At 45.7% G+C, this 56,983-nt stretch overlaps 2 protein-coding genes across 4 annotated transcripts; one reads left to right on the top strand and one right to left on the bottom strand.

The window, feature by feature from the left end:
• Nucleotides 1–27,156: 27,156 nt before the first annotated feature.
• LOC109784931 (membrane-bound O-acyltransferase gup1) lies at nt 27,157–34,727 on the bottom strand. The gene is made up of 19 exons (XM_020343547.4): nt 34,340–34,727; nt 34,189–34,244; nt 33,922–34,103; nt 33,785–33,833; nt 32,841–32,944; nt 32,679–32,743; nt 31,988–32,058; nt 31,494–31,553; nt 30,938–31,051; nt 30,307–30,431; nt 30,168–30,219; nt 29,514–29,576; nt 29,195–29,304; nt 28,789–28,881; nt 28,609–28,690; nt 28,151–28,228; nt 27,913–27,988; nt 27,769–27,818; nt 27,157–27,694 (listed from the first exon to the last, which is right to left on the bottom strand). The coding sequence occupies exons 1-19, from the start codon at nt 34,482–34,484 to the stop codon at nt 27,659–27,661; spliced, it is 1,611 nt and encodes a 536-aa protein (XP_020199136.1). The 5' UTR covers nt 34,485–34,727; the 3' UTR covers nt 27,157–27,658.
• A 181-nt stretch (nt 34,728–34,908) lies between these two features.
• On the top strand, nt 34,909–43,863 carry LOC109784932 (LEC14B homolog). 3 transcript variants are annotated; one of them, XM_073508701.1, is made up of 10 exons: nt 34,909–35,020; nt 35,223–35,673; nt 35,787–35,906; nt 36,783–36,860; nt 36,974–37,144; nt 41,641–41,718; nt 42,085–42,257; nt 42,367–42,522; nt 43,140–43,200; nt 43,300–43,863. In XM_073508701.1, exons 2-10 carry the CDS (start codon nt 35,311–35,313, stop codon nt 43,516–43,518), a joined length of 1,419 nt encoding a protein of 472 aa, XP_073364802.1. In that variant the 5' UTR covers nt 34,909–35,020; nt 35,223–35,310; the 3' UTR covers nt 43,519–43,863. The 3 variants fall into 3 exon arrangements, with proteins under 3 accessions (XP_073364802.1, XP_073364812.1, XP_040254893.1); XM_073508711.1 differs by having other exon boundaries at nt 34,928–35,020; nt 43,283–43,863; XM_040398959.2 differs by having other exon boundaries at nt 34,932–35,020; nt 35,792–35,906.
• The last annotated feature ends 13,120 nt before the right edge of the window (nt 43,864–56,983 follow it).

The following is a 56,983-nucleotide window of genomic DNA, read 5'->3' as shown; positions in this document are numbered from 1 at the left end:
TCTCTATTACAATACTCAAATTTAGTAATGGGAAAGTCACATGCTAAAAAATAACAATCGTCAAACACTGCCGCCGCTGTACTAGACGACCATCCTCCATTGTTCATGGTTTCGATGACCTCCATGTTATCTGAGTTAATAACTAAGCGGTTGCAGCCCGCCCTTTGAGCAATAGATAGACCATATCTAAGTGTCATAGCTTCAGCCGTCAGAACGTCCGTGCACCAATCAATTCTGCAATTCCCCCTGCAATGAATTTTCCTTTATCATCTCTCAAAACAGCACCAGCCGTGCCCCTGAGCCGCTCATGATCAAAAGAGGCATCCACATTAAGTTTTACAAACCCCCTTGGAGGTTGGACCCAACCTCCTCTTTTCATCGTAGCCTTTGGTGATATAGCCAGAACATAGTTTAACGTAATTGCACGAATTCCCATGGAGATCTGGTTAGCATCTTGGGTTTTCTCTTATGGACCAGTTTTCGCCTCTCCCACCATAAATACCAAGTTGAAATTGCAATTAATTCACGGACATTCGGAGTACCCAAGATCGTAAGCTCCCGTTCAGGCATAGAAAGCAAAAATTCAAGCACCGCCTCACCAGCATAATCAACTTCGCACACTCTTTTAATGACCTAGTCTTGACCTAGTTTTTTCCAAACCTCCTTTGCTTTCAGACACTGAAATAATATATGCTTTGTATCCTCTGATCCAAAGGAACATTCCGGACAATTGAGGGTAACCTTTATATGTCTATTCGTCAAATTAACTCTACATGGGAGGGTGCCATGCAGTGTGCGCCAAATGAAAATTTTAACCTTCGATGGACAAGATAATTTTCAAATCTCACTCCAAATAGGATTGATAGTCATATGTCCCATATCATCAGTTCTTCTTAATTTTCCCCCGTGTTGGTGTTCACATTGCACTACATAGGCTGATCGAACAGAAAAAGTTCCATTCTTTGAATAGCTCCAAGCGATAAAATCCGACATATCATGTTGTGACAAAGTTCTCTGGTGGCTTGGTAAGACTCAAACCAGAGAGATTAAGCACGAAACGGTAACAGCTTTGACTGCTGCGTGTATTTATTCTTCTATGAGTTGACAGTTATATTTGGATGTACTGTTTCAGTAGTGATTTAACCATGTACACTATCATAAGAAAGGCTCCATCTGCTGTGTCTTTGCTTAGTTCCCTTTGTGCATGATTTATCAGTCTCTTATTTGTTGCTTATGTTTTCTTCTACGTGATTTTCCTCTGTTACTTCGTAATTATCCCGCTCGCTCTCCAACCTCCACATTTTTTTCCTTTACTTCTTTATTAATACAGCAGTTGTCAACAACGATCCATGATAGTACTAGCCATATTTAGTATAATGCTCTTTTTCGCATGTTTAAACTATTATTAATCAAACCGATCTGTCTTCTTTGCCATAAAATTTTCAAGCAAATAAAAAAACATGGAAAACTAGTTAAGAGATACTCCTTGCAATCAATTATGCCTTATCATGGGATGAACATGGACATGAAAGTAGGGATCTCAAGTCAAATACATATAAGATCTTTCAAGTGAGTTCAGGATGGTTGCTTCTCGAGGCTCTTCGCTTACACTGCCGTAAATGGCATACTACACTGACATTTCATAGCCATCCCAGTGATTTGATTTTCAACCAACAAAGTAATTAAGTTTTGCAATAACACATTAGACCCGACAAAAGATAGGGAAACATCCTAGAAGTGAATTTCTAGCTCTCAAACTCCAATAATCTACTGTTTGCTATTACACATATCACCATAGGAGGTAAAAAAGACTAAAAAAATCAGAGAATGAAGTCTAATAAATAGCGCATAGGAGCAGATGAAGCAAATAGAAAGTTGTTCAGACAAATGAGGGATTCCTGGCAAAATAAAACTAATAGTACAACAGATGCTATGCAAATGGCCTGAGATACAAGGGGACTTTTCTTTCTAAACACAGGCGATGTATATTCTCACTAAAGATGTAGTCCCTCCATACCATATTGTATTGCACATAGATTTTCTAACAAGTCAAACTAAATAAACTTTGACCAAGTTTACATAGAGAAAATTATCTATATCTACAATACTAAATATATATAATATGAAAATATAACTCACAATGTCACTAATGATATGCATTTGGTATTCTATAAATATTTTTTCTATAAATAAGGTCAAAGTTTACAAGGTTTGAATTTTGAAAAAATCTATACGCGGAGGGAGTATATTATATGAAACATATGCACATAAACTGACGGTACATGCTATCGGGGGTGGCCTGGCCGCAAGAAATTCGGACATTGGGCCGGCCTTACGGCCCAACATGCCAAGGCGTGGCCAGGGCTCCTAGCCTCGTAGGAAGCCATCCTTCCGGAAGATTCTCACCTTGGCGTGCAAGTCAAGAGGTCCCTCGTCTGATCCGTACTCTAGGTCGGTTAGCAAAGCGTGTAACCATAGGCCTTGTCCTCCTTCATAAAGGGGGGCAGGGGGTAGTTCAAGGCACCTAACATCATCATAGTCTTTATAGCATTATCACCACGTACATTGCGTGGACTCATAAATGGAAGGACTCGTTTATCTGGCGAACGTTCCCTAGGGGAGAATTAACAGCAAACGCCTTAGTTGCCATGCCAAAAAAACTAAAATTGCCATGCATTTGTGAGGGACTTGCCATGTTTAGGAAAGAATTGCCAGCGACGCAGTGTATTTTTTTTTTAATGACATGTGTTTGATCAGGATCCAACAGCTTTAGTTCACCCATTATTATTTCTGAAATAGAAACCGATCACTGAGATCTTACAAAATTCAAACAGTAAACCCCCACCCCCATCCAAATTCTCCTTTTACTAGAAGACTTGGGCGCGCTTTGCTACGCCGTTGGTATTGTTGAGATTCTTAAAAAAATACTCACTTTGTTTTAAAATATGAGGTGTGTTAGTTTTTTGAAAAGTCCAACCTCTTTAAGTTTGATCAAATTTATAAAGAAATATTTCAAAATTCGTAATATCAAACTGGTGTTATTAGATTCATCATGAAATGAATCTCCATATTTTTTTGGTTTAATATTGTGGATGTCGATAATTTTGGCTCTAAACTTGGTCAAAGTTCAAGAAATTTGACTTTCCAAAGAACTAATACCCCTTGTGTTTTGGAACTAATGGAATATTTAGTTTGGCGGATGGGGAGACGATGCAGTGAGTTTTATGTTTATTTATAATGCGATTATTTGGTGGGCTTTTCATGGTGTGATTCTGTGTTATGCGCTAATCAACTCATACTTTTGTGGGTAAATTTTCGCGTCGGTGGCTGCATGTACTATATTGGCGCTGTAGTATCATCACATGGCGGCACTTCTTTTTTCTACGTGGTAAGATGGTGCATGGAGTTGATATATTTTTCTAGCCGGTTGGTGTTGATTGATTTAAAAATCGTTGGCCTGATCAAAATCGTCAACCAAATTCAAAGTTGAATATCTGAATCGAATAAAAGAGGTCCAAATTAGGGAATATGGTGAATTAAAATAACTAAATGGGAGAGCTCCTTGAGAAATTATTGACCTGGTTAAAATCAGGTGACCAAGTTCTAAACTGAAGACCTCAATTAATTGTGAGAACTTAAAAATTAGGAAGCATAGTGTACAGTATTAAAGAATTGAATGAGAGCTTTGAGAAATTGTTGACTTGGTCAAAATCGGATGCCCCAATTTCAACTGGACATCTCAATTGATTGTAAGACCTTTTACCCCTAGGGAGCTTAGTGATTCTCCTTTTATTTACATCTCAATTGATTGTGAGGCCTTTTACCCCTAGGGAGCTTAGTGATTCTCCTTTTATTTCCACTCTGTTGTCTCAGTTGTAAAATATTCACTACGGAGATTACTATTTCCCAGAAGGTTTTTCTTTTTCTCATTTGATCACATTCCCTCTCCCCTGTTTCATCGTTGTCACGCATGTGGCCACACACTTAGGGCGTGTTCGGAAGCCCTCCGACTCCTCGACTCCCAAGACGGGAGCTGAGCCGAACGTTTTAAATCGCGGCTATGGGAGTGAGAAGCTGGCTATTAGCTACGGGTAAATTTGCTGGAGTCATCCTGGCCTGCTGTCCTGGTTTGTTAACCAGTCGTTCGCGTCGCTCCCCTCGTTCCCTCGTCCCCTCGTCCCTCCCATCGTCCCTCGCGTTGCTCTCGCGGGCGGCGGCGGGGGAACCCTAGCCCTCACCCCGCGCCCGCCTCCTACACCATCCCCTCCCCTCGCCGCCGCCAGAAGGCGCCGCCGGGCGAAGCCCGGTGCGCGTCGGTGGCGGCGGGGCCCTTCTTCTCCTCTCGGCGTGTGGCTGTAGCGCGAGATGCGGCGGCGCGGCGGAGTCTTGGCTGATGCGGCGAGGGTACGTCGTGCGGCGCGGCAGCCAGACGGCGGCGTGAGCGGGTGGCCAGGCCGTGGCGGCTGCGCGAGGGGTTGGCTTCGGGGCGGCGGCGCGGGCACGGATCCATCGTGGATCTCGTCCTGCGGGCGCGGTCTCGGCCGCGGGTCTCGGTGGGGGGGGACCTCTCCTTGCTGAGATCTGGCAGCGGCGGCTGTCGTGGGAACGATTCCGACAATAATAAGGGATAGGGTAAAGGAGCATGATCTATCGAGATGCAAATGGGTGACACGCACTAGTAGGAAAAGGGGCTTTTACCCCGGTTTGTAAGGGTCTTTTGTCCCGGTTCTCGAACCGGGACTAAAGGGTCGTTACTAAAGCCCTAACCCTTTAGTCCCGGTTCTTACACGAACCGGGACAGAAGGTCCTCCACGTGGCCGCTGCTGCCAGCCCAGGCAGGGGGGCCTTTGGTCCCGGTTGGTGCCACCAACCGGGACCAATAGGCAGGGCCTTTTGTCCCGGTTGGTGTCACCAACCGGGACCAATAGGCATCCACGCGTCAGCAGCTGGCAGGAGCTGAGGTCTTTGTTTTTTTTGAAAGGGGGTGGTTTAGGGGTTTTGGGGGGTTAATTTAGGTGTTTCATATATTGTGTTAGATAGCTAATTAATAGAGAGAAGTGTCCTCTCTTATCTTCCTGTTTGGTCGACGCTACGTACTATATACGTATGGAGAGGAGAAGACACACTAGCTAGTAATCAAGTGAAGGAAACAGAAGATCGTCATGAACATATGCATACAGAGAGAAGTGATACCGACCACCTCTCCTTCTCCGAGATATTGGTCGAACAACAAGTTCTCGTATATCTATCCGACACTAGCGGCTACATATATACAATAATTATCTCTTACAATACAATCTCCTAATTAAATTGTAGGAACACAGGGTCCACATAGTATTCTCTGTTTTCAGCGATCACGTGGTCAAGGAAGAATGCCGCCAATTCCTCTTGAATTCCTCGCATACGATCTGGTGCTAGGAGTTCATCCCGCTTCCGAAACATCTAATTTGAAGAAGGGGGTCAATACATATATATATGAATAAATGAAACTCAACACAAATGATGGTAATAAAATAAAATTGTGAATATTATTGCTTACGCACTTCATATTGTTCTTCAGTGTAGCCCCCGCTCACAGGTCGTGTAGTGGATGGACTCGCAAACGTAGTATCCACAGTAATTATTCCCGGGTTCCTGCCACAACCACTTTACAAGAAATAAAGGTCAATCAAACTGATAAGCAAGCATGCTAAATGGTATTGATGAAACTAGCGCTTGAATCACTAGGAGATGCGCGGAACATGCTACTATAGTACTTACTTTCGGGTGATTAAATTGCAGCTTCTTCGGCAGTCCCGGAGCTTTTGAGGTGAATTTTCTCCAAACCCTGCCAGACAAAGAAAACAATTACTTGATATCAGGAAATGAACAAAGTTGCTGATATGGTGGATAATGATCGATTTAACTTACTTCTCGAGCATTTGAGTCATGTTCGCATAGTCCTGGGGATCTTTTCGTCTCGAGTCTAAGACGGTTACTACTCCCTGCTCAAGCTTAATCTCTAGGAGAATATAGTGGAAGCTGCGCATGCATGCATAATTCATCAATTACATTACCATAACCTGGACTAATAAGGGAAACCGAATATGCACAAGACAGTACCACTCACTTGAAGTTGTAAGGAAAGAGTATTATATCTTTGTTTTGATTTAATACCAACGATTGTAGCAAGTTGGCCTCGGCTTCTTTGGGATGTTTTTCAACCGTATATGCATCTATGAGATTTGTGTTAATGAACCCAATATCACCGATTTGTCTTTTCTTCAATTTGGCGATCTTCAATCTGTATAATATAGTGAGGATAATTATAAATACATGCAATGAAAGAGCTGACCTATATAGAGAGACTTAAGGACAGAAGTAGTACTACTTACAGACAGTAGCAAGTGATCGTTGTTTTATCGAGGGCCTTTTGATTGTAAAACTGGAAGAAATCCTCAAATGGAACATTCAGGAGATCAATTCCAACGAGGTCATGCTCCGGTTTAACTCTCAGCGTCAAAGTATCCATCCCATCAGACTCTCTGCAGGTTTTCATGTACCAATCATGTAGTCTTCGCATCATCGTTGTTAGAGATCTTTCATCTTTGACGAGAGGCTTCCCGTAATGGTATTTGTGTTCGTCCACCTCCACGATTTCATAATGTACATCGTCGGGCAGGTAATCTCCAAGATTGGTATAACCGGGCACCATACTCGGATCATTAGCGACGATGTCTTTTGACACCTTGAGCAGGGGGCACGATTGGTTCGCTTGTTCGCCGAGCTGGGCAATTTTTTTCCCAGCTCGTCGTTCTTTTAACCTTTGATCACTGACAGTACTTCCCGACCGCTCCACTTCGGCATATGTCTTTGTAAGAATGCGCTCATAGTTGCCTCTCGGCGGAGACTTTGGTGGTTTTGTCAGGGCAGCCAGAGTGCGCTTTGCTTTCACCGGATCTACCTTCTCCTCCAGAGGTGGATGTTTCTTTGCTTTCACCCCTTCAAAGAAGTTTGTCACTTCGGCTCGCACGATCTTCCTGGTTTCCTCCTCAGTCCTCTCGTATGGTAACTTCTCTGGAGTCTTCAGAGAAGGACCGAATCTGTATTGCCTCCCGCCTCTGGCAGCTGTACTGCTAGACGCCGGCAGAGCAGACGGAGCGGCTGCGACTGTCTTCTTTCCTTGCTTACGAGGCGGAGGAGAAGGACTACGACGCGCCAGAGCAGCCGCAGCGGCGGCGGGTCTCTTCCGCCCTTGCTGACGAGGCGGAGAAGGAGGAGGCTGGCTGCTCTGGCGCGCCGGCGCTGGCGGAGAAGGAGGCTGAGTGCCCTGATCACTCGCCGGAGGAGGAGGCGAAGGAGGAGGTGGAGTGCCCTTACTCGCCGGAGCCGTCCAGTTCGGAAGCTTGATGAGCTCCTTCCGCCATAGGCATAGAGTCTTCAGAGTAGAACCCAGCCGAGTCTCCCCTTCACCGGTAGGGTGGTCAAGCTGGAGCTCCTGAAATCCCTCCGTTATTTCATCCGCCATCACCCTAGCATATCCTTCTGGAATCGGCCGGCAGTGGTAGGTTGCGCCGGGTTCAGGAGGTAAAACAGAGCCAACAGCCGCCTTGACTTTGAAGTTCTGCCATTCCGCCATAAGGTGGCAATGTTGAGACTCCGTGATAGCATCCACGGGGTAGCTAGCAGGAGCCGCATGCTCCAGCTGAAGCAGCTCGGTGGAAGCCACGCTGCTTCTCCGCTGAGATGGCGGTGTAGCTTCGGGGGTAGTTTCGGCATGTCGATTGCCGTCTCGTTCCTCTAGCGCTTGAACCCTTTCGTGCAGCTTCTGAATTTGGATCTGCTCCACTTTTTTCCTCCTCTCCTGGCTTTTGTAACCGCCCGCGTTCGGAAAACTAGCCTTCCACGGAACGGAGCCTGGCGTGCCTCGTGTCCGTCCAGGGTGCTCAGGATTCCCGAGGGCCATTGTGAGCTCGTCGTTCTCTCTGTCTGGAACGAACGTCCCTTGCTGCGCTGCATCGATATATTGCTGAATCTTCTTGACTGGTATTCTCAAAAGCTCGTTCGTCCAAACGCACCTCCCTGATACAGGGTCCAAGGTTCCGCCAGCCCCGAAGAACCAAGTCCGGCAACGGTCTGTCCAGTTCATTGTCTGTAGTTCGATCCCTTTTTCAAGCAGATCATTCTCAGCCTTGGCCCACTTAGGTCGGGCTTTGAGGTAGCCACCTGACCCCGTGCGATGGTGAAGCTTCTTCTTTGCAGCATTCTTCTTGTTTGTCGCTGACATCTTCTTACTCTTTTCCGATGTCTTGTGGGCCACAAATGCGGGCCAGTGATCTCTGATCTTCTCATACCGGACGGTGAATTCTGGTGTCTCTTCTTTGTCGACAAACGTTTTCAGCTCATTCTTCCACCTCCTGAATAGGTCTGCCATCTTCTTAAGAGCATGAGACTTGATTAATTGCTCTATAACTGGCTTCTTCGGATCCTCCTCTGGCGGTAGGGTGAAATTTGCCTTCAGCTCAGTCCAAAGATCATCTTTCTGCATATCATTGACATAAGACACCTCAGGGTCTTCCTTCTTAGGCTTATACCATTGCTGGATGCTGATCGGGATCTTGTCCCTAACTAGAACCCCGCACTGAGCAGCAAATGCATCCTTTGTCCGGATGGGTTCAATCGGTTGGCCATCGCGCGCGATTGCTGTGATCTCAAACCTTTCATCCGAGCGCAACTTTCTCTTCGGGCCTCGTCTCTTTACCGAAGTTGTGCTCGATCCGGAGGGATAGAAAAAAGAAGAAAGAAGAGTGTTAATTAATATGTGTACATACCAAAACAATGAATGCATCAATTAGCTAGTCAGCAAAGGCTTATCTAATATATTTACCTAGCCGGACTCTGCTCGGTCACCGGAGCCGTCACCACGGGCTCCTTCTTGCACCAGCATTGGGTCACCGGAGCCATCATAATCATGTCTTTCCTCCTCCACTCTTCGATCACCGTAGCCTGCTTCTTCACCCTGTTCTTCCAGACCATCATTATCGTTAAGATACGACAAGATATCACCTCCAGCTAAGATTATGTCCCCCAACACCTCTTCTGCTTGCTCGTCTGGTCCGTGCTCCATTGTTTCTGCAAATATTACAACATGGCAATTATTACACAAACATGACAGCAGGTGGATATATTAGTGCAAACGTAGACCTAGCTTATTTTGGGTTGGGGCGCGGCGGGAGGGGGTAGGAGACCGACATCGTTTTTTTCTAGGGTTTGGGTGTCCTCGAGAGTTTTGGTCGAGCGAGAGGGCCGGGGGGTGCTCCCGTGGTATAAGTTATCACGGTCGAGAGGGGGTATAAATATCGACCGTCCATCATGTCGAAGTTATCTGGGAGGGAGTTATATATATCGACAACGACGACATACATACATGGGAAAATAATGTTATCGGGGAGGGGGTATATCGACCCCCCCCCACGTGTTGAAGTTATCGGGAGGGGGTTATATCGACAACGACGACATACGTACATGGGAAAATAATATTATCGGCGGGGCGGGGGTATATCGACCCCCCCCTCTCGTTGAAGTTATCGGGAGAGGGGTATATCGACGACGACAGACCCGATAAAACATAAGAAAACGAAGAAGAAATAAAAAGAGGAGAAGAAGAAAAGGAATAGAGGAGAAGATCGAAGAAAAAAAAGAGGAGAAGAAGAAAGGAATAGAGGAGAGAAGAAGAAAAAATAGAATTTTTTCTATTTTTTCTTCTTCTCTTCTATTCCTTTCTTCTTCTCCTCTTCTTTTTCTTATTTTTTCCTCTTCTTATTTATTTCTCCTCTTCTTCCTCTCCTCTTCTTCTCCTTTCTTCCTCTTCTTATTTTCCTTTTTATATGAACATATCATCATATATATGAACATACATTTTCTTTGCATATGCATATGAACATACATTTTCTTTGCATATGCATATGAACATACATACATACATTTTTCTTTCATATGAACATACATACATACATACATTTTCTTTGCATATGACCATACATACATTTTTCCTTGCATATGACCATTCATACATTTTCTTTGCATATTCTTTGCATATAAACATACATACATATGAACATACATACATACATATAAACATAACATACATACACAAAAAATTCTAAAAATCTGCCTAAAAAATTCTAAAAATCTGCCTAAAAAAATTATATGAAAAAAAGCATACATCATCCATCCATCCATATAATAAACATATACATCATCCATCCATCCATATAATCAACATATGCATATGAAAAAAAATTATATGAAAAAAATTATATGAAGAGGATCGAGGGGACAGGGAGGAAAGGGGGTCGCCGGAGCCGGACCGAACGGGGAGGAGGGGCGGCGTCGAGGCAGGGGCGGCAGTGGGGGCGGGCGCCGGCGACGACGACAATGGTGGGGGCAGGCCGAGGCGCAGGGGCGCGGCCATGCGTGCTCGGGGACGGGGCAGGGGCACGGGGCGGCGGCCGGCGTGGGCTCGGACGCGGGGCAGGGGCAAGGGGACACGGGGATGGCGGCCGGCGGCGGCGACGGCGACGAGGAGCGCGAGCGATTTGGGCAGCCTGGCGGCGGGGGCAACTGGCGAGGGAGGCGACGGAGATGTGAAATTTTTACAAGTCTTGGTTATATAGTAAGGGCATTGGTCCCGGTTCGTGGCACCAACCGGGACCAATGCCACCCTTTAGTCCCGGTTGGTGCCACCAACCGGGACCAAAGGTCCCTTTTCAGCAGCGCAAAGGGCGGGAAGCGGCGGCCTTTGGTCCCGGTTGGTGGCACCAACCGGGACTAAAGGGGGGCATTGGTCCCGGTTGGTGCCACGAACCGGTACCAATGCACCCCTTTAGTCCCGGTTGGTGGCACCAACCGGGACCAAAGGCCTCTTGCTGCCCGCGTTGCGGCCAAAAGTTTAGTCCCACCTCGCTAGTTGAGAGGGGCTCGGAGTGGTTTATAAGCCCCGCTGCGGCTGCTGTCTCGATCTCCTCTCTATAGCAGGCTTCTGGGCCTAACTTTGGCGCGCTGCCCGTTGAGCCCTCTAGCCCTTCTGGACCTGTATTTTCAAACCCGAGGGTTGGAGGGCCCAGCGGGCAGCGCCCCAACAATTTTTTTTGCTGTCCGCATCGCGGCCAAAAGTTTAGTCCCACCTCACTAGCCGAGGGGCGCCCGCACCAGTTTAAATGCCGCGGCGCGGCTGCTGTTTCGAACTCCTCTCTATAGTAGGCTTCTGGGCCTAACTTTGGCGCGCTGCCCGTTTAGCCTCCTAGCCCTTCTGGGCCTGTATTTGCAAACCTTAGGGTTGGAAGGCTAAGCGGGCAGCGCCCCAACAATTTTTTTGCTGTATTTAGTTTTTTGTTTTCTTTTTTACTTTATTTATTTTGTTTTGTTTCTACTTACAACAAAAAACTTATTTATTTTATTTTGTTTCTAATTAATTATTTATTTTACTTTATGATAATTCTTTTTGCTATTAAAGTTTCTATCAAAAAAAGTTCTTTATGAAAAAAAAATTCCTGTATTTAGTTTTTTTGTTTTCTTTTTTGCTTTATTTATTTTGTTTTGTTTCTACTTACAACAAAAACTTATTTATTTTATTTTGTTTTGTTTCTAATTACTTATTTATTTTACTTTATGATAATTCTTTTTGCTATTAAAGTTTCTATCAAAAAAAGTTCTTTATGAAAATTCTTTTTGCTTTTAATGATTTTGAACAGAAAATACTTCGATAATTTTAGTTGCATCAATTTTATATGATTTTAGTTTCAATAATAATAGAGGTTTCTTATAATGTTTTGAACAGAAAATACTTTGTTAATTTTAGTTTCATAAATTTTATTAAAGTTTATTTTATTTTGTCGGAACACAAGAAGTCCAGAGTTGTAATAAGTTATTAAAAATAAAAAAGAGGCGCAATGCTCGTTGATTTGCTTCGAGCCTTTCGGAATAGTGTAGACTGCACTGCACATAGCTCCATGCAGTCTACCTTATTCCTCAAGGCTTGAAGCTAAGCAACGTGAGCATTGCGCCTCTTCTTCATCGTCTCTGCACTCAGGACTTATAAACCGCTCGTAGTGCCTCTCAGCTAGCGAGGTGGGACTAAAAAACTGCTTAGTAAGAAACTCTAGTACCGGTTCGTGCCACGAACCGGTACTAAAGGTGCTCGTGGGGCCACAGCCTCATTAGTACCGGTTCGTGGCACCAACAGGGACCAAAGGGTGGAATTGGTCCCGGTTCGTGCCACCAACCGGGACCAATGGCCTTGCACAGCGGCGTGGTGGTGAGTTTAGTCCCACCTCGCTAGCTGAGAGAGAGCCGCACCTGTTTATAAGGTGCGGTGCGCCTGAGCTGTCGAGCTCCTCTCTAAAGCAGGCTTACGGGCCTAACCTCTCTGTACATGCCTGTGGGCCTACTTGGCCTTCTACGGGCCTGAATCCTAACCCATGGATGGGTTTCTAATCGTATTCAGGCCGTGGTGGCCCAGTAGGTGGCCTAATTTTTAATTTTTGGCCTGTTATTTTTCATGCATTTACTAATTATTTTGAGCTATAAGACCCTAAAATTGAAAAGCATTTCAAATGAACTCTGAGAAGGTTGAAAGTTGGCATGGTATCATCATTTCATCCACATAGCATATGCAAGAAAGTTGAGAGGGTTACGGCAAAAACTAGATGCACTTCTTGTACAAAACGGACAATGGTATCATACTCGTCTATTACAAAGTTGGCATGGTATCATCATAATAGCTGCGGGAGAAAGCCTTCACTTTTTCTTCGCTTGTGTCATTTGCTTATTGCGCCGTAACCATGGATAATCTTCATCGTTTATCAGGATGCTTGGGTCAGCCTTGACTTTGAAGGGAGGAATTTCATGAAACTTTTCATAATCTTCAGACATGTCTGTCTTGCCCTCCACTCCCACAATGTCCCTTTTTCCTGAAAGAACTATGTGGCGCTTTGGCTCATCGTATGATGTATTCGCTTCCTTATCTTTTCTTTTCCTCGGTCTGGTAGACATGTCCTTCACATAGATAACCTGTGCCACATCATTGGCTAGGACGAACGGTTCGTCAGTGTACCCAAGATTGTTCAGATCCACTGTTGTCATTCTGTACTGTGGGTCTACCTGTACCCCGCCTCCTGACAGATTGACCCATTTGCACTTAAACAAAGGGACCTTAAAATCATGCCGTAGTCAAGTTCCCATATGTCCATTATGTAACCATAATATGTGTCCTTTCCCCTCTCGGTTGCTGCATCAAAGCGGACACCGCTGTTTTGGTTGGTGCTCTTTTGATCTTGGGCGATCGTGTAAAATGTATTCCCATTTATCTCGTATCCTTTGTAAGTCAATACAGTCGAAGATGGTCCCCTGGACAACGAGTACAACTCATCACAAACAGTGGTGTCACCTCTGAGACGTGTTTCCAACCAACTGCTGAAAGTCCTGATGTGTTCACATGTAATCCAGTCATCACACTGCTCCGGGTGTTTGGAGCGCAGACTGTTCTTGTGTTCATCGACATACGGGGTCACCAAGGTAGAGTTCTGTAGAACTGTGTAGTGTGCTTGAGACCAAGAATATCCGTCCCTGCATATTATTGAGTCCCCCCCTCCAAGCGTGCCTTTTCCAGTCAGTCTCCCCTCATACCGCGATTTAGGGAGACCTATCTTCTTAAGGCCAGGAATGAAGTCAACACAAAACCCAATGACATCCTCTGTTTGATGGCCCATGGAGATGCTTCCTTCTGGCCTAGCGCGGTTACGGACATATTTCTTTAGGACTCCCATGAACCTCTCAAAGGGGAACATATTGTGTAGAAATACGGGCCCCAGAATGACAATCTCGTCAACTAGATGAACTAGGACGTGGGTCATGATATTGAAGAAGGATGGTGGGAACACCAGCTCGAAACTGACAAGACATTGCTCCACATCACTCCTTAGCCTTGGTATGATTTCTGGATCGATCACCTTCTGAGAGATTGCATTGAGGAATGCACATAGCTTCACAATGGCTAATCGGACGTTTTCCGGTAGAAGCCCCCTCAATGCAACCGGAAGCAGTTGCGTCATAATCACGTGGCAGTCATGAGACTTTAGGTTCTAGAACTTTTTCTCTGGCATATTTATTATTCCCTTTATATTCGACGAGAAGCCAGTCGGGACCTTCATACTGAGCAGGCATTCAAAGAAGATTTCTTTCTCTTCTTTCGTAAGAGCGTAGCTGGCAGGACCTTCATACTGCTTCGGAGGCATGCCGTCTTTTTCGTGCAAACGTTGCAGGTCCTCCCGTGCCTCAGGTGTATCTTTTGTCTTCCCATACATGCCCAAGAAGCCTAGCAGGTTCACGCAAAGGTTCTTCGTCACGTGCATCACGTCGATTGAAGAGCGGACCTCTAGCTCTTTCCAGTAGGGTAGGTCCCAAAATATAGATTTCTTCTTCCACATGGGTGCGTGTCCCTCAGCGTCATTCAGAACAGCTAGTCCGCCGGGACCCTTTCCAAAGATTACGTGTAAATCATTGACCATAGCAAGTACGTGATCACCGGTACGCATGGCGGGCTTCTTCCGGTGATCTGCCTCGCCTTTGAAATGCTTGCCTTTCTTTCGACATTGATGGTTGGTCGAAAGAAATCGACGATGGCCCAGGTACACATTCTTCCTGCTTTTGTCCAGGTATATACTTTTAGTGTCATCTAAACAGTGCGTGCATGCGTGGTATCCCTTGTTTGTCTGTCCTGAAAGGTTACTGAGAGCGGGCCAATCGTTGATGGTTACAAACAGCAACGCGTGCAGGTTAAATTCCTCCTGTTTGTGCTCATCCCACGTACGTACACCGTTTCCATTCCACAGCTGTAAAAGTTCTTCAACTAATGGCCTTAGGTACACATCAATGTCGTTGCCGGGTTGCTTAGGGCCTTGGATGAGAACTGGCATCATAATGAACTTCCGCTTCATGCACATCCAAGGAGGAAGGTTATACATACATAGTCACGGGCCAGGTGCTGTGATTGCTGCTCTGCTCCCCGAAAGGATTAATGCCATCTGCGCTTAAACCAAACCATACGTTCCTTGGGTCAGCTGCAAACTCAGCCCAGTACTTTCTCTCGATTTTTCTCCACTGCGACCCGTCAGCGGGTGCTCTCAACTTCTCGTCTTTCTTACGGTCCTCACTGTGCCATCGCATCAACTTGGCATGCTCTTCGTTTCTGAACAGACGTTTCAACCGTGGTATTATAGGAGCATACCACATCACCTTCGCAGGAACCCTCTTCCTGGGGGGCTCGCCGTCAACATCACCTGGGTCATCTTGTCTGATCTTATACCGCAATGCACCGCATACTGGGCATGCGTTCAGATCCTTGTATGCACCGCGGTAGAGGATGCAGTCATTAGGGCATGCATGTATCTTCTGCACCTCCAATCCTAGAGGGCATACGACCTTCTTTGCTGTGTATGTACTGTCGGGCAATTCGTTATCCTTTGGAAGCTTCTTCTTCAATATTTTCAATAGCTTCTCAAATCCTTTGTCAGGCACAGCATTCTCTGCCTTCCACTGCAGCAATTCTAGTACGGTACCGAGCTTTGTGTTGCCATCTTCGCAATTGGGGTACAACCCTTTTTTGTGATCCTCTAACATGCGATCGAACTTCAGCTTCTCCTTTTGACTTTCGCATTGCGTCCTTGCATCGACTATGACCCGGCGGAGATCATCATCATCGGGCACTGGTTCCTCTTGATCTTCAGCAGCTTCCCCCCTTGCAGCATCATTGGGCACATCGTCTGGTTCCTCTTGATCTTCAGCATCTTCCCCCGTTGCAGCATCACCGTATTCAGGGGGCACATAGTTGTCATCGTCCTCTTCTTCTTCGCCGTCTTCCATCATAACCCCTATTTCTCCGTGCCTTGTCCAAACATTATAGTGTGGCATGAAACCCTTGTAAAGCAGGTGGGTGTGAAGGATTTTCCGGTCAGAGTAAGACTTCGTATTCCCACATATAGGGCATGGACAACACATAAAACCATTCTGCTTGTTTGCCTCAGCCACTTCGAGGAAATCATGCACGCCCTTAATGTACTCGGAGGTGTGTCTGTCATCGTACATCCATTGTCGGTTCATCTGCGTGCATTATATATAATTAAGTGTGTCAAAAACCATTACAGAACATCATGAATAGATAATTAAGTGACCAAATTAATAGAAGTTCATCATCACATTAGAACCAAAGTACATACATAGTTCTCATCTAACAACATATATATAGCTCTCCAGAGCATCTAATTAATTAAACCATACATTGAAACTATGTAAAACATTTCAATGCGAAAACAAATGCGATCATAATCGCAACCAAGGTAACAATTGATCCAACGGCATAATGATACCAAGCCTCGGTATGAATGGCATATTTTCTAATCTTTCTAATCTTCAAGCGCATTGCATCCATCTTGATCTTGTGATCATCGACGACATCCGCAACATTCAACTCCAATATCATCTTCTCCTCCTCAATTTTTTTTATTTTTTCCTTCAAGTAATTGTTTTCTTCTTCAACTAAATTTAACCTCTCGACAATAGGGTCGGTTAGAATTTCCGGTTCAACCACCTCCTAGATAAATAAAATCTATGTCACGTTGGTCGGTATATTTGTCATAAACAATAAATGAAACAAATAGTTATAAAAAGATAATATATACCACATCCGAATCATAGACAGGACGAGGGCCGACGGGGGCGGATACCAAAACCATCGCACTATGTAATAAGAAGGAATAATAGAAGTAACAAAATTAGACAAGTAACTATCTAAAGTAAGAATTTTTTCCTTTCAGAAAGAAGATAAGAACAAGAGGCTCACCACGGTGGTGCTGGCGACGAGATCGGCGCGGGCGATCGACGACGGTGAAGACGGGGACGGGACGTGACGGACCGCTAAACCTAGACAAATCTCGGGGAAAATGGAGCTCGGAGGTCGAGTATCGAGTGGACAAAGATTAACTAGTGTGGCTCAGACATTTCATCGAACACCTCATGTGCATAGGAGGTGAGCTAGAGCACCCAAATGCCCTCCCCTCGCCGGCCAGAAAAAACAGAGCACTGTGGAGTGCTCTGCTGTGGCGATGGGGTATATATAGGGAACTCTTTGGTCCCGGTTCGTGGCACCAACCGGGACTAAAGGCCTTTGGTCCCGGTTGGTGCCACGAACCGGGACCAATGCCCCCTTTAGTCCCGGTTGGTGGCACCAACCGGGACCAAAGGCCTTGTGCTGCCCCGCGTCAAAAGTTTAGTCCCACCTTGCTAGTTGAGAGAGCTCGAGAGTGGTTTATAAGCACTGCTGCGCCCACCCTCTCAAACTCCTCTCAACTGCAGGCTTTCGGGCCTAACTGTTCTCTTTGCCTGTGGGACCTACTGGGCCTTCTGCGGGCCTGAATCCTGGCCCATGGATGGGTTTCTAGTCGTATTCAGGCCGTTGTGGCCCAGTAGGTGGCATAATTTTTTTCCTTTGTTTTTTTTTCTCTTTTGCTTTATTTGTTTTGTTTTGTTTCTACTTACAACAAAAAACTTATTTATTTTATTTCTAATCACTTATGTATTTTACTTCAATTATTTTATTTTTATTTATTTTACTGCTGCTATTTTTATTTATTTTACTGCTGCTATTTTTACTTAATTTATTAAGGTTTATTTATTGTAGTTACTATAGTTTATTTTATTTTATTTTATTAAGGTTTATTTAGTTTTATTTATTTTATTAAGTTTTATTTATTTTATAAATATAAAAAAGAACATAGATGCGCTTATAGAGAAAATTAAACCTAAATTCATAGTAAATTTCTATGAAATTTACTGTGAATTTAGGTCAAATTCCCTGTATAAGGGCATCTATTTTCACTTTAAGAGAAGCTCAACAAGGCATAGAGGGACGGGCTTATAAACTGGTGTGAGCGCCCTTCGGTTGGCGAGGTGGGACTAAACACTGGCCGCAACTAGGACCAAGCCTTTAGTCCCGGTTTGTGGTAGGAACCGGGACTAAAGGGTGGTGGGCCAGGAGCGTGGCCCATTGGTCCCGGTTTGTCCCACCAACCGGGACCAAAGGGTCCGGACGAACCGGGACCAATGCCCCCACGAGGCCCGGCAGGTCCATGGCCGCACGAACCGGGACCAATGCTCACATTAGTCCCGGTTCGTGACTGAACCGGGCCTAATGTGAAAATTGTCCTGTGACCTAAGCCCTGTTTTCTACTAGTGACGGTGGTTTTAGCGAGTTCGGACCTCTCACGGTGGAGATAACAACCCTACGTCTCGTGCTCCGGAGAGGCTTTGTTTATCTGAGTATGTATCCGGAGATTACAATGTAAGTGAGAGAGAGGAGAACAGATCCCCATGCCTGAGCTAAGTCCTGAGACTAGTGACAAGAGAGAGAGAGCTAGGAGGAGAAGAATGAGGGCCTGCCCCGAGTCTAGTGGTGGGGGGTGGCTTATATAGAGTGCGCCACCCCCTCACCCCTTATGTTACATGGTGGAGCATGAATGCCATAATGTTAGCCTACTACTAGTATGATGCTTCGACTGCCTTGCCGACTGTTGGTCTTCGCATATCCGAGTGAATCATACTGCCGAGTGGTTGCCTGCCATCCGAGTGGATGGTACGTCGATATGTCCGAGTGGATAGTATGTTGCTTGGTCGAGTGGATAGTATGTCTGTATGAAATTTATCTGGACCCACATGTTGTGTGGACCCCATGCTTTATGATATTTCGACCCTTCGTGAGCCTACCTGTTATGTGTATCCCCAACATTAGCCCCCAAATCGATTGCGATTTTGCGGAACGAGTTTGTGAAAGACACAATTTGGCCCGAATGATTACGGAAATACTCGGTACCTGTCATCGTGCTTTCAGACAACCAAGGTTTGAACAAAATCTCAATGGATTCCGGCAGTGCGCTTCCCGACTGATCTGGGGTAAGTTCCCGCGAGGAGCAACTTGGTGGCATTTGTTCATCTCTCGGAAGAGGTTAACTCGTGGTCAGAGTATGGGTTTGTCATTAAATCTGGGCAACAAGATTGTCGCATGGACTGCTATCTCGGAGAGATGCCATTCTTATCCCGGAAGAACGTCAATACGAGTCGGTTCGAGATCCAAACTTATGAGTTTCACGCTTTGAGTTCTAGAAGAAGGCTCAAAAACAGGTCCACGGAGGAGCGTTAAACTCACCTTATAGCAAAAAAAATTGGTAGTTCGACGGGAGTCTTTAGAACTTGTTTGTTTGTTGTTCGTCACTTAGACTGGCAGGCCATACCGAGTGGAGATTACTCCAGTGGGGGCACGCTGAGTGCACCCACTGGGTGTAGTCCCCGAGACCACCGTCGATTGCGGGCAGTCGGTGGGGGTCTGAGAGAGAAAATCTTCTTAGCTGGTACTGATTGGACTTGTTCCTCTCCGACTTGGAGGTCGAGTAATACTTGAGGATCTGATATTGGTCTAGCTTGTTTCGCTCCGACTCAGAAGCCGAGTGGTATTTGAGTGGTCTAGAGCCGGTCTTGCATCGAGTAACAGATTACTCAGAATTTTGTTCTATCGAGACTCCGACTGATTGATGATAGTCGATTGGAGTCTTTAGGGTTTGTTGTACTTGAATGTTGATGCTGGACTTGAGCAAAATGTTTCTTTCTGAGTTCTCTTCCAGTGGGGGCACACTGAGTGCACCCACTGGATTTAGTCCCCGAGCCTCTATCAGACTCGGTGAGTTTGGCAGAGGGTTTAAGTCTACTGGTAAACCTCCATGTAGTCGACACGGTAAATATCTTTTAGCCTGAAATTGAGTCAATCGGATGCATCTTCAGGCGCTTGACATGGTAAGTAAGCTCCGCCTGGAGCTGAGTCAGTCGGACTGATCTTCGTGCCCTCGGCACGGAATAAATTCAGCCCGGAACTCGGTCAAGCAGGTGAATCTTCGTGCTCTCGGCACGGTGAATGAATTCGGCTTTGAAACTGCCGACTGTAGAAAAAAGCTGGACACTCCAAGGAGTAATCATTCCAGTAGTACTTCTTATATTGACCGTTAGATTTTGTGTGAAAGTGGTGTTTGTAAGAGTACATTGTATTCGTAGAGGAGCTTCGTTTTCACCCTTTTGCGTGAAAGGGGTATTTGTTCGAGTGGACGTGCTTCCCGACTGATCGGGGTATGTTGACTGCAAGGAAAAACTTGGTGGCACTCGTATGTCTCCCGGAGGAGATAGACTAGTGGTCTGACATGGACGTGCCATGAAACCCGAGTGGCGAGGCTAGTGTGTGGGCTGACTCTCCGAAGAGATGCCACTCATTATCCTGGGGGAACACCAGCACATGCCATCTCTGAGTCCAAGTTTGTGAAACTGACGCCTTGGAGCCTAGGATAAGGGCCAAGTGTATCCGTAGAGGAGCGTCATTTTCACCCTTTTGCGGTCTTGAAGATGACTTCAAGAAATGACTTGGGCGATCGTCCGAGTGGACAGTACTACCCTTATAGATTTTTGGCGGAACGAGCACGTATGGTCAGAAAGATGTTCCTGATGTGATCAATGGGTTGATCGAATGGGCGTAACCCCTGAGGGCGGCATGGCCAACGGCTGTGCGTAGCCCCGAGTGATGCTCGAAAGAGGTAAGCTTGCTACAGAGTGTGATATGAGGTTTGATCATATGAGTAATTTAGTCGTTCGTGCTGGGGGTGTAGATGTAAAGACATGTCCAGCTGATAGTGATGCGCGAGGCGGCCAAGGGGCGATGATGTGTACAACCGAGTGACGACACGCGGGGCAGCCGAGTGGTGAAGACGTGCACAACCGAGTGACGACGCGCGGGGCGGCCGAGTGGTGAAGACGTGCACAACCGAGTGGCGACTCGCGAAGCGGCCGAGTGGTGAAGACGTGCCCAACCGAGTGGCGACGCGCGAGGCGGCCGAGTCATGATGTGCAAGGTGATCGAAAGATGAAGACGTGCACAACTGAGTGGCAACGCGTGGGGCGGCCGAGTAGTGAAGAGGTGCACAACCAAGTGACGACGCGCGGGGCGGCCGAGTGGTGAAGATGTGCACAACCGAGTGACGACGCGCAGGGCGGCCGAGTGGTGAAGATGTGCACAACCGAGTGGCGACGCGCGGGGCGGCCGAGTGAGGATGCGCGAAGTGGCCGAGTGGAGGACTACGTGTCCAGCCAAGTGGTGATGCGCGGGGTGGCCGAGTGACGACGCGCGGCGTGGCCAAGTGACGACGCGCGGGGCAGCCGAGTGAAAGATTTCGTGTCTAGCCAAGTGGCTGAAATGGTCTTCGAAGGAGTTAGCCAGATGCTTTCGAAGCTGATGTAGCGACGAGGTCGGTGTAGTGTGGTTGCGATGCAAGAAGACCGGCGTGACAACTGAGTCTAAGTAAGAATGAAGATGGTGCACAGAGCGTCTGGGTGATTATAAAACTTGTCAAAGTGGCGGATCGAATGCACTTGTTGAAGTGAAGGATCTGACTGGTGATGAAGTACTCGACCACTCAGGAAAGTGTCATTCCAAATGAGATGCAGCCCCCGAGTGTGGCGTAGCCCCCGAGCGTACTACAGGCTTCGACAACGGACATGTCGGAATACGAGAAATATAGTTTTGAATGGATGATTTGCAATTCATCGAGTCGGACTCGGGTAAAGATGAGGAGAAGCTTCCGAGTGATGCTCGAAAGATGCAAACTCGCAAAGGAGTGAAGTGTGCAGTTTGATTACAAAAGTGACTTATCTGTCTCATGCCTGACGAGGTCTATATCATTGATACGATGAAGAGGATTCCACAGAGGGGTTGGCCGCATGTGTTTGAAGTCAACAGAGCGATAAGGTCGGTGTTGTGGTGTGCCAAGACCGGTATGGTGACCGAGTCTGAGTAGCGATGAAGTTGGCGCATAGGGCCGTCTAGTGGTCGCGTAACTTGTGTATGAAAAATGGCACAAGCCAACGTAATAATTTCTCAAAGGAATTTGATATGTGCTGAAATAATTTGTGTGAATAACATCCATAGACACCCGCTGGGAGTGCAAGGGGCTTGCTGGTTAACCAGCAAGAGTCTGAAAGAGCGAAGGATCCGTTCGAACTGGTCGAAGTGAAGGATCCAACTGAACTCATTGGAATACTGGCTCAGATAAAACGGAAGTGTAGTGTTTCGACTGAGTTGCAGCCCCGGAGGACCGATGCAAACTCAAAATGAAGAACGACACATGGTGTTCGTGAATGATGTATGCGAAAAAATGGAAGTTGGATTCGGGAGTCACATAACCAGTACTAAGCAAGTATGTGAAAATAAGCAGCCGAGCGTAGAGGTACACTCGGTGGTGTGGCCTCCGAGTGAACGTGATGTGTGAATTACGGGATACTCGGGAAGACGAAAATAATAGAATGTAAAATGACTTAGCTGTCTGAAGGCGCGCGAGTGGCCGAGTGGTGATGAGGCGACCAACTAAGTGGCGACGCGCGGGGCGGCCGAGTGGTGATGAGGTGACCAACCGAGTGGCGACACGGGGGCGGCCGAGTGGTTATGAGGTGACAAAACCGATGGCGACGCGCGGGGCGGCAGAGTGATGATGATGTGACCAACCGATGAAGACGCGCGGGGCGGCCGAGTGGTTATGAGGTGACCAACCGATGGCGACGCGTGGGGCAGCCGAGTGGTTATGAGGTGACCAACCGATCGCGACGCGCGGGGAGGCCGAGTGGTATTGAGGTGACCAACCGATGACGATGCGCGGGGCGGCCGAGTGGTTATGAGGTGACCAACCGATGGCGACGCCGGGGCGGCCGAGTGGTTATGAGGTGACCAACCGATGGCGACGCGCGGGGCGGTCGAGTGGTGATGAGGTGACCAACCGTTGGCGACACGCGGGGCGGCCGAGTGATGATGAGGTGACCAACCGATTGCGACGCGCGGGGCGACCGAGTGGTTATGAGGTGACCAACCGATGTCGACGCGCGGGGCGGCTGAGTGGTGATGAGGTGACCAACCGATTGGCGACGCGCGGGGCGGCCGAGTAGTGATGAGGTGACCAACCGATGGCGACACGCGGGGCGGCCGAGTGGTTATGAGATGACCAACCGAGTGGCGACGCGCGGGGCGGCCGAGTGGTTATAAGGTGACCAACCGAGTGGCAACGCGCGGGGCGGCCGAGTGGTGATGAGGTGACCAACCGAGGGCGACGCGCGGGGCGGCCGAGTGGTGATTAGGTGACCAACCGATGGCGACGCGCGGGGCGGCCGAGTGGTTATGAGGTGAACAACCGATGGCGACGAGCGGGGCGGCCGAATGGTGACCAACCGATGGCGACGCGCGGGGCGGCCGGGTGGTGATGAGGTGACCAACCCATTGGCGACGCGCGGGACGGTCAAGTGGTGATGAGGTGACCAACCGACGGCGACGCGCGGGGCGGCCGAGTGATGATGGGGTGACCAACCGATGGCGACGCGCGGGGCGTCCGAGTGAAGTAGATCCGTCCCGTGGAGTGACGACGCACGGGACGTCCAAGTAAATTAGATGCGTTTTGCGGAGTGACGATACGCGGGGTGTCCGAGTCACTGCACGTTAACCGTCTGGATACAAATTTCATCTGAGTTAACCTGCATATCAGTAGTTCGACTGCACGTCGTCGTGTTAGTCGCTCGAAACGAAACATTCGTCCGAGTGAACTGCTGTCCGGAGACCACGACGGAAGAGTGACCCTGCACGTTAGTAGCAAGTATATCCACGAATATTGTTTTGCTGGACTAAAGTGTCCCTGCACGGATTGCTATTTTGCAAGGATTAAAGACCAGGGATGGTTATGCATGCATGCACAATTAACTGGCGTAGGAACTGCGGAAGTTTTAGCTGCAGTAAATAGGTAATTGGTGCTGAAAAATGCTCACCTAATTGGCCGCTTAATGAGGTGATTAACTTGACGAAATGGTAACTTGCCCATGAATTGCACTTGGGTCAAGTGCGTTTGCCAATTCAGTGCATGCATGCACTAGCACTACGCCCATGAATTGCACTTGGGTCAAGTGCGTTTGCCAATTGAGTGCATGCATGCACTAGCACTACCAAACCGGGAGTGCATGGAAGTGTGCCTGGGTCAACCCGGGTGGAGCATGCAAAGATACGTGCATGCGCGGCATAACTTTCTGGTACGGATGCATCTAGCCTTAATTACGCATAACGGGGCACGCGGAGAGACTGTGTATGCAGAAAGAGAGAGCGCGCCCTGTGCGGAAGAAAAGAGGAGGTGGAGCACCGTGCGATGACCATTAATTGGCCGCCGTAATTAGGCACTCACTCCATGGAGTAACTGGCGTTGGAGGAAATCCATACTTAATTGGCCGCTTAATGAGGCGATCACCTCAACGAAACGGCCAACCCACTACACGAAGAATTATGAAGCTCACGATTATGCAATAGGGATTGTGGGGTACGTACTCTCCAATGTACTCCCTTCGTTCGGAATTACTTGTCTCGAAAATGGATGTATCTAGAACTAAAATACGTCTAGATACATTCATTTCTGCGACAAGTAATTCCGAACGGAGGGAGTAGATGACGCAGACGAAGGAGACGCAGGTGACAGGGTAGCATGTGCTACCGGTGATGTAGGCAAGGGCCGGCGAGCGCGCCGCTTAGTGGCACCTGTGGCGCAGGGCCACAGAGCGCACCGCAAGGCGGGCGAGCACGGCGATGGGCCGGCAAGTGCGGCGCAGGGCCGGCGAGCACGGCGTAGCACCTCACCGCTCCAATGGTCGGACGGGTCCTATCTCCTCGCCCACTCGTCCGCATGTGCGTCGGCCATACGCGAGAGAGCGGCGACGGCGTCCGCAGACAAGATCGAAGATGACGAGTGAACGGCGCAGAAGCGCAGCGTGATTGAAGAAATAATCATCCACATCATGGCTCGATAGACGCCATGCCTCACGGTGGGCGCCAACTGTCGTGGGAACGATTCCGACAATAATAAAAGATAGGGTAAAGGAGCATGATCTATCGAGATGCAAATGGGTGACACGGTGGTTTTAGCGAGTTCGGGCCTCTCACGGTGGAGATAACAACCCTACGTCTCGTGCTCCGGAGATGCTTTGTTTATCTAAGTATGTATCCGGAGATTACAATGTAAGTGAGAGAGAGAGGAGAACAGATCCCCATGCCTGCGCTAAGTCCTGAGACTAGTGACAAGAGAGAGAGAGCTAGGAGGAGAAGAATGAGGGCCTGCCCCGAGTCTAGTGGTGGGGGTGGCTTATATAGAGTGCGCCACCCCCTCACCCCTTATGTTACATGGTGGAGCATGAATGCCATAATGTTAGCCTACTACTAGTATGATGCTTCGACTGCCTTGCCGACTGTTGGTCTTCGCATATCCGAGTGAATCATACTGCCGAGTGGTTGCCTGCCATCCGAGTGGATGGTACGTCGATATGTCCGAGTGGATAGTATGCTGCTTGGTCGAGTGGATAGTATGTCTGTATGAAATTTATCTGGACCCACATGTTGTGTGGACCCCATGCTTTATGATATTTCGACCCTTCGTGGGCCTACCTGTTATGTGTATCCCCAACATCGGCCTGGATCATCCAGATCCCGGCAAGGATGGCGGCGGCCCGTGCACGAGAGATGGAGTTCTTCGATCAGATCTGGGTGAAAACCTGCTATTGGCTATTGCCAAGGCCGACGATGGCGACGTTGTCCGCGTCGTTCCCTTCTTGAAGGCATCGCCGAGGAGAAGTTCAAGGCCACTCTCTGCTACCTCCGGGGGAAACCCTAGATCAGTAGATCGGATGACAGTGGCTCTCTGGTGTCGTTTCCCCCTTGGGGGCGTCATTCTTGGAGGTGCACACAGGCTCGAGGGACCAGAGGATGGCGTCTTTGGTGGAGCGGTGCTTCATCTTACACATCGATGGTGGCGGATCTCCGCGGCGTGGCGCTGTGGAGATTCGGCGTCTGATGCGCGAAGATGGACTCGCGCAGGAGGAGGAAGCTGTCTGGCGTCATGGTGGCGTTGATGGCAGAGAAGCCTGGCAAGGTCGGTGCTTCAGTTCTACTTTGAGAATGGACCGAGGGATGATGGAGGTGATGGCCCTTGCAGCGTGCGGTGCTCACTGGGAGTGTGCCAGATCGGTGTGGGACCCAATCCAGGTAGTGGCTTGGATGGGACACCCGGCTTTAAATGTTAGGCTTTGGTGCGATGTCTGTTTGGTATTAGGCCCGGATATTTGGCACGCCTTCATCAAGGGGATAGGAGTAGCAACGGTGTTGCCGAGACGGTGGCTTCAGGCTAATTGATGTATCACCTTGTATGGTCTTTGTGAATAATTAATAATATGGCTGCATGCATCGTTCACATGCAGAGGCCGGGGGTACACCCTTCTTTTCTACTCCCTCCGTTCCTAAATATAAGTCTTTGGAGAGATTTCACTATGGACTACATACGGAGCAAAATGAGTGAATCATACTCTAAAATACATCTATATACATCTGTATGTGGTCCATAGTGGAATCTCTACAAAGACTTATATTTAGGAACGGAGGGAGTAAAAAAAAATTTGCTGGAGTCGTGAAGCTGGGTATTTGCTACTCCCAGAAAACGAAGGAGCTGGAGTTGCAGTTTTTACGGCCGGCTGCCACCGCCGAATGACTCTCGTCGAACCGGTACGCTGGAAACAACCACGAGCGAACAGAGAAAACAGCCACGAGCGCCTCCTCTTTCACAATCACCCACCCAACCGGGCCTATAGCCCAGCCTCTTTTACAAGCCACTTGGGCTGTCAGCCCACTCCAAACGGGTGGAATACGCATTTTCTGGCCTTTTATCCTGGCCGATCGCTAGCTGCCAGAAGTGCCGCACCGAACAGATCCATCGCTCCATGAGTCTACGTGGGAAGCTGGCTGCTGGAGTTGGGCGCTGGAGTTGAGGATTTTGCAGCTGTGGGCAACTACCGAACACGCCCTTATTTTCACCGCTGACAACATGGGGCAATAACAGCACACAAAGCACGATACAGTCATACAGAATACCGATGACACTACGCTGGTGGGAGAGGGTGTCAAAAATGAAATAGAGCACGATGCATAGGAGAGGTAGAAAATTACGGGTTCGACTGGACTGCCGGTGCACAACCTTTTCAAGCTCAGGGTACCAAATACACGTTTTGCAAATGATTTCACCTGCCAAGTTTTACATAACTCCGGATTCCGGTGCAAACCTTTTCCCATTATCATCTTCATCAGCCCAACAGTCGAATACAGTAGAATAACCCAGCTGTGTTGAGTTCAGCCAAGTGAGTCCACTGAATTAGCGCGAATACAAACAGTAGCGAAAAACGACGAGTTGCTGGTCGCAGGCATTGAAGCAACAAAATGGGAATCGTCGTTACAAGCATACGTTCCGTGATATCACCCCAGGCCAACCGAGTTCAAAAGATCATACGCAGGGATAGAACACCAGCAAGCCTACTAGGCCCTAACCTACAGCGAAGGAATCCCAGGGTCAATGCCTACATGAGCTTTTTGCTTGTGTCAAACAAAGCCAACAAAGCAGTGGTGGAAGCCTGCTATGTTATCACGATGCCTGCAATGTCACCGAGTTCACAGTCAAACCCGCATAGTTGTTCTTGTCACACGTTAAGTCTTTCTAGCATCCCGTATATGAAAGATAAGCTGCAAATAAGATTAAGGAACAATGAGAAGATCCATCTCTGTGAGTTCAAAAGAAATTATTAGCAAATAATCACCTTGACGCCCACATAGAAAGTAGTGAATATGGTGCCAAGTGCAGGAAGGGCTACAAAAACGGAGACATGTATTGGTTACATAGTTTGTGTACATTTCACCAACGAAGCTGTATTACAAGTAATGGATGTGAACATGTAACTCACCATCCTTGTGGAGCATCCGCGCCATCAGAACCTTAATGCCTGACGGCCCTACAACGTAGCCAACAAGGTTTGCCACCTACATGCATTGGACATGTAAGGAGCAGCAGTTTGCTTACAACCAAGAATTTAAGTAGTACTCCTAGCTGACTAATCTAGTCTGTAGCTCATAATCTCTACACATTGAAGACTGTGCAGAAATTTGTGACTAATTAACACTCAAATATAAAGAGGAAAGTACCATAAGGGAGCTGACTGTCACAGCACCAGCAATTGCACATAATTCACGATGAATGAACCGCCCAAGGGTACTTTTTGCCTGCAGAAAATATTATTTTGGAAGTATTACTTGCTAACAATGTAAAATTGAAGCGTCTAGCAAGAATGCTGAAAAATATATGTGTGCAGGAGAGAACAAACATATAGACTTGAAACGTGTAGCATAAAAGGAACAAGACCACACATTGTTGTGGTACTGCAGATACCTAGACATCATGTTAGCTTTGTTGTTTGGACATTCAATTTGTATGTCTTTCTTAACTTCAGATTTAAAGAGTGTCCAACTTTCTCCAAGCAAAAAAAGTACTAGTTGATACGGTAAGCTAAATTCAGTCACCAGGCAAGCGGTTCAGAAAAACTGAAACTTGATAAAAAGCAGATAAACTGCAAGAGTGGCCAATAATAACCTTCGGAGATTACCTGGAAGTTGTTGGAAAAAGACTTGATCACTATTTCAGGGACAAAACATAAGCATGTTAACCATGCCCATGAAATAAGTTTCCTGTTTAAGAGAAAGCAACCAAATGGTCAATGTAAGTTACACAAGTTTGTTTACAACTTGGATGTTTACAAGACTTAAGGAGATTGTTTGAAAGGTACCATTCCAGGTCATGCCAGGCTGCTACGAATGTGAATACAACCCAGATACTAAGTAGTTTTCTTCGAGACCCACCAAGAGGTATGTAAACGTACCTGCAACAAGAGATGGACAATGCAACTTACACTCTGGACTTAATCAATGCATGTGTATTGACTGCAAATGCACCTCTGTATAGACATATACCAACTCTAGAGCTCCATGCATGGGCCATGGGATTAACTATATCTGAACTTCGTGCACTTTTTATTCAAGTAGTAGGAAAGATTTGCTAATCATTATATACATCCCATCCCATTACCTTATGTATACATCAAAGTGCAGCAATGCTACGAATAACAGTAAACTAGATGGGAAAAATTGCTAGCATGGTACCATAATACTTAAGCCGGGTACTTCTACACAGACCTGACCAGCCATTTGTTAAAGGAAGCATGCCAGCTTTTCCAGAAACTCTCCAGGTCAGGACAATTATTTATGCACCTAGGCATGTTTTCAGGTGTCTCAACTCCTCCTACCTGTAATAAATGCCAAGGTTAAATCCTTCTGTTTATGTCCACTTGAATTTCAGCACAAACAAGAACATTTGTCCAGCAACAAGGATATAGTGAAGTCATTTTAGCACAAAATACAACAAACTGAGAGTTATCACTTCAAGAGGAAGTATGCAGTGCTGCAAAATGAACTGACGGTGCATATTGGGTACAGAATTTAAATGTTGTATTACCAGTGACCAGAATCTGAAGTATCGCCAAATAAGGAAGAATTTTAACCACATAAAGATCAACACCTGCATAGGAGGTCCAGTGTGTTAGCTAACAAAAGAGACATCAGAAATAGTATAAGTGACTAATGTGGTAGTCTAGTGCATCACAACCCATGCAAAGACCTATGAAAATGCAATGTTGTTACAGTTAAACCTATTCAGATTACACCCGTTAAACCTCTGATGCAGGTTCCAGCAAGGGCCTAGAGAGGCCCAGCCTAGAAAAGCAAGGCTGTGTCAAGGAAGACAAGCCTTAAAAGGCAGGCCCGAGCCCAAAAATCCTTTTTTCTGAATAAAGTTAACAAACATTATCTAAATTATTGTTATACTTTGCTGGGCTTTCTCAGGCATCTGGCTGAGCCTGCAGGTTGAAAAATTGGGCCTGAACCCAGTAAAATCACACTTGCCTCACTGCCCATGAACGTTCAGACGTTAGTGGAAAATGGAAACTTCTTTAGTTTTTAGTGGAAATGGAGAACTTACATGCAGGTCACTTAATTAATAAGAACTTCACTTGAAACAGAAACAATAAGCACAAGTGAGAATATCAACTGCCACACGCTCACCCTAAGTGGCTACTGATGAATATTAATTGCAATGTGTATATAATCTTACCCCATAACTAATGATGAAGATCTCAAACGGTGTCAACTGCCGCCATAATCGGCTGCCATCAAAGTATTTAATTCAAATTTCAGAATGGGTATCATGATAATCATAATACAGGATTATCGTAATGTATAAACAGAAGTACCTGACTACAAACGCGTTGTAGTGGAAAAAGTGTGTCATGACTTCGATTAGAAGGAAATTTAGGATCCACCTTAGTCCATAACAACATATCTGCCCAACTGAATAGTTTTTCTGAGGTACATCTAACTGCAAGGTCGCTACATAAACAACCGGTTAGTAATATGTAACTGGGGGATCTTTATAGCACCAAAGAGTAAAGTCACTGCTTAAACACACAGATCAAATCTTCTATGGACTACTGCAACACAGATTTTAAAGTCACCAAGTACAATTTGAAATTGAAATCAGTTAGTGTTATGTCTGGTCGATGCCATACATGAACCGAAGACCTACTATTCCTTTTTCAAGCTACTAAGGCAGCATGTGTGTTTGAATGCATAATAGGTAAGACTGACAGCCTGTAATAAGACTCGTAGATGTTTCATTCGGAATGTTGCAAATATTTATGCATTGTTTTGAACTTTTGATTATGTAGCTTAAGAATCAAGTAATGTGAAAAAAAAATCCTTTCGTAAATCATAATCCATAACCAAAAATCATTCAAGAAAGCACTTCTTTTACTGTTTTCAGCTTTCAAAATTGAAATAAGACAAATCAGCTACAGCAGAAAACTACCTAGATAAAAGACTAACCTGAGCTGCAAATGCGTTGTAGCTTACAACAGGTCCAGCAATATAGAGTGGAGCATATGTTAAGTAGCATAAATATGTTAGGAATGTGTATTTGTCAACGCTGAGTCCTTTCTCCTGCCAAGAACAATGTAATAGCTTATCAGCAGATACAAAGAATGAATATTAGCTCAATCTGTAAAGGTGTGACTTATAAGATAAAGATATTGACCGAGGCTTGGAATTCCGCAATGTCATGATATGCAAAAAGGAGAAAAAGAAATAGTAATGTTGAGACCTGCTTTATATGCATCTGCCTATAGAAAACAACAGGTAAATCTCACGTCAACAGAACATCAACCATTCATTTATGCTTGGAAATTACCAACATCTCTATATAAAATTCTTAGTTCCATTCTTCCATGTGTCAACACCTAATCTGTAGACAAACTCAAGGAGTACAATCTTACATGTCCAAAACTAACAGTGGGTCTCTCCTCTATCACTGCCATACTACACATCACCTGGATAATACACATTCTAACTTAACTGGTACGAGTAAACTGGAATAGTGAAGTACCTGCAAAGCAAAGTAGCATGTCTTGCCAGAATAACAAACTTCACATTTCTGCATGTGTTTCTGTACCAAGAGTACTCATGTCAGCACAGTCCAGTATTTGACAAGATACTGTGCTGTGCAAATGGAAGATGATGGTATGCCAGGTATATAAATATGTCCAATGTATGGTAAAAAACAAAATAAAGGATCTTTCTTGTCATTTTAATAGAAGTAAATTGAGTCAAAAAAAATCAGAGAGTTAATGTTGGCAATTTAAGTAGTTGAAAACACCACAAATACTTCTTGGACTAGAATTCACATCTGAATTTGGATGCACATCCACGTGTTCACGAGATTAGCTTGAATTTCAAATCCAAACTATTACTTAATAAATGTGCGGAAATCAGAAAAACCCTGTTTCTAGCTATCTGTGTATTTTAAAGCATCTCACGGATGCAAAACTTAATATGCATAACATAGGACAGAAAGCTGTAAGTTATAAGTGTACATAGTACCTTGTGATCAAAGTGAGACGAACTAAGTGTCCAGCAGTAATCACATCCAAAGCTAATCATCCGTAATACAACTGTCACATGAAATGGAGAAGGGCATCAAAACAACAAATTTGATGATAATGGCATATATCAATAATCCAGACAAATTAGAAGAAACACAAAAGGCACAAAATATGATGCATAAACACTATGATGAACTATATATATGATGTAACTGTTGTGATAGCCAGATAAAACCTACACGGCAGGACAGTTCTCTATATGAGGTAGTCAAGTTCTATGACACTTGATCCCACAAAAGCAACCATAATGAAACAGTCTTCATTGACTAGATACAGGAGAGGAAAGTAGACATGTAATTCAATAGCTTAAGTTTACTGCCGCATCGGTTCGAAACTCTATGAGATTTGGGGAATCTGTTCCTACCGACTGAAAATATAATTTAACACAGTTCATGTGATAATAACTCGTGGTCTCTAGATGAGATCTACATGAACTACTTATAAGTCTAGTTTTGCAATTCAAGTATTCAACACAAATAATGCTCCAGAATTTAAGCCTATCAAAACCTCCTAACTACTATTTCAAGTGAGAGTAACCCTACATTTCCATACAGTAAGCATCAACAGCAAAATCTGTCAACATTTTTTCAGAGTCAAACCAAGTAACAAACACGACATGGAAATCGTACCGAAATTGAAGCATATGTGCCATCGAAATGTACCCCGATAGTTATCGAGAAAAGCCAGTTGTTGCCTATTTATATGAACATAAATATCATCAGAACCTAAATGAAAAGGAATCTTACTAAGGGAAAGTGCAAGAAGCAGTACAGCAACATTGAAAATCTCACCCGAACAATGAGAATGAATAGCCTTCATAGACCCGGTTAAGTGTAAGCATAGCTAAGTTGAAGCTCCATATGATGCCAGTGCAATACTTATATCGAGCAAATAACTACAAACAAAAGGTTGTGATCAACAATAAATGCTAATTTGATTAATATCAGGTGACCAAATGAGTTGATGCTTCACAAAGTAAGTGATAAATGTTGTTTCTTCGTTTGTTCTGACCATTCTCTTAGCTTAGTACTCCCTCCGCTCCTAAATACAAGTCTTTTTAGAGATTTCAATATAGACTACATACAGATGTATATAGACATATTTTGAGTGTAGATTCACTCATTTTGCTCCGTATGTAGTCCATATTGAAATCTCTAAAAAGACTTATATTTGGGAATGGAGGGAGTACTTAGTAGATTCATCAAATAACCATTAATCAAACCTATAACAGTAGAGAGAAGAAATCAATTCGGTCAGTTCAGCCTACATGATCGAGTTCAATTGATGGTGCCATTTACTGGTAGATGATATAGACCCACATAGCAGACCAGGTGTAAGCTTGACTTTATTTTCACCATGTTCACTATGTCAACTACTCGATTCTTAAACGGAGTAATTGTTATGGTGAACAGGTTTGCATTGGTGAATGGAACATGAATAATCAAGAGACCAGGCTTGCTCTTAAATGCACACATCAGCGGATTAGCCAAACAAGTAATGTGCCTAGATAAAATTTCTAGAAATACTTGATCCACTAGAAACAAATGGTTGCTTTTAACTGATGATGATTCAGAACAAGAGTTCAGCTAGTGAACCAATTAGCCTACCATGTCCTTCCATTATTCCTTTCCTAAAAGTATCTTTATAGGTTTATTTACACAGACAGCAGACCAGAAAAGATTTTGACAACTGAAATGAGAACAATAGCTTTGATTAAAAAAATGTCAGCACCGACCTTGACTATGGCGTAATTAATCCCTGCTATTACAAGAATGAAACCAACACTGTCACATAAGTAAACAAGTTAGCACGTTTATTTAAAAAAAGAGAGAGAGAAAAGGGGCATAAAACTAGGATCAGTCGGTCGCCTACCAAGCACCATGTAGGTAGCATAGATAGATCAGGGACAATATAAGCCAGACCAACGAGGCCCCTCTGCCCTTCAAGCTACAGCCGTATCGCAGCCCATTCGCCACGATCAGAAATGCAGCCATTACAATGGTGAGAACAGGTAAGTTCCCACGGAAGTTTCTCCATTGCGCGTCAGACGAGTCCTGCGACATCCACACGAGGAAATCAAACCGGGTGGCTCTTAATCCTCGAGGCGAACTGAAAGAGTGAAGGCGCAAAATTACACACGTTCAGACGGCCGGGGATTGATCCAGCTCTTAGGCCGTAGAGTTTCCCGGTGTAATCTGCGCATCAAGAGAGAAGAATGCGATGTGATGCCGAGCAGCACTGAGATGATGTCAGAGGAAGGGTAGGCGGAAGTGGGGGGAATGGCTGGTACCGCGGGCGAGGCGAAGCGACCTCTGGACCATGGCGCTGTAGAACACCACCGCGTAGGCGCACAGCGCGGCGAGCTCCAGCCGCTTCCACGGGACGCTGCTCATCTTGCTTGCACCGGGAGAAACCGGCGAACCGGGGACGGTCATAGAGGCGCGGGCGGCGGCCGGGGCGGCGAGGATCTACGGAGGAATGGGGCCGCGGGGCGGGACGGCGCGGTTGGCCGGCCCTGATGGTCGCCGGCGGGGTAGATGCGGGGTCGTGCCTCGCCGTTGGATCTAAAAAACTTCGGAACAAAACCACCTCCCGTCAAGCCGCCATCGCTGAACTGAAGCTATAGAGGCGTATTCCCAGCCCCCGCTTTCAGGGCAGCAATACGCATTCTCCGGCCTACGTTTTCAGTCCCACATCTCGGGCCACGTAAGGGGCCCGACGCCACGGCGGCCACGCGTCCACCTCCTCGTCCTCGCCTCCTCCCGCGGAGCGCGCACGTACACGTCAGCGCACTCTTTCCACGCGCCGGGCCCACGCGTCAGGGAGAGCGGTACGAGATTGCGGGACCCGTATTTTGCTGAAACGCCCCTCCCCTTCTCCGCAATCCCATTCACGACAGTCTAGTCCCCTCCCCTCCCCACTCCTCCACCCCCTTCTTCCTCCGCCGGCCGCTCCGCCGAATCCAACCCAGGTACCGCCTCTCCGGCCTCCCGCTTCGATTTCGCGCTCCGCCGACGCAATCGGACGAGCAGAATCCGCTCCATATCTTTTTAGCTTTTTTTTTTACCCATCATTCCGTCGTAATTTCGAGCGGCGGAAGGTCCGGGGTTGAGCAAAACCCTGCCTGCCTGCTTCGTGTTCTGTAATCACGCTGACATCCGAATTCTGTGCAGGATCCTGTTGATTTTCCCTGAATTGATCCGCTCGAATCCTACCAAGCCGGTGTTGAGAAGCAGTTCTCGTGCCCTTTGGTGAGCGGCAATGGCGGCGGCAGGGAGACTGCGGGGCAGGCGGCGGGCACAAAAGGAGGTGGAGCGCGAGCCCGAGCCGTTCACCATCGAGGAGGAGGTGTCCCACCTCACCCGGGTCCGGTCGGAGCCGTGCCCCGGCACCCGCGCCGCCATCCATGGCGCCAAGCGGAAGAGGGACGTCTCGGCCTTCGAGATGCTGTCGTCGAGGGAGTCCGGCCGCTCGGGAGGCGGCGGGTTCTGTTCGGCCGACCGCGCCTACGCCGCCGGGAAGCACCTCCCGTCGGAAGGACCCTGGTGCGTGGAAGACATGGATAGCGAGGCCTATGTCTCGCAGTTCTCCAGCGACGGCTCGATGCTCGTTGCCGGGTTTCGGGTAGGTGATTTTGCTTCTTCTTCTTTAGAAGACCCGTATGTGAACCTGCGAATAGATAAGTTGTGCAGCTAGTGTGGCTAATGTTTCTCTACATTCCTAAATTTGATGATAAGGGAAGCCGCATCAGAATTTACGATGTCGATAAAGGGTGGAAGGTTCATAAGAACATAAGCTGCAGAAGTATGAGGTGGACGGTTTCAGATATTGCGCTCTCCCCTGACCAGCGATATCTTGTAAGTCTGTTTTGCTTCCATATTCTCTCCCTTGGGTTGGATCAACCATTATTCTTCTTGATAATTCTTGGACATAGATAAAACGAATAGTTAAAGATTGAAGCACTGATTGCATTACTTGGTTGTGGAAAACAGATCATTTATAGTACTGACATTTGCTGCACTTTTTTTCAAGAAAACCGAAGCTTGCGTTTCAATGCGTTGATCATTTTTTACAAGCCTAAGACTAGGCCATTACATCCAACACTTATGGCAAGACTACAACTCTTAGAGTTTAGTTTGAACGCAACAGCCCATGTCCAATAGTTTTTTGTTAGGTCAATAGTTTTTCCCTTAAGATATTTTTGTAGTGCATTTGGATTCGGACACAGACGTTTGGCTCTCGGGTGTGCAGCACACCGGTATCTGTACCAATGTTAATTGCATGGAGATGGTCGCATTAAATTAGGCATAAATTTGGCCGATTGCTATACAGATTCAATACTTTGCTATATACTTTGAAATAATGCTTTGAAGACATACTGTATCCAAAAATAAAAGTTATTCCCCTTTCTTTTGCGGGAATAAAAGTTAATCCCCTAAAACAAGGCTTTTGAAAAGCCACCACGATGTCAAACGATGTCTATTGCTTTTTAATAACATTTACTCGATCAGTCATTTCAAGGTTTGCTACTTTACATTACCATTTTAAGTTGAAAGTTAAATCAAATTTATACACAAGACTCACTTTTTATCTGGAATTTTTTCCTTGAGGTGTACTTTCTAGGTTTTTTTATGCAGTTGTTTGCTGACTAATCAAGTTGTACTCTGGTTATTTCATGCTTGTTTATATGCTTTCGTATTCATTTTTCACTCAAGTCGTTCGATCCTTCACAGGCCTATTCCAGTTTGTCGCCTATTGTTCACATTGTTAATGTGCAGAATGCTGGAAGGGAATCGGATGCTAATGTTACTGTATGTTCTATACTCTGAAACTATGACTGCATGCTCATGTGGTCATGCCATACTTATAAAATGTAAGTGATGTGCATGTAACCATGTTTTGAATTTTTTTTCTTTTTCTGCAGGAAATTCACGATGGTTTGGAATTCTGTGATGACGATGAATACTCTTTCGGGATATTCTCTGTGAAATTTTCGAAAGATGGTAGAGAAGTAGTTGTTGGGAACAATGATTGTTCAATATATGTCTATGATCTTGGAGCAAATAAAGTGTCAGACCGTATCCGTGCTCATACGGTATGAAATAACTCGATTAGCCATATGCATCTTGGTTCAATCATTTCTCTGGCTGCTTTATTCTTTCTTTCATTCCATTCCATGTTGTCTCGGCTATCTCATTCCATACCATGTTTAAGATTCCTAAAAAAAATGTTTGTTATCCACACAAGAACAATTATTGCCTGAAAGGTCAAAGGGAATCGCCATCACTTAAAATTCCTAAACAACATCATAAAAGGGTTGTGGTGTTGACGTGTTTTTTGGGTCGTGCCATCCTTGGCAATGTAAGGGTTGTGCCGTCTTTGGCGTTGTATCTCTTTGTATTTTTACCTGGCCACGGCCCAGCAATAATGAAGAGTACAGATAAGACGTGTGTATGCGGAGGCGTCCTGTGGACCAATAACTCTATGAGAGCCTGTAGCGACGTTAGGCCGGCAGCCCCTTGCAACTGGACCATCCATGGTACAGTATCACGCAAATATAACCAATGGCCCAGAAACTGAGCTGGATTAGATTGATGGAGCAAACGAATAGCACATAGTGGGAGGAAGAAGGAGCTGTGAATTTGAGCACTGGAATTCATAGTGAATCTGGGCAATCGGCCGGAAACATGATAATCGAGTACTTGGAAGTTGTAACTACTCGATTTGTAGCTCGCCGGGCATTCAGTCAAGTACTGCTCCCTATCTTCAGTCAATGGCAGCCTGTTTTTACAAGTGTCTAGTCATTATTTTGTACGTGATTTCAGATTAAAACATAGCTCATATTAATTCAGAAGTATCTTCGGTGCTTTAGCGGTGATATTAGTATATGTTCGATTCTCCCGCAAAAAAAATCAGTATATCTTCGATTCAGAAATAAAACAATGTGCACGTTACATGCAAATGAAAAGTTCATTCCAAGATCAAGAGACATTTTCTTTGTTCTAGCAGTGGTAAATGTGCAGTTCATTTTTTATGTGTTAGCTGGATTGAAAGTTAAAACCATGTGTGCACTGTTTCCTTTGGAGAAAATTAGTATCGAGAATTGAAGCATGTTGGATACAAGCTGACGTATTAGGTCTGCTCCATGTGATTGTGCGAAATGTGCCAACAGAGTCGGAGTACTCAAGAGGTCGATCAGGGGTTTGGGTAAGAGAATTGAAATGCCATGAGCCGGACATTAGAGACGGCGCTCGTTTCGTTGGGTGAGGCATATGACCTCTACATCCTCTACTCCTAGGAGATTGGGTTTGGAATTTGGTACGGCAAGAGCAGGTTGAGCGTGGAGATGACAAAGTCGATGTGAGGACAAATTTTATAGAGATGTCATGACTTACCATACAAACCATTATGGCATGCCAATTAGGCTATTAGTCGGTGTGAACAATCACTTTTAGCATGCGTTCAGCTATTATATGTGCTCGTGCGTCTATAGAGAAGGTCTGCAAGGTGAGAAGAGATATATCTTGTAGTGGTGATGTGTAGAATTTTCCATTAGCTCCGTTTGTGGAGAATTTTCCAAGGTTTTTTAAGCGCTAGGCGCTGAGCGAGTGTTGTGCCTCCGCTTAGTTCAATGACAGCATAAGCGCCACCTGGGTGCTCTTAAGCATTATGTACGGACGTCATACGAACAGGAACAAGGGCACCCAAAATCAGTTTTCATAGCATGCAAGGCATGTATACCAAAAAAGGTTTCCCCCGCTTTATATTATAAAGCAACTATCACCTATTACAATCGAGAGACCGATACAATCACACACCACCACGGCACCCAACACACACACCCAAGGCAATATACAAAGGTGTCGGGCACCGACACACCACCCCACCGACCACCAAGTAAACTACAAATGAGTGAGGAAGACCGCTTGGGGCCGACGGAGACCTCCACCATGAGCAACCACAATAGAGAGGTGAGCTGGCAACAACGAAGCTAGGACTCAAAAGTGGTGCCTCCACCACCATGGATAGCCGCCACCGCTCAATCCCGAAGATCAGTTTTTCACCCGGAGCAAGATGACAGGAGAGGGAACGCCGTGACGGAGCCTTCAGGAAGGATAAGGCGTCAACGGCCGCCGCCACTGTCGGCCAGTCAAAGGACTGAGCAAGTGGTGTATCTCGGTGCTCACCCCCTCTGTTGCACCCTAGCTCCGTCAACCACCCGCAACCACGCCGCCCGCGCGGCCATGGTTGCCCGACTGCACCTGAGATGCACGCTCCGCCCCCAAACGCCGCGCCTCCCACCGCCCGAGCCGCCGCCCTACAACCAGACAACCCCGAGACAACACAAAGTCCCCAGCTTTGGCCCAACTGACAACCCCCGACCGGCGGAGCCACAGCAGACGCTCCGTCCCGAACATCGGCAGACCTGTGCCAACATGCCCGTGGCCGAGGAAAAGGGGAGAAGGAGGAGCGGACGCATTCGGACCGGCACACCCCTGTGCCAGCGTCAGGTGACGCGACCGCGTCGAGGCCACCCATCCCTCCTACCGAGCTCCCCGCTGAACACGAGGAAAGGGGGAGAAGGAGCGGACGCATCCGGACCGGCACACCCCTGTGCCGGCGACAGGTGACGCGACCGCATCGAGGCCACCCATCCCTCCTATCGAGCTCCCCATGGAACACACCCCCGTGTCACCCCACCATGGCAGCCGGCACACATCCCTGCGAGGCCACCGGCAATTGCGCGCCCACCGACGAGGGATACCAAATTGACCCGCAGCCGCAGCCAAGGTAGCCCACTAGGGAGGCCCTCCCGCACTGAGCGGCGCTGTCCAGCTGCAAGGGCCCGACTGGACGGGGGCTGCCCAACTCCACTGTTGTCGCGCCGCCCCCTCACCAGCGCGCCACGGTGAGAGAGGTCGCCCACGGCCCAGGCCGCCCGTGACCCGCAGCGTGAGAGGCAGATCCGGACGCGCCACCGCCGCTGTCACCACTACCATGCTACCTGTCGCACCGCCGCTGCGCTGCCGCGCCCGGCATCTAGCGCCGCATCCCGGCCCGCGAGATCCGGCCCACGTCGCACCCCCTGAGCGAGGAGACAAATGAGCCCCACCGCCGCGGGCGATGCACGGGCTTCGCCCGGCGGCGCTAGGGTTAGCCTCTAGGACGCTCGCGGGAGCGTCGCGGGAGGAGGCGAGGAGCGGGTTTCCAAGTGCTCGCAAGGCATGTATATATAAGCCTAAAATAGCAAGCATGTTGGGGAAGGAGAGATGAGGAGGAGCTCGAGGTCGGGGAAGGGGAAGAAAGCTGGCAGCAGCGAGGTCGGGGAAGAGAAGCCACCAGACTCCAGCCTAGATGAGGAGGAGCTCGAGATCAGGGAAGAGGGGGGAGGACTAGCAGCAAGGTCAGGAAAACTCAAGGTGGAGCAGCGCTAGGCCGGGGAAGAAAGCCCCAGATCTGGCGGCACAAGGTTGCCTTGCTCTCCTATGTCTCTCTCGCCCTGCTTTCCTTTGTCTAACCCTAGGCGTCCGAGCGCTTTTTTCAGTGCTTACCCCAAAAGCGAAGCGGTAGGCCTCCCCTCAGCGCTTAAGCGCGCCTAGGCAGATGCTCAATTTTTCACTGGAATTTTCCATTTGTGCAGTCTCATACTCCCTCCATAAGTGTCTTGACTTTGCACTAACTTTAGTACAAAGTTGTACTAAGCTTGAGACACTTATTTTGGGACGGAGGGAGTACAATGATAGCAATTCAATTTGTAGCTTCCAAAATCTGAATCGGTTGGAGGGGAACATTTAACTCAAGCAACTTCAGTTTTCAGTATTGCCTGAACTGCTAGCTTGGCTCCTGCTAGAAGTCCGTCCAGAAAGTCTAGCATGTCAGACCAGGATGTAAAATTCCATCTGCGCCGTTTCCATGAATAGCCATTGTCACATTTAATTAGGATGCCAGCCAGGTGTGGGCCACGAACAATTGGAAATGTCTATGAAAGCTGGCTATACATGCAGAAATACACAGTTCGTTGCAAATCCCAAGAGGACTGCTTGGTCCAGATTTCATGTGCAAGTGTGCTCGGGAGCCAAAGCGGATTTCTGTATATCTCAGTCCTTTCATCATATAAGTGTATGTGGTACCTTGAGATTTTCCGTACTTTCTTTTGGGAAGTTGGAAGTAGTCACACGGTTTCATTGAATGTGAGTCTGCCATCTTGAATACTGATGAAATGCTTTGGAGGAAACATAAGAAACAAAATGAAATAGCACTGTTTGCAACATAGTTTTCATTCTTCCATCACAGTATATCATGATGGGTATGTATTCCAGGTTTGAGGTAGTCTAGGTTTATGGGAGTATCGTGACTAACGACTGGATCATCAGTTCATTGCATTAATGCATAATCATGTATTACATTTTACATAAGAGGACTTTATGTAAAATTAGAATCACATGGATGTAGATGATGTACTGATGGTGTCAAAGCTAGAACTATCCTCAGTTGAGCAGTATAAGATTCATACAATTGTTGGATGCCTTGGAGTAAATAGTAATACTTTGTTTTTCACGATCTCATTTCCTTCTCCATTGGTTCTGCAAGTCTGATGTCAACACGGTCACCTTTGCTGATGAAAGTGGGAATTTGTTGTACTCTGGAAGTGATGATAATCTCTGTAAGGTCAGTATTCTTGTTAATTTCTCTAGATTGCTGTTTTACTTCTCTTCCCTTTTTTTATCTTGCTTCAATACTAGTACTATCTAGTAATTATATTCTAATTCATCCTATAGAAAACAGAACTAACATACACACTTTGTGTATAATAAACGTAGCTGCCTAGGGCCTAGCTGGACTTGAAGAGTAGTTAATAAAGCATAACTTTTATGCTTCCGGTGGCTTTAAAAGGAAGAATAGAGCTGTTACCATTTACATTCTGCTACAAAAGTAAACAATTGAGGGCCTGTTGGAAGTTCGAACAACCTTTTATATATGCACCATCATTTTATCCAATTATGCATTGGCCTAACGATACTTCATAACTCTTAGGTCTGGGATAGGCGTTGCCTTGTAAGAGAGAAACCAGCTGGTGTTTTGACAGGGCACTTAGATGGGATTACATGTATTGATAGCCGTGGTGATGGGCGTTATCTAATCTCCAACTGCAAGGATCAGACTATCAAACTTTGGGATGTCAGAAGGATGTCCGCCACCGTAAAAGGGTAATGCTTTTGTTTTACAGATGCACATAACGTTTACAATGTTCTAGTCCAATTCGACAATGACAAGTCCCAATTTTGTATATTTCTCAATTTTCTACCTTTTTCACAGGCGACAACCAAGATTATATGACTGGGACTACAGATGGATGTCGTTCCCATCACACGCTAGATATTATAAGCATCCAAATGATCTGTCTCTGGCAACATACAGGGGTCATTCAGTTCTGCGGACACTTATCCGCTGCTACTTCTCTCCAATGCACAGGTTAGGAGTGAATTAGGGATTATGCTTTGTCACATTCAAATTTGGTTGTTGGTTGCTCCTCTCTGTCAATTAAGTTGGCATTGCACTGCACTCCGGCTACAGCTGATGGTATGTGGCCAACAAAGCATGTTTGGTAGTCAGGATTTCTGGTACTTGGATCTTGCAAGTATTAAGTATTAACTCGTAAGCTGCACAACAAGAGATCTAGGACAGTAAGAAGTTGTACACGACACATAGCCTCACCACTGAAGCCTTCTGATTTAAAATGTTTTCAACTGATTGTACTTGCACTATTGAGCAATTTGGCGTGTGCTGTACTTATCTGGGCTAGATTTATGTTACATTGTTGATGCTTTACTAGCTCCCCAAGAAAATTTCAAGTTGCCATGTGAAAAAGCTGGTGAACGAAGTAACCTTATTAAGTTGTTTCTACGTTCCCAACAACCTTGGTTGCTAGAGTTCTACCCACTTGAAATCAAACTTGTGAAGATGCATTATTGGCCATAATGCATGTAAGTTGGCATTTTCAACAGACATTTAGATCAACATGAATCATGTGTAACTACGCAAGTCACCCCATTGTTTTCTCTTTTTCATTCTTGTGTTATCTTTTGCAGCACGGGCCAGAGGTACATATACACTGGATCAAGTGACGATTCCGTGCATATTTACGATGTGGTATGTAAATCCAATCTTCCCACATTTTCCAAATTATAGCATGCCTACTTCAGTGTTTGCAGATTTTTGTTATCCACTACAGACCTGCTGCTCGTGCAGGTAACCGGGGCGACCGTCAAGAAGCTCTCATGGCACGGTTCGATCATCAGAGACTGCACCTGGCATCCTTACCGCCCAACGCTTGTAAGCTCTTCCTGGGACGGCTATCTGGCCCGGTGGGAGGCATCAGGCGACAACGAGGACCCCTCGGTGCTCACGTGCGACGAGCAGAGGACTAGCCCTTACGACCAGACATACGGGCTCTCTTTTGCCCTGTAGTAAGTTGCAGAGGACCTGGCGTGACAAGCAGTGCTGAGGCGAGCTCGTGATGAACCTTGATGTTGGGTTGTGGCGGTTTATCATTGATGTGCTTATATGGCAGTATAAGCACAAGCAGTTATGCATTGTATGTCTGAGGCAACTTGTGCTCCTCTTGCTGTCACTGATAGAAAATAGTGATGTAAACAAGATGTAGCCGTTGCTTTTGTAAATTTGTTTGCAGTTGATCAGGTGGTGTCAGTGACAAATTCATATGTAACTATGCAAGTTTTTTTTTTGTTGTTGTTGAGAGAATTGTAACTATGCAAGTTAATAATGCATGTGCATTCTGTTGCCGTACAGAAATGTACTCCCTCCGTTCGGAATTACTTGTCTCGGAAATGGATGTATCTAAAACTAAAATACGTCTAGATACATCCATTTCTGCGACAATTAATTCCGAATGGAGGGAGTATATATTTAGCGATGAGTAAATAACGCCTTGATGATACAACAACTTGACCTGCGGGTGGTTTCATCCTCGAAGTCTTGTCCGTGCCCTTCCTGTTACATTGATGTATTCGAGGTCTGTGAGTCGCGAACGTTGGTGGTTGGCAGGCAGGCGACAGCATCAAGCTCACCTCATTTTGACACTGGCGATTATGCGGGTGATGAAGAGCAAACCGTGGTGTCGTGCCAGCGATCAACTATGGTGAGAGCTCCACCCTCCCACAAATATTAGGTAGGGTTGGTGGTTGTATGCGACCACAATGATGTTTAGGCTGGCCATTAGGTGGTTCTTTTGTGTTACGTGTTGCCAATTTAGGGCTGGTTGTGCATTAATGTGCAGCTGCCAATTTGGTGAGGTTGCAAAACATAATACTTAGCGAGGTGAAAGTGTAGGAATTTTAGAATGATTCGCCGAGGGTGGCATCTTGCAATTAGTCAGGCAAAAATATTGTCTTGGGGTATTGTGCAAAGAGTAGTGATGTGAAGAGGTTTAATAGGATAGGAACCTATTGCCCATGACTTCCTCTGACTTCTACTCACTGTCATTGACAAAACTGTACAAACATGATAACAAATGCATCATTTCTTTGCAACATCACCAAAAGAGATGCAATTAGCAAGTCATTGCATCATTTCACTTCCACTTCACTAACCAAATCAAAGCATCCTAATCCAAACAAGGACCCTCACAATGGCATCCAACCTATGTGCTAGCACATCATGGCCACTAGCAGCAACTCCAATTGCATCTTTCACCTCTTAGATCCTCTCTTTGTTCCTTTGTCCTGCTGATGAAACGTAGCAAAGATTACTAGCTACCACCCCACCGTGACCATCAATTCTTTAGCTCCATTGTCTGCCACCTGCATTTGCGCACTGCTACCACCATGGCCACCATTGTTGGACCTCCCATTGATGCCATAGTGAATTGTCGGTAGAATGGGAGTAGGATCCATCATGGTGTAGACCTTCACCACCCTTCACTTGCAACAGGGACACTTTATAGATTAATGCTCTAGTAAATTCGTCTAAATATTCGAACCAATAAAGAGAGGCGGACAATATAATTCAACCCCCCCCCCCCCCCCCACACACACACACACCCCACCACCACCACCACCACACACACACACATGTCCAGTCTTTTTTTACTACTTGGGCATGGATCGATATAGGCCACATATTTTTTAATACCGAGTTGGCAGGATCTTGAACTCAAAACTTCTTGCTTGGGTGTTATATTTAGTGAGATCTTTTATGGTACATCACCTTAAGTGGGCCATTTATTTCTGTGATTGGATAGCTCAGATGAAGCAATTAACTACCAGGGGAGAGAAAAAGGGCAAGTACTGAGTTACTATGTGACGAAGGGCAAGTCCACGAGGATGCAACCGGCCGTTTGCGTCTGAGTAGACGGCCTTTGGGAGGCACGGGGTGGCTACATTGTCACTTGGTCAGGAGGGAGGGGGATCTCAGTCCGGTCGTGCGGCGGAGAGAGACCGACCTTGTGCAGCCGACGGGTGGTGCGGGGCGACTGTGTCAAATCCCTGGGTTGGCCATTTAATATTGGCCACTAGATCAACTAAATTTATGCTCCATTTAGGGCAACTCCAACGCAGGGACCCAAATGGACACGGATTTTGTCCGTTTTTTGTCTGTTTGGGTCGGCTATCCGCCTAGCGGACATGAGGCGGACAAACGCGGCTAGTGATGTACCCAACGCGCAAAACATGCAGCGGACAAGCGAGGAGGCGAAATCAGGCGGCGAATCAAAGAAAGACGGCGGCGAGGGCGCGGCGGCCAAGCCGAAGGCAGAGGGCGGAGAGGGCAGGGACGCAGGCAACACGGCGGCCATGGGAGGAGGCAGGAGCTCGAGGGGCACCACGCGGCGGGCAGATCCAACGAGGAGGAGGCCGGAATCGAGGCGGGGGCACGCCATGGGAGGAGGCAGGAGCTCGAGGGGTACCACGCGGCGGGCGGATCCGACCAGGAGGAGGCCGGAATCGAGGCGGGGGCAGGCCATGGGAGGAGGCAGGAGCTCGAGGGGCACCACGCGGCGGGCGGATCCGACGAGGAGGAGGCCGGAATCGAGGCGGGGGCACGCCATGGGAGGAGGCAGGAGCTCGAGGGGCACGTGAATGGGTGCGGCGGGGTGGATCCGGCGAGGAGGTGGCCGGAGTGGAGGTGGGACACGCCATGGGAGGCGAGGAAAGCTTCGGGCAGCACATCCATGGTGGTTGGTACCTGCGGGAGAAGAGGAGAGAGATTTTGAGAGAGAGACAGGAGAAAGACAGAGGGAAGGGAGAGGAAGGGGAGATGGCTGGCGGCGTGGTCAACGGCCAAGGTCCGGCGGCGCGCGGGGATGGGTTGCATTGGCAGAAGTCAATGGGAGCGGTGCGCGGGGATGGGTTGCGTGGGTCACTGATATGCGGGACCAGCGCGGATACGAGCGAAGGAGAGCGGACGAGAGCAGTCGATGGGAGCGTCCGCTTTTGTCCGTCGAAGACCCATTTGCTGCCCATATTTGCGCTCAGTTTGGGTTCGAGCGGATAACAGACGGACAGCAGGCGGACATCGCGTCCGTTTAGGTCGCCCCGTTGGACCAACTTTTTAATCCGGATGACCCAAACGGATGAAATGGGTCGCCCCATTGGAGTTGCTCTTAAAGCCCATTCATCCAAATGTTCGAAATGAAGAGAATCGGTCAATGTATTTCAATGCACGTCATAACTCTGACATGGCTCCTACTCATCCTCTTCCAGCGCCCGGCGGGTAGCGAGAAGACTTGTGGCAACGTGCGGCGGCGTTCCAACTATGTAGCTGCGGCAGTCCGACGACGTTCGGTTGCAGCGGTGGGCTGCAGCGCGGTGGTCCTGCGGCGGCGTGTTGTCGTGGCGGTATTGGGGATTGGATTAAGAGAAGGCCAACTCCCCCACCAAATAGGAAAAGGTGGACTATTTTTTTGGTGATCACCAATAATTTATTAGGTAAAGGAGACTTGCTGGAGCAGTTTTTTTGGCCCAACTTCCCCAATATCAGGATTTTATTGGGGCAAGGGGAACGGCTAGAGATGCTCCTAGGAGATCTTCAGTCGTTGATTAGTTTTCCCACCCATTTCTGTTGCGTGAGTGCTCTCACCTTCTTCCTTCTCCACTCATTATCGGGCTTCCTCCTCTTTCTTCTTATCGAAAAAGGCTTTTGCCCCTTTTGTCGTACTTCATCCTTGACGGAGAGTTCGGTCCCTGTGAGTGGTCGATCACTTCCTAGCAATTCGATAATTGTCTCATATAGGTACATCCTAGTACTACTCCCTCCGTAAAAAATATATATAATCATTTAGATCACTAATTTAGTGATTTAAATAATCTTATATTTCTTTATAGAGAGAGTACATTTGATGCGGCCTTTCATGCATCAGAAGAAATCGATCGGGCACTCCGTTAACTATGCAAAGATGGTTGTTCAAACCATGACCATGTTTTATTCTTATCATCGTGTTGTTGCAAGGGATGAGCCTTTGATGAGTATTTCTATAAAAATTTGATGCATCAATAAGATTCTCGGTTCTTGACCTGCGAAAGAAAAAAAATATTCTCGGTTCTTAAAAAGAAATTTGCTTAGGCCAGCGGGAGATAGTTGACCCGCGAGTGTAGCGCGTGTTGAATGTAAATGAGAATGAATTGAACTTCTATCTTTCATTGATCATCGGATGGTATTTATACAAGGCTTTGCGTCTCTTGGCAAAGTCGGTTACAAGGAGAAGGCGCTTGTTCGGTGATCACAGGCGTCTGTACAATGAGAAGGCGTCCGTACGGTGCTTTGGGCATACAAACCGTCTATTACGGTTATAAACTAATTCTAACACTCCCCCTTGCACAAAGCTACGTCTTGTATGTCTTGTGTCCTTGTATAATCTTGAAAATACTCCATGTAGTCTTGATGATCTTTGAAGTTGATAATTACTCCCCCAAAACCCTGTGGGAAAAATGTGAGGAGAATAATATTTGATATGTTGTTAAAACTCCTTAAAAACCCAGTGGGAAAAATAAGAAGAAAATGGTACAACATATAATGGTAATTGTCTCTTTGATAACTTATATGAGAAAAACCTCGAGAGGATAAAACTCATTGGTAAGTTTAGAGGACAATTTATATGCCTTGTATACATCTGTTAAAAACCCCGGTGGGGAAAATAGGAAGTATGACATATATTCTTGTGTTGATATTACCTCATTAAAAACCTTGATGAGAACCTTGAAAGTAAACTCATTAAGGGAAAAAGAGTGTAATATAATGTTTGAATAGGTTATAATTCAGGAAGAGACTCCCCCTGATCCTTGCAATTTAGGTGCAATATGCGTAGTGATATTGCTTTTGTATAACCGGTTTGCATCGGAGCAACACAAGTATTATTATCTTTGTAGATAATGATTGGTGATTCAATAGAACCAATGTTGTATGTGTTTTATCATTCCGTGAATCCACACATATTTATGTGAAGCCTTGTATTTCAGAATGATAGGTGGTTGTAGCCACTAGAGTCCTTTTGAAGACAACAATGGAATGGCAAGCCCACCATATAGGTACAAGAAGCCTATTAGTGATCTGACATCACGGGGATTGGATAAGTAGTCAGCATCAGCGCATCCGATGATATTGGAGTTCAGATTTCTCTGAAATTTTACAAATAGGTTAAGGTATTTGGTGCATTGGAGATATCAAAAGATACTCTTGTTCCCGTCCACTAGTGTTAGGTCCAATGGCACTGAGATATGGAACATCATGTCCCAACATCTCTTCTCCATCTTTTATGGTTTTGAATGTATGTTTCTCTACGTCTAGAGATTGAACACCCATAGAGTTTAGATGGATATGACTTGTCCATATTTGAATTTCTCCAATAATTTTTGGATATAGGTAAAACGGTGTATCATATTTCTTGAGTGAGGTGCTCGAATTGTAGCTAAAGTAAAAAATTGGTATTTACTTATATCCTTCTTCTCGAAATCCATCTTTAGATGATGACGTGTTTCATGAAAATCTTCTGTGTTGCTAATGATGTTATAATCATAACATACACTGATTATGAATATCATATTGAAAATTTCTTGATGAACACGTTGAAAAATCATCATTGTTAGAGTATTCCTTTTGTAAAAGGAACTCACTAAGTCGGTTGTACCTTCCGACTATTGTAAGTCATGTAGTGACTTATAGTTTACACTATGTATGTTGTGATTTCTGTTTGGATTCATAATTGGGATTCCTATGGGGAACTTATATGTATGAATCAAGTGACACATGAGTATATGGTCACTACATCTATCAACTACATAAATAGATGATTTGTACTGCCATTGAGACAAGTTATCGGAAAGTGATTCCACTTGTGTCTAGAGAATGTATTTTGGGTATCTGCGTGAACCTTGCTACATGCCTTGCTATTGACTCACCACCTTGTTGTTCTCATTCCACTTTTGGACGAAAACTGGTGTAGGTATTTCTTTTGTGTATACCTTCCATTTATTGAGCAAGACTATTTCTCCTTGGGTTGCTTCCTTTGATTGAGTCTAGTCCAAGCGAGTGCTTTTCAAACTCTGCCATGGCCATGGTCTTTGGATCTGGATCATTGTAAAGGTTGTTTGCAATATGGTGGAGAATGTATGTCGACAGTTGTAGGCTTTAGTTATATGATTCTCCAGAATGTATATAGTTGGTGAAAATCTTGTTTACCCTTGGTGACTCTTCGTGGTTTCCCCATACGGTCGAGTCTAGGTATTCCGATATCCCAGTCATTGTGTGCACTATTGAGCTGGGTTGTGGTGGTTTTTCATCCACTGGGTGTATACTACCCATTTTGTGTCTATCAACGTTAAGTTGACTTGCATTTACTGTTTCGAGGGTTTCTTCCTCACTTTCCTTTGTTGCTTGCAAGAAGCTGAATCCTGCTTTGTGACCGTACTTCTCCCCCTCTTGATTTGAACAAAGAGTTGAGTGGTTTTGTTGGTACCTCCACTCTTTCTGGCACAATTGTTGCAAGATTATAGGATTTTGTTACATATTTTTAGCCAGTAATGGATTTGGCAGGTTATTTGCAACCTATAACAAAGTTTTCTGAACGTGAAGTTCAATGTCTTGAGTACGTGAATTTGAGGTAGAAATGTGTCAAACATTCCAATTAATTTCCTGGCATTCATTTTTGGTACTTAAAGTCTCCCCCTAATGCCTTGAAATTTTCCTCACTAAGCATACTAGCCTTGAATAACTCCCCCTGATAGGGGCTTCAGGTATTTGACGGAAATACAGTTATTCCTCACATAGATCCCAATTTTCTATGAGGGGCCATTGATGTATGCCGCGGTGGTTTATATTGGTATGCAACCAAATAATCGCAGATGGGAAATTCTTTTGATTTGCACGTACTAGTTTTAGAGGGAAGGTACTACGAGATGTAGTATGCGGCAGTTGAATCATGTCAGCAGGGTGTAAAACTGCATGACTCCAACTCAAGGTTGGTAGTTTGCAATTCATTAGTCAGACGTGCTATGAGCTTAATTTTCTTTCACAACCCAGCCATTTTGAGTGTGGATATATGGGACCGAGTGCTGAACATCAATCCCTATGCCATGCAACATCATTGAAGGCTAGTGAGGAGAGTTCAACTGTGTTGTCCATTCGAATTGACTTGATTCAATTTTGTAAATAATGAGCTTGTAATTTAATACCTTGTCTCATTATTATGGAAAATACATGGTTGTGTGGCTAGTAGGCACACATGGGACCATTGTGGAGATGTGTCTATTAGAGCCATGAAATTCTTTAAAAGTCCACACAATGGTTGGATATCCTCACAAACTACGAATATTGTGAGAATTTAGCATAATATAAACCACGACTAATGGAATTGCTGGTAATTTTCCGCATCATCCATATGTTGGGATGACCAAGGCGTTCATGCCAAGTTTGGAATGCATTAGCATTCTGGAAAATTACCTTATTCACAACATATGTAACGGGTTCGTGCAATACCGACGATATGTGATTCTGCATTAAAAAAATGCCTTTCATATCCTTTGTTATTGGTAAAAGGTGTTGGGGAACGTAGTAATTTCAAAAAAATTCCTACGCACACGCAGGATCATGGTGATGCATAGCAACGGGAGGGGAGAGTGTTGTCCACGTACCCTCGTAGACCGAAAGCGGAAGCATTAACACAACGCGGTTGATGTAGTCGTACGTCTTCACGATCCGACCGATCAAGTACCGAACGCATGGCACCTCCGAGTTCAGCACACGTTCAGCTCGATGACGTCCCTCAAACTCCGATCCAGCCGAGTGTTGAGGGAGAGTTTCGTCAGCACGACGGCGTGGTGACGATGATGATGTTCTACCGACGCAGGGCTTCGCCTAAGCACCGCTATGATATTATCGAGGTGTAATATGGTGGAGGGGGCACCGCACACGGCTAAGAGATCAATGATCAATTGTTGTGTCTATGGGGTGCCCCCTGCCCCCGTATATAAAGGATCAAAGGGGGGAGGTGTGCCAGCCTTGGGGCGCGCCAGGAGGAGTCCTACTCCCACCGGGAATAGGATTCCCCCCTTTTCCTAGTTGGATTAGGACTTGGGGGGGGGAAGAGAAGAGGGGGAAGAAGGAAGGGGGCGCCGTCCCCTTCTCCTTGTCCTATTTGGACTAGGGGGGAGGGGCGCGCGGCCCAGCCCTAGCCGCCTCTTCTCTCTTCCACCTAGGCCCACTAAGGCCCATTATGTTGCCGGGGGGTTCCGGTAACCTCCCGGTACTCCGGTAAAATCCTGATTTCACCCGGAACACTTCCGATATCCAAACATAGGCTTCCAATATATCAATCTTTATGTCTCGGCCATTTCGAGACTCCTCGTCATGTCCGTGATCACATCCGGGACTCCGAACAACCTTCGGTACATCAAAACATATAAACTCATAATATAACTGTCATCGAAACGTTAAGCGTGCGAACCCTACGGGTTCGAGAACTATGTAGACATGACCGAGACACGTCTCCGGTCAATAACCAATAGCGAAACCTGGATGCTCATATTGGCTCCCACATATTCTACGAAGATCTTTATCGGTCAGACCGCATAACAACATACGTTGTTCCCTTTGTCATCGGTATGTTACTAGCCCGAGATTCGATCGTCGGTATCTCAATACCTAGTTCAATCTCGTTACCGGCAAGTCTCTTTACTCGTTCCGTAATACATCATCTCGCAACAAACTCATTAGTTGCAATGCTTGCAAGGCTTAAGTGATGTGCATTACCGAGAGGGCCCAGAGATACCTCTCCGACAATCGGAGTGACAAATCCTAATCTCGAAATACGCCAACCCAACAAGTACCTTCGGAGACACCTGTAGAGCACCTTTATAATCACCCAGTTACATTGTGACGTTTGGTAGCACACAAAGTGTTCCTCCGGTAAACGGGAGTTGCATAATCTCATAGTCATAGGAACATGTATAAGTCATGAAGAAAGCAATAGCAACATATTAAACGATCGAGTGTTAAGCTCACGGAATGGGTCAAGTCAATCACAACATTCTCCTAATGATGTGATCCCATTAATCAAATGACAACTCATGTCTATGGCTAGGAAACATAACCATCTTTGATCAACAAGCTAGTCAAGTAGAGGCATACTAGTGACACTCTGTTTGTCTATGTATTCACACATGTATCAAGTTTCCTGTTAATACAATTCTAGCATGAATAATAAACATTTATCATGATATAAGGAAATAAATAATAACTTTATTATTGCCTCTAGGGCATATTTCCTTCAGTCTCCCACTTGCACTAGAGTCAATAATCTAGTTCACATCGCCATGTGATTTAACATCAATAGTTCACATCACCATGTGATTAACACCCATAGTTCACATCGTCATGTGATCAACACCCAAAGGGTTTACTAGAGTCAGTAATCTAGTTCACATCGCTATGTGATTAACACCCAAAGAGTACTAAGGTGTGATCATGTTTTTCTTGTGAGATAATTTTAGTCAACGGGTCTGTCACATTCAGATCCGTAAGTATTTTGCAAATTTTCTATGTCTACAATGCTCTGCACGGAGCTACTCTAGCTAATTGCTCCCACTTTCAATATGTATCTAGACCGAGACTTAGAGTCATCTAGATTAGTGTCAAAACTTGCATCGACGTAACCCTTTACGACGAACTCTTTATCACCTCCATAACCGAGAAATATTTCCTTATTCTACTAAGGATAATTTTGACCGCTGTCCAGTGATCTACTCCTAGATCACTATTGTACTCCCTTGCCAAAATCAGTGTAGGGTATACAATAGATCTGGTACACAGCATGGAATACTTTATAGAACCTATGGAGGCATAGGGTATGACTTTCATTCTCTTTCTATCTTCTGCCGTGGTCGGGCTTTGAGTCTTACTCAATTTGACACCTTGTAACATAGGCAAGAAACTCTTTCTTTGACTGTTCCATTTTGAACCACTTCAAAATCTTGTTAAGGTATGTACTCATTAAAAAAACTTACCAAGCGTCTTGATCTATCTCTATAGATCTTGATGCTCAATATGTAAGCAGCTTCACCGAGGTCTTTCTTTGAAAAACTCCTTTCAAACACTCCTTTATGCTTTGCAGAATAATTCTACATTATTTCCGATCAACAATATGTCATTCACATATACTTATCATAAATGTTGTAGTGCTCCCACTCACTTTCTTGTAAATACAGGCTTCACCACAAGTCTGTATAAAACTATATCCTTTGATCAACTTATCAAAGCGTATATTCCAACTCCGAGATGCTTGCACCAGTCCATAGATGGATCGCTGGAGCTTGCATATTTTGTTAGCACCTTTAGGATTGACAAAACCTTCTGGTTGCATCATATACAACTCTTCTTTAATAAATCCATTAAGGAATGCAGTTTTGTTTATCCATTTGCCAGATTTCATAAAATGCGGCAATTGCTAACATGATTCGGACAGACTTAAGCATAGATACGAGTGAGAAACTCTCATCGTAGTCAACACCTTGAACTTGTCGAAAACCTTTTGCGACAATTCTAGCTTTGTAGATAGTAACACTACTATCAGCGTCTGTCTTCCTCTTGAAGATCCATTTAATCTCAATGGCTCGCCGATCATTGGGCAAGTCAATCAAAGTCCATACTTTGTTCTCATACATGGATCTCATCTCAGATTTCATGGCCTCAAGCCATTTTGCGGAATCTGGGCTCACCATCGCTTCTTCATAGTTCGTAGGTTCGTCATGGTCTAGTAACATAACCTCCAGAACAGGATTACCGTACCACTCTGGTGCGGATCTTACTCTGGTTGACCTACGAGGTTCAGTAATAACTTGATCTAAAGTTTCATGATCATCATCATTAACTTCCTCACTAATTGGTGTAGGTGTCACAGAAACCGGTTTCTGTGATGAATTACTTTCCAATAAGGGAGCAGGTATAGGTACCTCATCAAGTTCTACTTTCCTCCCACTCACTTCTTTCGAGAGAAACTCCTTCTCCAGAAAATTTCCGAATTTAGCAACAAAAGTTTTGCCTTCGGATCTGTGATAGAAAGTGTACCCAACAGTCTCCTTTGGGTATCCTATGAAGACACATTTCTCCGATTTGTGTTTGAGCTTATCAGGATGAAACTTTTTCTTATAAGCATCGCAACCCCAAACTTTAAGAAATGACAGCTTAGGTTTCTTGCCAAACCATAGTTCATACGGTGTCGTCTCAACGGATTTAGATGGTGCCCTATTTTTACGTGAATGCAGCTATCTCTAATGCATAACCCCAAAACTATAGTGGTAAATCAGTAAGAAACATCATAGATTGCACCATATCTAATAAAGTACGGTTACGACGTTCGGACACACCATTATGCTGTGGTGTTCCAGGTGGCATGAGTTGCAAAACTATTCCGCATTGTTTTAATTGAAGGCCAAACACATAACTCAAATATTTGCCTCTACGATCAGATCGTAGAAACTTTATTTTCTTGTTACGATGATTCTCTACTTCACTCTGAAATTCCTTGAACTTTTCAAATGTTTCAGACTTATGTTTCATCAAGTAGATATACCCATATCTGCTCAAATCATCTGTGAAGGTCAGAAAACAATGATACCCGCCGTGAGCCTCAACACTCATTGGACCGCATACATCAGTATGTATTATTTCCAATAAGTCAGTTGCTCGCTCCATTGTTCCGGAGAACGGAGTCTTAGTCATCTTGCCCATAAGGCATGGTTCGCAAGCATCAAGTGATTCACAATCAAGTGATTCCAAAAAGCCCATCAGCATGGAGTTTCTTCATGCGCTTTACACCAATATGACCTAAACGGCAGTGCCACAAATAAGTTGCACTATCATTATTAACTTTGCATCTTTTGGCTTCATTATTATGAATATGTGTATCACTACGATCGAGATCCAACAAACCATTTTATTGGGTGTATAACCATAGAAGGTTTTATTCATGTAAACAGAACAACAATTATTCTCTAATTTAAATGAATAACTGTATTGCAACAAACATGATCAAATCATATTCATGCTCAACGCAAACACTAAATAACACTTATTTAGTTTCAACACTAATCCCAAAAGTATAGGGAGTGTGCGATGATGATCATATCAATCTTGGAACTACTTCCAACACACATCGTCACCTCGCCTTTTACTAGTCTCTGTTTATTCTGCAACTCCCGTTTCGAGTTACTACTCTTAGCAACTGAACCAGTATCAAATGCCGAGGGGTTGCTATAAACACTAGTAAGTACACATCAATAACATGTATATCCAATATACCTTTGTTCACTTTGCCATCCTTCTTATCCACCAAATACTTGGGGCAGTTCCGTTTCCAGTGACCAGTCCCTTTGCAGTAGAAGCACTTAGTCTCAGGCTTAGGTACAGACTTGGGCTTCTTCACTTGAGCAGCAACTCGCTTGCCGTTCTTCTTGAAGTTCCCCTTCTTCCCTTTGCCCTTTTCTTGAAACTAGTGGTCTTGTCAACCATCAACACTTGATGTTTTTCTTGATTTCTACCTTCGTCGATTTCAGCATCGCGAAGAGCTTGGGAATCATTTCCGTTATCCCTTGCATATTATAGTTCATCACGAAGTTCTAGTAACTTGGTGATGGTGACTAGAGAAATATGTCAATCACTATTTTATCTGGAAGATTAACTCCCACTTGATTCAAGCGATTGTAGTAAGACAATCTGAGCACATGCTCACTGCTTGAGCTATTCTCCTCCATCTTTTAGCTATAGAACTTGTTGGAGACTTCATATCTCTCAACTCGGGTATTTGCTTGAAATATTAACTTCAACTCCTGGAACATCTCATATGGTCCATGACATTCAAAATGTCTTTGAAGTCCCGATTCTAAGCCGTTAAGCATGGTGCACTAAACTATCAAGTAGTCATCATATTGAGCTAGCCAAACGTTCATAACGTCTGCATCTGCTCCTGCAATAGTCTGTCACCTAGCGGTGCATCAAGGACATAATTCTTCTGTGCAACAATGAGGATAATCCTCAGATCACGGATCCAATCTGCATCTTTGCTACTAACATCTTTCAACATAATTTTCTCTAGGAACATATCAAAAATAAACACAGGGAAGCAACAACGCGAGCTATTGATCTACAACATAATTTGCAAAAATACTATCAGGACTAAGTTCATGATAAATTTAAGTTCAATTAAAATTACTTAAGAAATCCCACTTAGATAGACATCCCTCTAATCCTCTAAGTGATCACGTGATCCATATCAACTAAACCATGTCCGATCATCACGTGAGATGGAGTAGTTTCAATGGTGAACATCACTATGTTGATCATATCTACTATATGATTCACGCTCGACCTTTCGGTCTCCATGTTCCGAGGCCATATCTGTTATATGCTAGGCTCGTCAAGCTTAACCTGA

Source organism: Aegilops tauschii, chromosome 1, assembly GCF_002575655.3.
Source record: "Aegilops tauschii subsp. strangulata cultivar AL8/78 chromosome 1, Aet v6.0, whole genome shotgun sequence".
Classification (NCBI taxonomy): Eukaryota; Viridiplantae; Streptophyta; class Magnoliopsida; order Poales; family Poaceae; genus Aegilops; species Aegilops tauschii.
This window is presented reverse-complemented; position numbering and strand designations above follow the sequence as displayed.

What these genes read in the sequence shown, in the direction of transcription:
- LOC109784931 (XM_020343547.4), bottom strand. Translation starts at nt 34,484, where the DNA reads ATGACCGTCCCCGGTTCGCCGGTTTCTCCCGGTGCAAGCAAGATGAGC. An exon ending in CGTCTCACTTTGATCACAAG is followed by an intron (nt 31,554 to 31,987) that starts GTACTATGTACA and finishes CTCTTGGTACAG; the next exon opens with AAACACATGCAGAAATGTGA. An exon ending in TTTAACAAATGGCTGGTCAG is followed by an intron (nt 28,882 to 29,194) that starts GTCTGTGTAGAA and finishes CTCTTGTTGCAG; the next exon opens with GTACGTTTACATACCTCTTG.
- LOC109784932 (XM_073508701.1), top strand. Translation starts at nt 35,311, where the DNA reads ATGGCGGCGGCAGGGAGACTGCGGGGCAGGCGGCGGGCACAAAAGGAG. An exon ending in GTGATGATAATCTCTGTAAG is followed by an intron (nt 41,719 to 42,084) that starts GTCAGTATTCTT and finishes CATAACTCTTAG; the next exon opens with GTCTGGGATAGGCGTTGCCT. An exon ending in CCGTGCATATTTACGATGTG is followed by an intron (nt 43,201 to 43,299) that starts GTATGTAAATCC and finishes CTGCTCGTGCAG; the next exon opens with GTAACCGGGGCGACCGTCAA.